The sequence below is a fragment of the Eschrichtius robustus genome, chromosome 12 (assembly GCF_028021215.1).
Source record: "Eschrichtius robustus isolate mEscRob2 chromosome 12, mEscRob2.pri, whole genome shotgun sequence".
NCBI classification, from domain to species: Eukaryota; Metazoa; Chordata; class Mammalia; order Artiodactyla; family Eschrichtiidae; genus Eschrichtius; species Eschrichtius robustus.
The window spans coordinates 60,024,321-60,095,163 of NC_090835.1; positions in this window are offsets into that span (position 1 = coordinate 60,024,321).

The following is a 70,843-nucleotide window of genomic DNA, read 5'->3' on the forward strand; positions in this document are numbered from 1 at the left end:
CGAGTCAGGAGCAGTGAAGGGCTTATTTGGTAAAACCTCTAGATTGTGGCAAGTTGAAACAACGGAAGTATCTCCCTTCTAAAGCAACTTTAAGGTACAAAATAAAGACCTAGCAGGGTTAGGGCTCTGAGGACCCTTTTGAACATAAGGCTTGAAGGGAAACTTTATTTTCCTCTTTGGGATTTAGAGAGTTGTGGGCTCAGTTCCCCCTGAGAAACTCTTTAGTTGCACATGTTCTCTTCATAACACAAATGGCTTTGTGATAAGTGAGTTTCTAGGAAAGAAATATGGAGGTGGCCGTTCTTTGGTAGCTACTCCTCCTTCCGTAATCTGTAGTGAATGGGCGACCCCACTGAACACTAGCCTCAAGCTAACGTTCTTCTTGTATCATGCTGCAGGTTGCAGGCAGCAGAATCCATGTAGCGTGATTCACTGTGGTTCTTGAGCTCTAGGAAGCATTCCAGGTCTCTTAGTACTGGCGGGTCAAGACTAGGATGAGCAACGTACTAGAAGGACGGCCTGTGTGTTTGGGCCTTTGTGAGCAATGCAGCGTTGGGAAGAGCTAGATGCCGAGTCAGAGGCTGTGAAGGGCTTCTTTGGTTAAACCTCTACATTTTTGCAAGTTGAAAGAACTCATGTATCTCCCTTCTAAAGCACCTTGGAGGTACAAAGTAGAGAAAGAATCAGCAAGGTCAATGCTCTGCTGGCCCCTTTGAAAATCAGTCTTGAAGGGAAACTTCATTTTCCTCATTGGGATTTAGAGAGTTGGGGGCTCAATTCTCCCTGAGAAACACTGTAGTTGCACGAGTTCCCTTCATAGCACAATTGCCTTTGTGATGACAAGTGAGTTTCTAGGAAAGAAACTCGGAGTTTGCCATTCTTCGCTGGTGCTCGTCCTTTGGTAATCTTCAGTGATTTGGCCATCCCGTTTGACCACTAGCCTCAAGCTAACGTTCCTCTTGTATCATGCCACTTGTTGGCATGCAGCAGAATCCTTGTAGCCTTATTCAGTGTGGTTCTGGAGCTCTAGGAAGCACTCCAGGTCTCTTAGTACTGGCGGATCTGCTCTTGGATGAGAAACGTACAAAAAGGATGGCCTGCTTGTTTGGGGAGTTGTGAGCAGTGCACCCGTGGGAACAGCTAGATGCCGAGTCATTTGAAGTGATTTGCTTCTTTTGTGAAACCTGTAGAATGTGGCAACTTGAAACAACTCAAGTATCTCCCTTCTAAAGCACGTTGGAGGTACTAAAGAGAGAAAGACACATGAGAGTCAGGGCTCTGCGGGCCATTTTCAATATAATGCTGAAGGGAAACTTTATTTTCCTCATTGGCATTTAGAGAGTTGTGGGCTCAGTTCTCCCTGAGAAACTCTTTACGTGCACATGTGCTCTTCATAGCACAATTGGCTTAGTGATGACAAGTGAGTTGCTAGGAAAGAAACTCGGAGTTTGCCATTCTTTGCTGGTGCTCGTCCTTTGGTAATCATCAGTGAATTGGCGACCCCGTTTGACCACTAGCCTCAAGCTAACGTTCCTCTTGTATCATGCCACAGGTTGGCATGCAGCAGAATCCATGTAGCGTTATTCAGTGTGGTTCTTGAGCTCTAAGAAGCATTCCAGGTCTCCTAGTACTGGCCGGTCTGCACGAGGATGAGAAACGTACTGGAAGGACGGCCTGTGTGTTTGGGCCTTTGTGAGCAATGCAGCATTGAGAACAGCTAGATGCCGAGTCAGGGGCAGTGAAGGGCTTATTTGGAAAAACCACTAGATTGTGGCAAGTTGAAACAACGGAAGGATCTCCCTTCTAAAGCCCCTTTAAGGTACAAAATGGAGAAAGAACGAGCAGGGTTAAGGCTCTGAGGACCCTTTTGAAAATAAGGCTTGAAGGGAAACTTTATTTTCCTCTTTGGGATTTAGAGAGTTGTGGGCTCAGTTCCCCCTGAGAAACTCTTTAGTTGCACATGTTCTCTTCATAGCACAATTGCCTTTGTGATGACAAGAGAGTTTCTAGGAAAGAAATTTGGAGGTTGCCATTCTTTGGTAGCTGCTCATCCTTCCATAATCTGTAGTGCATTTGCGAGACCATTGAACACTAGCCTCAAGCTAAAGTTCCCCTTGTTTCATGCCGCAGGTTGCAGGCAGCAGAATCCATGTAGCGTTATTCAGGTTGGTTCTTGAGCTCTAGGAAGCATTCCAGGTCTCTTAGTACAGGGGGGTCTGTACTAGGATGAGACAACTACAGGAAGGATGGCCTGTGTGTTTGGTGAGTTGTGAGCAGTGCACCACTGGGAACAACTAGATGCCGAGTCATGGCAAGTGATTGGCTTCTTTTCTTAGACTCCAGAAAGTAGTCAGTTGAAACAGCTCAAGTAGCTCCCTTCTAAAGCACGTTGGAGGTACTAAACAGAGAAAGACACATGAGAGTCAGGGCTCTGCGGGCCATTTTGAATATAATGCTGAAGGGAATCTTTATTTTCCTCATTGGTATTTAGAGAGTTGTGGGCTCAGTTCTCCCTGAGAAACTCTTTACTTGCATAGGTTCTCTTCATAGCACAATTGGCTTAGTGATGACAAGTGAGTTGCTAGGAAAGAAACTTGGATCTTGCCATTCTTTGATAGCTGCTCATCCTTCAGTAATCTGTAGTGAATTGGCGACCCCATTGAACACTAGCCTCAAGCTAACGTTCCTCTTGTATCATGCCACAGGTTGGCATGCAGCAGTATCCATGTAGCGTTTTTCAGTGTGGTTCTTGAGGTCTAGGAAGCATTCCAAGTCTCTTAGTACGGGCGGGTCTGCACGAGGATGAGAAACGCTCTAAAAGGACGGCCTGTGTGTTTGGGCCTTTGTGAGCAATGCAGCGTTGGGAACAGCTAGATGCCGAGTCAGGAGCAGTGAAGGGCTTATTTGGTAAAACCTCTAGATTGTGGCAAGTTGAAACAACGGAAGTATCTCCCTTCTAAAGCAACTTTAAGGTACAAAATAAAGACCTAGCAGGGTTAGGGCTCTGAGGACCCTTTTGAACATAAGGCTTGAAGGGAAACTTTATTTTCCTCTTTGGGATTTAGAGAGTTGTGGGCTCAGTTCCCCCTGAGAAACTCTTTAGTTGCACATGTTCTCTTCATAGCACAAATGGCTTTGTGATAAGTGAGTTTCTAGGAAAGAAATATGGAGGTGGCCGTTCTTTGGTAGCTACTCCTCCTTCCGTAATCTGTAGTGAATGGGCGACCCCACTGAACACTAGCCTCAAGCTAACGTTCCTCTTGTATCATGCTGCAGGTTGCAGGCAGCAGAATCCATGTAGCGTGATTCACTGCGGTTCTTGAGCTCTAGGAAGCATTCCAGGTCTCTTAGTACTGGCGGGTCAAGACTAGGATGAGCAACGTACTAGAAGGACGGCCTGTGTGTTTGGGCCTTTGTGAGCAATGCAGCGTTGGGAAGAGCTAGATGCCGAGTCAGAGGCTGTGAAGGGCTTCTTTGGTTAAACCTCTACATTTTTGCAAGTTGAAAGAACTCATGTATCTCCCTTCTAAAGCACCTTGGAGGTACAAAGTAGAGAAAGAACCAGCAAGGTCAATGCTGTGCTGGCCCCTTTGAAAATCAGTCTTGAAGGGAAACTTCATTTTCCTCATTGGGATTTAGAGAGTTGGGGGCTCAATTCTCCCTGAGAAACACTGTAGTTGCACGAGTTCCCTTCATAGCACAATTGCCTTTGTGATGACAAGTGAGTTTCTAGGAAAGAAACTCGGAGTTTGCCATTCTTCGCTGGTGCTCGTCCTTTGGTAATCTTCAGTGATTTGGCCATCCCGTTTGACCACTAGCCTCAAGCTAACGTTCCTCTTGTATCATGCCACTTGTTGGCATGCAGCAGAATCCTTGTAGCCTTATTCAGTGTGGTTCTGGAGCTCTAGGAAGCACTCCAGGTCTCTTAGTACTGGCGGATCTGCTCTTGGATGGGAAACGTACAAAAAGGATGGCCTGCTTGTTTGGGGAGTTGTGAGCAGTGCACCCGTGGGAACAGCTAGATGCCGAGTCATGGGAAGTGATTTGCTTCTTTTGTGAAACCTGTAGAATGTGGCAACTTGAAACAACTCAAGTATCTCCCTTCTAAAGCACGTTGGAGGTACTAAAGAGAGAAAGACACATGAGAGTCAGGGCTCTGCGGGCCATTTTCAATATAATGCTGAAGGGAAACTTTATTTTCCTCATTGGCATTTAGAGAGTTGTGGGCTCAGTTCTCCCTGAGAAACTCTTTACGTGCACATGTTCTCTTCATAGCACAATTGGCTTAGTGATGACAAGTGAGTTGCTAGGAGAGAAACTCGGAGTTTGCCATTCTTTGCTGGTGCTCATCCTTTGGTAATCATCAGTGAATTGGCGACCCCGTTTGACCACTAGCCTCAAGCTAACGTTCCTCTTGTATCATGCCACAGGTTGGCATGCAGCAGAATCCATGTAGCGTTATTCAGTGTGGTTCTTGAGCTCTAAGAAGCATTCCAGGTCTCCTAGTACTGGCCGGTCTGCACGAGGATGAGAAACGTACTGGAAGGACGGCCTGTGTGTTTGGGCCTTTGTGAGCAATGCAGCATTGAGAACAGCTAGATGCCGAGTCAGGGGCAGTGAAGGGCTTATTTGGAAAAACCACTAGATTGTGGCAAGTTGAAACAATGGAAGGATCTCCCTTCTAAAGCCCCTTTAAGGTACAAAATAGAGAAAGAACGAGCAGGGTTAAGGCTCTGAGGACCCTTTTGAAAATAAGGCTTGAAGAGAAACTTTATTTTCCTCTTTGGGATTTAGAGAGTTGTGGGCTCAGTTCCCCCTGAGAAACTCTTTAGTTGCACATGTTCTCTTCATAGCACAAATGGCTTTGTGATAAGTGAGTTTCTAGGAAAGAAATATGGAGGTGGCCGTTCTTTGGTAGCTACTCCTCCTTCCGTAATCTGTAGTGAATGGGCGACCCCACTGAACACTAGCCTCAAGCTAACGTTCCTCTTGTATCATGCTGCAGGTTGCAGGCAGCAGAATCCATGTAGCGTGATTCACTGTGGTTCTTGAGCTCTAGGAAGCATTCCAGGTCTCTTAGTACTGGCGGGTCAAGTCTAGGATGAGCAACGTACTAGAAGGACGGCCTGTGTGTTTGGGCCTTTGTGAGCAATGCAGCGTTGGGAAGAGCTAGATGCCGAGTCAGAGGCTGTGAAGGGCTTCTTTGGTTAAACCTCTACATTTTTGCAAGTTGAAAGAACTCATGTATCTCCCTTCTAAAGCACCTTGGAGGTACAAAGTAGAGAAAGAATCAGCAAGGTCAATGCTCTGCTGGCCCCTTTGAAAATCAGTCTTGAAGGGAAACTTCATTTTCCTCATTGGGATTTAGAGAGTTGGGGGCTCAATTCTCCCTGAGAAACACTGTAGTTGCACGAGTTCCCTTCATAGCACAATTGCCTTTGTGATGACAAGTGAGTTTCTAGGAAAGAAACTCGGAGTTTGCCATTCTTCGCTGGTGCTCGTCCTTTGGTAATCTTCAGTGATTTGGCCATCCCGTTTGACCACTAGCCTCAAGCTAACGTTCCTCTTGTATCATGCCACTTGTTGGCATGCAGCAGAATCCTTGTAGCCTTATTCAGTGTGGTTCTGGAGCTCTAGGAAGCACTCCAGGTCTCTTAGTACTGGCGGATCTGCTCTTGGATGAGAAACGTACAAAAAGGATGGCCTGCTTGTTTGGGGAGTTGTGAGCAGTGCACCCGTGGGAACAGCTAGATGCCGAGTCATGGGAAGTGATTTGCTTCTTTTGTGAAACCTGTAGAATGTGGCAACTTGAAACAACTCAAGTATCTCCCTTCTAAAGCACGTTGGAGGTACTAAAGAGAGAAAGACACATGAGAGTCAGGGCTCTGCGGGCCATTTTCAATATAATGCTGAAGGGAAACTTTATTTTCCTCATTGGCATTTAGAGAGTTGTGGGCTCAGTTCTCCCTGAGAAACTCTTTACGTGCACATGTTCTCTTCATAGCACAATTGGCTTAGTGATGACAAGTGAGTTGCTAGGAAAGAAACTCGGAGTTTGCCATTCTTTGCTGGTGCTCGTCCTTTGGTAATCATCAGTGAATTGGCGACCCCGTTTGACCACTAGCCTCAAGCTAACGTTCCTCTTGTATCATGCCACAGGTTGGCATGCAGCAGAATCCATGTAGCGTTATTCAGTGTGGTTCTTGAGCTCTAAGAAGCATTCCAGGTCTCCTAGTACTGGCCGGTCTGCACGAGGATGAGAAACGTACTGGAAGGACGGCCTGTGTGTTTGGGCCTTTGTGAGCAATGCAGCATTGAGAACAGCTAGATGCCGAGTCAGGGGCAGTGAAGGGCTTATTTGGAAAAACCACTAGATTGTGGCAAGTTGAAACAACGGAAGGATCTCCCTTCTAAAGCCCCTTTAAGGTACAAAATGGAGAAAGAACGAGCAGGGTTAAGGCTCTGAGGACCCTTTTGAAAATAAGGCTTGAAGGGAAACTTTATTTTCCTCTTTGGGATTTAGAGAGTTGTGGGCTCAGTTCCCCCTGAGAAACTCTTTAGTTGCACATGTTCTCTTCATAGCACAATTGCCTTTGTGATGACAAGAGAGTTTCTAGGAAAGAAATTTGGAGGTTGCCATTCTTTGGTAGCTGCTCATCCTTCCATAATCTGTAGTGCATTTGCGAGACCATTGAACACTAGCCTCAAGCTAAAGTTCCCCTTGTTTCATGCCGCAGGTTGCAGGCAGCAGAATCCATGTAGCGTTATTCAGGTTGGTTCTTGAGCTCTAGGAAGCATTCCAGGTCTCTTAGTACAGGGCTGTCTGTACTAGGATGAGACAACTACAGGAAGGATGGCCTGTGTGTTTGGTGAGTTGTGAGCAGTGCACCACTGGGAACAACTAGATGCCGAGTCATGGCAAGTGATTGGCTTCTTTTCTTAGACTCCAGAAAGTAGTCAGTTGAAACAGCTCAAGTAGCTCCCTTCTAAAGCACGTTGGAGGTACTAAACAGAGAAAGACACATGAGAGTCAGGGCTCTGTGGGCCATTTTGAATATAATGCTGAAGGGAATCTTTATTTTCCTCATTGGTATTTAGAGAGTTGTGGGCTCAGTTCTCCCTGAGAAACTCTTTACTTGCATAGGTTCTCTTCATAGCACAATTGGCTTAGTGATGACAAGTGAGTTGCTAGGAAAGAAACTTGGATCTTGCCATTCTTTGATAGCTGCTCATCCTTCAGTAATCTGTAGTGAATTGGCGACCCCATTGAACACTAGCCTCAAGCTAACGTTCCTCTTGTATCATGCCACAGGTTGGCATGCAGCAGTATCCATGTAGCGTTTTTCAGTGTGGTTCTTGAGGTCTAGGAAGCATTCCAAGTCTCTTAGTACGGGCGGGTCTGCACGAGGATGAGAAACGCTCTAAAAGGACGGCCTGTGTGTTTGGGCCTTTGTGAGCAATGCAGCGTTGGGAACAGCTAGATGCCGAGTCAGGAGCAGTGAAGGGCTTATTTGGTAAAACCTCTAGATTGTGGCAAGTTGAAACAACGGAAGTATCTCCCTTCTAAAGCAACTTTAAGGTACAAAATAAAGACCTAGCAGGGTTAGGGCTCTGAGGACCCTTTTGAACATAAGGCTTGAAGGGAAACTTTATTTTCCTCTTTGGGATTTAGAGAGTTGTGGGCTCAGTTCCCCCTGAGAAACTCTTTAGTTGCACATGTTCTCTTCATAACACAAATGGCTTTGTGATAAGTGAGTTTCTAGGAAAGAAATATGGAGGTGGCCGTTCTTTGGTAGCTACTCCTCCTTCCGTAATCTGTAGTGAATGGGCGACCCCACTGAACACTAGCCTCAAGCTAACGTTCTTCTTGTATCATGCTGCAGGTTGCAGGCAGCAGAATCCATGTAGCGTGATTCACTGTGGTTCTTGAGCTCTAGGAAGCATTCCAGGTCTCTTAGTACTGGCGGGTCAAGACTAGGATGAGCAACGTACTAGAAGGACGGCCTGTGTGTTTGGGCCTTTGTGAGCAATGCAGCGTTGGGAAGAGCTAGATGCCGAGTCAGAGGCTGTGAAGGGCTTCTTTGGTTAAACCTCTACATTTTTGCAAGTTGAAAGAACTCATGTATCTCCCTTCTAAAGCACCTTGGAGGTACAAAGTAGAGAAAGAATCAGCAAGGTCAATGCTCTGCTGGCCCCTTTGAAAATCAGTCTTGAAGGGAAACTTCATTTTCCTCATTGGGATTTAGAGAGTTGGGGGCTCAATTCTCCCTGAGAAACACTGTAGTTGCACGAGTTCCCTTCATAGCACAATTGCCTTTGTGATGACAAGTGAGTTTCTAGGAAAGAAACTCGGAGTTTGCCATTCTTCGCTGGTGCTCGTCCTTTGGTAATCTTCAGTGATTTGGCCATCCCGTTTGACCACTAGCCTCAAGCTAACGTTCCTCTTGTATCATGCCACTTGTTGGCATGCAGCAGAATCCTTGTAGCCTTATTCAGTGTGGTTCTGGAGCTCTAGGAAGCACTCCAGGTCTCTTAGTACTGGCGGATCTGCTCTTGGATGAGAAACGTACAAAAAGGATGGCCTGCTTGTTTGGGGAGTTGTGAGCAGTGCACCCGTGGGAACAGCTAGATGCTGAGTCATGGGAAGTGATTTGCTTCTTTTGTGAAACCTGTAGAATGTGGCAACTTGAAACAACTCAAGTATCTCCCTTCTAAAGCACGTTGGAGGTACTAAAGAGAGAAAGACACATGAGAGTCAGGGCTCTGCGGGCCATTTTCAATATAATGCTGAAGGGAAACTTTATTTTCCTCATTGGCATTTAGAGAGTTGTGGGCTCAGTTCTCCCTGAGAAACTCTTTACGTGCACATGTTCTCTTCATAGCACAATTGGCTTAGTGATGACAAGTGAGTTGCTAGGAAAGAAACTCGGAGTTTGCCATTCTTTGCTGGTGCTCGTCCTTTGGTAATCATCAGTGAATTGGCGACCCCGTTTGACCACTAGCCTCAAGCTAACGTTCCTCTTGTATCATGCCACAGGTTGGCATGCAGCAGAATCCATGTAGCGTTATTCAGTGTGGTTCTTGAGCTCTAAGAAGCATTCCAGGTCTCCTAGTACTGGCCGGTCTGCACGAGGATGAGAAACGTACTGGAAGGACGGCCTGTGTGTTTGGGCCTTTGTGAGCAATGCAGCATTGAGAACAGCTAGATGCCGAGTCAGGGGCAGTGAAGGGCTTATTTGGAAAAACCACTAGATTGTGGCAAGTTGAAACAACGGAAGGATCTCCCTTCTAAAGCCCCTTTAAGGTACAAAATGGAGAAAGAACGAGCAGGGTTAAGGCTCTGAGGACCCTTTTGAAAATAAGGCTTGAAGGGAAACTTTATTTTCCTCTTTGGGATTTAGAGAGTTGTGGGCTCAGTTCCCCCTGAGAAACTCTTTAGTTGCACATGTTCTCTTCATAGCACAATTGCCTTTGTGATGACAAGAGAGTTTCTAGGAAAGAAATTTGGAGGTTGCCATTCTTTGGTAGCTGCTCATCCTTCCATAATCTGTAGTGCATTTGCGAGACCATTGAACACTAGCCTCAAGCTAAAGTTCCCCTTGTTTCATGCCGCAGGTTGCAGGCAGCAGAATCCATGTAGCGTTATTCAGGTTGGTTCTTGAGCTCTAGGAAGCATTCCAGGTCTCTTAGTACAGGGGGGTCTGTACTAGGATGAGACAACTACAGGAAGGATGGCCTGTGTGTTTGGTGAGTTGTGAGCAGTGCACCACTGGGAACAACTAGATGCCGAGTCATGGCAAGTGATTGGCTTCTTTTCTTAGACTCCAGAAAGTAGTCAGTTGAAACAGCTCAAGTAGCTCCCTTCTAAAGCACGTTGGAGGTACTAAACAGAGAAAGACACATGAGAGTCAGGGCTCTGCGGGCCATTTTGAATATAATGCTGAAGGGAATCTTTATTTTCCTCATTGGTATTTAGAGAGTTGTGGGCTCAGTTATCCCTGAGAAACTCTTTACTTGCATAGGTTCTCTTCATAGCACAATTGGCTTAGTGATGACAAGTGAGTTGCTAGGAAAGAAACTTGGATCTTGCCATTCTTTGATAGCTGCTCATCCTTCAGTAATCTGTAGTGAATTGGCGACCCCATTGAACACTAGCCTCAAGCTAACGTTCCTCTTGTATCATGCCACAGGTTGGCATGCAGCAGTATCCATGTAGCGTTTTTCAGTGTGGTTCTTGAGGTCTAGGAAGCATTCCAAGTCTCTTAGTACGGGCGGGTCTGCACGAGGATGAGAAACGCTCTAAAAGGACGGCCTGTGTGTTTGGGCCTTTGTGAGCAATGCAGCGTTGGGAACAGCTAGATGCCGAGTCAGGAGCAGTGAAGGGCTTATTTGGTAAAACCTCTAGATTGTGGCAAGTTGAAACAACGGAAGTATCTCCCTTCTAAAGCAACTTTAAGGTACAAAATAAAGACCTAGCAGGGTTAGGGCTCTGAGGACCCTTTTGAACATAAGGCTTGAAGGGAAACTTTATTTTCCTCTTTGGGATTTAGAGAGTTGTGGGCTCAGTTCCCCCTGAGAAACTCTTTAGTTGCACATGTTCTCTTCATAGCACAAATGGCTTTGTGATAAGTGAGTTTCTAGGAAAGAAATATGGAGGTGGCCGTTCTTTGGTAGCTACTCCTCCTTCCGTAATCTGTAGTGAATGGGCGACCCCACTGAACACTAGCCTCAAGCTAACGTTCCTCTTGTATCATGCTGCAGGTTGCAGGCAGCAGAATCCATGTAGCGTGATTCACTGTGGTTCTTGAGCTCTAGGAAGCATTCCAGGTCTCTTAGTACTGGCGGGTCAAGACTAGGATGAGCAACGTACTAGAAGGACGGCCTGTGTGTTTGGGCCTTTGTGAGCAATGCAGCGTTGGGAAGAGCTAGATGCCGAGTCAGAGGCTGTGAAGGGCTTCTTTGGTTAAACCTCTACATTTTTGCAAGTTGAAAGAACTCATGTATCTCCCTTCTAAAGCACCTTGGAGGTACAAAGTAGAGAAAGAACCAGCAAGGTCAATGCTGTGCTGGCCCCTTTGAAAATCAGTCTTGAAGGGAAACTTCATTTTCCTCATTGGGATTTAGAGAGTTGGGGGCTCAATTCTCCCTGAGAAACACTGTAGTTGCACGAGTTCCCTTCATAGCACAATTGCCTTTGTGATGACAAGTGAGTTTCTAGGAAAGAAACTCGGAGTTTGCCATTCTTCGCTGGTGCTCGTCCTTTGGTAATCTTCAGTGATTTGGCCATCCCGTTTGACCACTAGCCTCAAGCTAACGTTCCTCTTGTATCATGCCACTTGTTGGCATGCAGCAGAATCCTTGTAGCCTTATTCAGTGTGGTTCTGGAGCTCTAGGAAGCACTCCAGGTCTCTTAGTACTGGCGGATCTGCTCTTGGATGGGAAACGTACAAAAAGGATGGCCTGCTTGTTTGGGGAGTTGTGAGCAGTGCACCCGTGGGAACAGCTAGATGCCGAGTCATGGGAAGTGATTTGCTTCTTTTGTGAAACCTGTAGAATGTGGCAACTTGAAACAACTCAAGTATCTCCCTTCTAAAGCACGTTGGAGGTACTAAAGAGAGAAAGACACATGAGAGTCAGGGCTCTGCGGGCCATTTTCAATATAATGCTGAAGGGAAACTTTATTTTCCTCATTGGCATTTAGAGAGTTGTGGGCTCAGTTCTCCCTGAGAAACTCTTTACGTGCACATGTTCTCTTCATAGCACAATTGGCTTAGTGATGACAAGTGAGTTGCTAGGAGAGAAACTCGGAGTTTGCCATTCTTTGCTGGTGCTCATCCTTTGGTAATCATCAGTGAATTGGCGACCCCGTTTGACCACTAGCCTCAAGCTAACGTTCCTCTTGTATCATGCCACAGGTTGGCATGCAGCAGAATCCATGTAGCGTTATTCAGTGTGGTTCTTGAGCTCTAAGAAGCATTCCAGGTCTCCTAGTACTGGCCGGTCTGCACGAGGATGAGAAACGTACTGGAAGGACGGCCTGTGTGTTTGGGCCTTTGTGAGCAATGCAGCATTGAGAACAGCTAGATGCCGAGTCAGGGGCAGTGAAGGGCTTATTTGGAAAAACCACTAGATTGTGGCAAGTTGAAACAATGGAAGGATCTCCCTTCTAAAGCCCCTTTAAGGTACAAAATAGAGAAAGAACGAGCAGGGTTAAGGCTCTGAGGACCCTTTTGAAAATAAGGCTTGAAGAGAAACTTTATTTTCCTCTTTGGGATTTAGAGAGTTGTGGGCTCAGTTCCCCCTGAGAAACTCTTTAGTTGCACATGTTCTCTTCATAGCACAAATGGCTTTGTGATAAGTGAGTTTCTAGGAAAGAAATATGGAGGTGGCCGTTCTTTGGTAGCTACTCCTCCTTCCGTAATCTGTAGTGAATGGGCGACCCCACTGAACACTAGCCTCAAGCTAACGTTCCTCTTGTATCATGCTGCAGGTTGCAGGCAGCAGAATCCATGTAGCGTGATTCACTGTGGTTCTTGAGCTCTAGGAAGCATTCCAGGTCTCTTAGTACTGGCGGGTCAAGACTAGGATGAGCAACGTACTAGAAGGACGGCCTGTGTGTTTGGGCCTTTGTGAGCAATGCAGCGTTGGGAAGAGCTAGATGCCGAGTCAGAGGCCGTGAAGGGCTTCTTTGGTTAAACCTCTACTTTTTTGCAAGTTGAAAGAACTCATGTATCTCCCTTCTAAAGCACCTTGGAGGTACAAAGTAGAGAAAGAATCAGCAAGGTCAATGCTCTGCTGGCCCCTTTGAAAATCAGTCTTGAAGGGAAACTTCATTTTCCTCATTGGGATTTAGAGAGTTGGGGGCTCAATTCTCCCTGAGAAACACTGTAGTTGCACGAGTTCCCTTCATAGCACAATTGCCTTTGTGATGACAAGTGAGTTTCTAGGAAAGAAACTCGGAGTTTGCCATTCTTCGCTGGTGCTCGTCCTTTGGTAATCTTCAGTGATTTGGCCATCCCGTTTGACCACTAGCCTCAAGCTAACGTTCCTCTTGTATCATGCCACTTGTTGGCATGCAGCAGAATCCTTGTAGCCTTATTCAGTGTGGTTCTGGAGCTCTAGGAAGCACTCCAGGTCTCTTAGTACTGGCGGATCTGCTCTTGGATGAGAAACGTACAAAAAGGATGGCCTGCTTGTTTGGGGAGTTGTGAGCAGTGCACCCGTGGGAACAGCTAGATGCCGAGTCATGGGAAGTGATTTGCTTCTTTTGTGAAACCTGTAGAATGTGGCAACTTGAAACAACTCAAGTATCTCCCTTCTAAAGCACGTTGGAGGTACTAAAGAGAGAAAGACACATGAGAGTCAGGGCTCTGCGGGCCATTTTCAATATAATGCTGAAGGGAAACTTTATTTTCCTCATTGGCATTTAGAGAGTTGTGGGCTCAGTTCTCCCTGAGAAACTCTTTACGTGCACATGTTCTCTTCATAGCACAATTGGCTTAGTGATGACAAGTGAGTTGCTAGGAAAGAAACTCGGAGTTTGCCATTCTTTGCTGGTGCTCGTCCTTTGGTAATCATCAGTGAATTGGCGACCCCGTTTGACCACTAGCCTCAAGCTAACGTTCCTCTTGTATCATGCCACAGGTTGGCATGCAGCAGAATCCATGTAGCGTTATTCAGTGTGGTTCTTGAGCTCTAAGAAGCATTCCAGGTCTCCTAGTACTGGCCGGTCTGCACGAGGATGAGAAACGTACTGGAAGGACGGCCTGTGTGTTTGGGCCTTTGTGAGCAATGCAGCATTGAGAACAGCTAGATGCCGAGTCAGGGGCAGTGAAGGGCTTATTTGGAAAAACCACTAGATTGTGGCAAGTTGAAACAACGGAAGGATCTCCCTTCTAAAGCCCCTTTAAGGTACAAAATGGAGAAAGAACGAGCAGGGTTAAGGCTCTGAGGACCCTTTTGAAAATAAGGCTTGAAGGGAAACTTTATTTTCCTCTTTGGGATTTAGAGAGTTGTGGGCTCAGTTCCCCCTGAGAAACTCTTTAGTTGCACATGTTCTCTTCATAGCACAATTGCCTTTGTGATGACAAGAGAGTTTCTAGGAAAGAAATTTGGAGGTTGCCATTCTTTGGTAGCTGCTCATCCTTCCATAATCTGTAGTGCATTTGCGAGACCATTGAACACTAGCCTCAAGCTAAAGTTCCCCTTGTTTCATGCCGCAGGTTGCAGGCAGCAGAATCCATGTAGCGTTATTCAGGTTGGTTCTTGAGCTCTAGGAAGCATTCCAGGTCTCTTAGTACAGGGCTGTCTGTACTAGGATGAGACAACTACAGGAAGGATGGCCTGTGTGTTTGGTGAGTTGTGAGCAGTGCACCACTGGGAACAACTAGATGCCGAGTCATGGCAAGTGATTGGCTTCTTTTCTTAGACTCCAGAAAGTAGTCAGTTGAAACAGCTCAAGTAGCTCCCTTCTAAAGCACGTTGGAGGTACTAAACAGAGAAAGACACATGAGAGTCAGGGCTCTGTGGGCCATTTTGAATATAATGCTGAAGGGAATCTTTATTTTCCTCATTGGTATTTAGAGAGTTGTGGGCTCAGTTCTCCCTGAGAAACTCTTTACTTGCATAGGTTCTCTTCATAGCACAATTGGCTTAGTGATGACAAGTGAGTTGCTAGGAAAGAAACTTGGATCTTGCCATTCTTTGATAGCTGCTCATCCTTCAGTAATCTGTAGTGAATTGGCGACCCCATTGAACACTAGCCTCAAGCTAACGTTCCTCTTGTATCATGCCACAGGTTGGCATGCAGCAGTATCCATGTAGCGTTTTTCAGTGTGGTTCTTGAGGTCTAGGAAGCATTCCAAGTCTCTTAGTACGGGCGGGTCTGCACGAGGATGAGAAACGCTCTAAAAGGACGGCCTGTGTGTTTGGGCCTTTGTGAGCAATGCAGCGTTGGGAACAGCTAGATGCCGAGTCAGGAGCAGTGAAGGGCTTATTTGGTAAAACCTCTAGATTGTGGCAAGTTGAAACAACGGAAGTATCTCCCTTCTAAAGCAACTTTAAGGTACAAAATAAAGACCTAGCAGGGTTAGGGCTCTGAGGACCCTTTTGAACATAAGGCTTGAAGGGAAACTTTATTTTCCTCTTTGGGATTTAGAGAGTTGTGGGCTCAGTTCCCCCTGAGAAACTCTTTAGTTGCACATGTTCTCTTCATAACACAAATGGCTTTGTGATAAGTGAGTTTCTAGGAAAGAAATATGGAGGTGGCCGTTCTTTGGTAGCTACTCCTCCTTCCGTAATCTGTAGTGAATGGGCGACCCCACTGAACACTAGCCTCAAGCTAACGTTCCTCTTGTATCATGCTGCAGGTTGCAGGCAGCAGAATCCATGTAGCGTGATTCACTGTGGTTCTTGAGCTCTAGGAAGCATTCCAGGTCTCTTAGTACTGGCGGGTCAAGACTAGGATGAGCAACGTACTAGAAGGACGGCCTGTGTGTTTGGGCCTTTGTGAGCAATGCAGCGTTGGGAAGAGCTAGATGCCGAGTCAGAGGCTGTGAAGGGCTTCTTTGGTTAAACCTCTACATTTTTGCAAGTTGAAAGAACTCATGTATCTCCCTTCTAAAGCACCTTGGAGGTACAAAGTAGAGAAAGAATCAGCAAGGTCAATGCTCTGCTGGCCCCTTTGAAAATCAGTCTTGAAGGGAAACTTCATTTTCCTCATTGGGATTTAGAGAGTTGGGGGCTCAATTCTCCCTGAGAAACACTGTAGTTGCACGAGTTCCCTTCATAGCACAATTGCCTTTGTGATGACAAGTGAGTTTCTAGGAAAGAAACTCGGAGTTTGCCATTCTTCGCTGGTGCTCGTCCTTTGGTAATCTTCAGTGATTTGGCCATCCCGTTTGACCACTAGCCTCAAGCTAACGTTCCTCTTGTATCATGCCACTTGTTGGCATGCAGCAGAATCCTTGTAGCCTTATTCAGTGTGGTTCTGGAGCTCTAGGAAGCACTCCAGGTCTCTTAGTACTGGCGGATCTGCTCTTGGATGAGAAACGTACAAAAAGGATGGCCTGCTTGTTTGGGGAGTTGTGAGCAGTGCACCCGTGGGAACAGCTAGATGCCGAGTCATGGGAAGTGATTTGCTTCTTTTGTGAAACCTGTAGAATGTGGCAACTTGAAACAACTCAAGTATCTCCCTTCTAAAGCACGTTGGAGGTACTAAAGAGAGAAAGACACATGAGAGTCAGGGCTCTGCGGGCCATTTTCAATATAATGCTGAAGGGAAACTTTATTTTCCTCATTGGCATTTAGAGAGTTGTGGGCTCAGTTCTCCCTGAGAAACTCTTTACGTGCACATGTTCTCTTCATAGCACAATTGGCTTAGTGATGACAAGTGAGTTGCTAGGAAAGAAACTCGGAGTTTGCCATTCTTTGCTGGTGCTCGTCCTTTGGTAATCATCAGTGAATTGGCGACCCCGTTTGACCACTAGCCTCAAGCTAACGTTCCTCTTGTATCATGCCACAGGTTGGCATGCAGCAGAATCCATGTAGCGTTATTCAGTGTGGTTCTTGAGCTCTAAGAAGCATTCCAGGTCTCCTAGTACTGGCCGGTCTGCACGAGGATGAGAAACGTACTGGAAGGACGGCCTGTGTGTTTGGGCCTTTGTGAGCAATGCAGCATTGAGAACAGCTAGATGCCGAGTCAGGGGCAGTGAAGGGCTTATTTGGAAAAACCACTAGATTGTGGCAAGTTGAAACAACGGAAGGATCTCCCTTCTAAAGCCCCTTTAAGGTACAAAATGGAGAAAGAACGAGCAGGGTTAAGGCTCTGAGGACCCTTTTGAAAATAAGGCTTGAAGGGAAACTTTATTTTCCTCTTTGGGATTTAGAGAGTTGTGGGCTCAGTTCCCCCTGAGAAACTCTTTAGTTGCACATGTTCTCTTCATAGCACAATTGCCTTTGTGATGACAAGAGAGTTTCTAGGAAAGAAATTTGGAGGTTGCCATTCTTTGGTAGCTGCTCATCCTTCCATAATCTGTAGTGCATTTGCGAGACCATTGAACACTAGCCTCAAGCTAAAGTTCCCCTTGTTTCATGCCGCAGGTTGCAGGCAGCAGAATCCATGTAGCGTTATTCAGGTTGGTTCTTGAGCTCTAGGAAGCATTCCAGGTCTCTTAGTACAGGGGGGTCTGTACTAGGATGAGACAACTACAGGAAGGATGGCCTGTGTGTTTGGTGAGTTGTGAGCAGTGCACCACTGGGAACAACTAGATGCCGAGTCATGGCAAGTGATTGGCTTCTTTTCTTAGACTCCAGAAAGTAGTCAGTTGAAACAGCTCAAGTAGCTCCCTTCTAAAGCACGTTGGAGGTACTAAACAGAGAAAGACACATGAGAGTCAGGGCTCTGCGGGCCATTTTGAATATAATGCTGAAGGGAATCTTTATTTTCCTCATTGGTATTTAGAGAGTTGTGGGCTCAGTTCTCCCTGAGAAACTCTTTACTTGCATAGGTTCTCTTCATAGCACAATTGGCTTAGTGATGACAAGTGAGTTGCTAGGAAAGAAACTTGGATCTTGCCATTCTTTGATAGCTGCTCATCCTTCAGTAATCTGTAGTGAATTGGCGACCCCATTGAACACTAGCCTCAAGCTAACGTTCCTCTTGTATCATGCCACAGGTTGGCATGCAGCAGTATCCATGTAGCGTTTTTCAGTGTGGTTCTTGAGGTCTAGGAAGCATTCCAAGTCTCTTAGTACGGGCGGGTCTGCACGAGGATGAGAAACGCTCTAAAAGGACGGCCTGTGTGTTTGGGCCTTTGTGAGCAATGCAGCGTTGGGAACAGCTAGATGCCGAGTCAGGAGCAGTGAAGGGCTTATTTGGTAAAACCTCTAGATTGTGGCAAGTTGAAACAACGGAAGTATCTCCCTTCTAAAGCAACTTTAAGGTACAAAATAAAGACCTAGCAGGGTTAGGGCTCTGAGGACCCTTTTGAACATAAGGCTTGAAGGGAAACTTTATTTTCCTCTTTGGGATTTAGAGAGTTGTGGGCTCAGTTCCCCCTGAGAAACTCTTTAGTTGCACATGTTCTCTTCATAACACAAATGGCTTTGTGATAAGTGAGTTTCTAGGAAAGAAATATGGAGGTGGCCGTTCTTTGGTAGCTACTCCTCCTTCCGTAATCTGTAGTGAATGGGCGACCCCACTGAACACTAGCCTCAAGCTAACGTTCTTCTTGTATCATGCTGCAGGTTGCAGGCAGCAGAATCCATGTAGCGTGATTCACTGTGGTTCTTGAGCTCTAGGAAGCATTCCAGGTCTCTTAGTACTGGCGGGTCAAGACTAGGATGAGCAACGTACTAGAAGGACGGCCTGTGTGTTTGGGCCTTTGTGAGCAATGCAGCGTTGGGAAGAGCTAGATGCCGAGTCAGAGGCTGTGAAGGGCTTCTTTGGTTAAACCTCTACATTTTTGCAAGTTGAAAGAACTCATGTATCTCCCTTCTAAAGCACCTTGGAGGTACAAAGTAGAGAAAGAATCAGCAAGGTCAATGCTCTGCTGGCCCCTTTGAAAATCAGTCTTGAAGGGAAACTTCATTTTCCTCATTGGGATTTAGAGAGTTGGGGGCTCAATTCTCCCTGAGAAACACTGTAGTTGCACGAGTTCCCTTCATAGCACAATTGCCTTTGTGATGACAAGTGAGTTTCTAGGAAAGAAACTCGGAGTTTGCCATTCTTCGCTGGTGCTCGTCCTTTGGTAATCTTCAGTGATTTGGCCATCCCGTTTGACCACTAGCCTCAAGCTAACGTTCCTCTTGTATCATGCCACTTGTTGGCATGCAGCAGAATCCTTGTAGCCTTATTCAGTGTGGTTCTGGAGCTCTAGGAAGCACTCCAGGTCTCTTAGTACTGGCGGATCTGCTCTTGGATGAGAAACGTACAAAAAGGATGGCCTGCTTGTTTGGGGAGTTGTGAGCAGTGCACCCGTGGGAACAGCTAGATGCCGAGTCATGGGAAGTGATTTGCTTCTTTTGTGAAACCTGTAGAATGTGGCAACTTGAAACAACTCAAGTATCTCCCTTCTAAAGCACGTTGGAGGTACTAAAGAGAGAAAGACACATGAGAGTCAGGGCTCTGCGGGCCATTTTCAATATAATGCTGAAGGGAAACTTTATTTTCCTCATTGGCATTTAGAGAGTTGTGGGCTCAGTTCTCCCTGAGAAACTCTTTACGTGCACATGTTCTCTTCATAGCACAATTGGCTTAGTGATGACAAGTGAGTTGCTAGGAAAGAAACTCGGAGTTTGCCATTCTTTGCTGGTGCTCGTCCTTTGGTAATCATCAGTGAATTGGCGACCCCGTTTGACCACTAGCCTCAAGCTAACGTTCCTCTTGTATCATGCCACAGGTTGGCATGCAGCAGAATCCATGTAGCGTTATTCAGTGTGGTTCTTGAGCTCTAAGAAGCATTCCAGGTCTCCTAGTACTGGCCGGTCTGCACGAGGATGAGAAACGTACTGGAAGGACGGCCTGTGTGTTTGGGCCTTTGTGAGCAATGCAGCATTGAGAACAGCTAGATGCCGAGTCAGGGGCAGTGAAGGGCTTATTTGGAAAAACCACTAGATTGTGGCAAGTTGAAACAACGGAAGGATCTCCCTTCTAAAGCCCCTTTAAGGTACAAAATGGAGAAAGAACGAGCAGGGTTAAGGCTCTGAGGACCCTTTTGAAAATAAGGCTTGAAGGGAAACTTTATTTTCCTCTTTGGGATTTAGAGAGTTGTGGGCTCAGTTCCCCCTGAGAAACTCTTTAGTTGCACATGTTCTCTTCATAGCACAATTGCCTTTGTGATGACAAGAGAGTTTCTAGGAAAGAAATTTGGAGGTTGCCATTCTTTGGTAGCTGCTCATCCTTCCATAATCTGTAGTGCATTTGCGAGACCATTGAACACTAGCCTCAAGCTAAAGTTCCCCTTGTTTCATGCCGCAGGTTGCAGGCAGCAGAATCCATGTAGCGTTATTCAGGTTGGTTCTTGAGCTCTAGGAAGCATTCCAGGTCTCTTAGTACAGGGGGGTCTGTACTAGGATGAGACAACTACAGGAAGGATGGCCTGTGTGTTTGGTGAGTTGTGAGCAGTGCACCACTGGGAACAACTAGATGCCGAGTCATGGCAAGTGATTGGCTTCTTTTCTTAGACTCCAGAAAGTAGTCAGTTGAAACAGCTCAAGTAGCTCCCTTCTAAAGCACGTTGGAGGTACTAAACAGAGAAAGACACATGAGAGTCAGGGCTCTGCGGGCCATTTTGAATATAATGCTGAAGGGAATCTTTATTTTCCTCATTGGTATTTAGAGAGTTGTGGGCTCAGTTCTCCCTGAGAAACTCTTTACTTGCATAGGTTCTCTTCATAGCACAATTGGCTTAGTGATGACAAGTGAGTTGCTAGGAAAGAAACTTGGATCTTGCCATTCTTTGATAGCTGCTCATCCTTCAGTAATCTGTAGTGAATTGGCGACCCCATTGAACACTAGCCTCAAGCTAACGTTCCTCTTGTATCATGCCACAGGTTGGCATGCAGCAGTATCCATGTAGCGTTTTTCAGTGTGGTTCTTGAGGTCTAGGAAGCATTCCAAGTCTCTTAGTACGGGCGGGTCTGCACGAGGATGAGAAACGCTCTAAAAGGACGGCCTGTGTGTTTGGGCCTTTGTGAGCAATGCAGCGTTGGGAACAGCTAGATGCCGAGTCAGGAGCAGTGAAGGGCTTATTTGGTAAAACCTCTAGATTGTGGCAAGTTGAAACAACGGAAGTATCTCCCTTCTAAAGCAACTTTAAGGTACAAAATAAAGACCTAGCAGGGTTAGGGCTCTGAGGACCCTTTTGAACATAAGGCTTGAAGGGAAACTTTATTTTCCTCTTTGGGATTTAGAGAGTTGTGGGCTCAGTTCCCCCTGAGAAACTCTTTAGTTGCACATGTTCTCTTCATAACACAAATGGCTTTGTGATAAGTGAGTTTCTAGGAAAGAAATATGGAGGTGGCCGTTCTTTGGTAGCTACTCCTCCTTCCGTAATCTGTAGTGAATGGGCGACCCCACTGAACACTAGCCTCAAGCTAACGTTCCTCTTGTATCATGCTGCAGGTTGCAGGCAGCAGAATCCATGTAGCGTGATTCACTGCGGTTCTTGAGCTCTAGGAAGCATTCCAGGTCTCTTAGTACTGGCGGGTCAAGACTAGGATGAGCAACGTACTAGAAGGACGGCCTGTGTGTTTGGGCCTTTGTGAGCAATGCAGCGTTGGGAAGAGCTAGATGCCGAGTCAGAGGCTGTGAAGGGCTTCTTTGGTTAAACCTCTACATTTTTGCAAGTTGAAAGAACTCATGTATCTCCCTTCTAAAGCACCTTGGAGATACAAAGTAGAGAAAGAACCAGCAAGGTCAATGCTGTGCTGGCCCCTTTGAAAATCAGTCTTGAAGGGAAACTTCATTTTCCTCATTGGGATTTAGAGAGTTGGGGGCTCAATTCTCCCTGAGAAACACTGTAGTTGCATGAGTTCCCTTCATAGCACAATTGCCTTTGTGATGACAAGTGAGTTTCTAGGAAAGAAACTCGGAGTTTGCCATTCTTCGCTGGTGCTCGTCCTTTGGTAATCTTCAGTGATTTGGCCATCCCGTTTGACCACTAGCCTCAAGCTAACGTTCCTCTTGTATCATGCCACTTGTTGGCATGCAGCAGAATCCTTGTAGCCTTATTCAGTGTGGTTCTGGAGCTCTAGGAAGCACTCCAGGTCTCTTAGTACTGGCGGATCTGCTCTTGGATGGGAAACGTACAAAAAGGATGGCCTGCTTGTTTGGGGAGTTGTGAGCAGTGCACCCGTGGGAACAGCTAGATGCCGAGTCATGGGAAGTGATTTGCTTCTTTTGTGAAACCTGTAGAATGTGGCAACTTGAAACAACTCAAGTATCTCCCTTCTAAAGCACGTTGGAGGTACTAAAGAGAGAAAGACACATGAGAGTCAGGGCTCTGCGGGCCATTTTCAATATAATGCTGAAGGGAAACTTTATTTTCCTCATTGGCATTTAGAGAGTTGTGGGCTCAGTTCTCCCTGAGAAACTCTTTACGTGCACATGTTCTCTTCATAGCACAATTGGCTTAGTGATGACAAGTGAGTTGCTAGGAGAGAAACTCGGAGTTTGCCATTCTTTGCTGGTGCTCATCCTTTGGTAATCATCAGTGAATTGGCGACCCCGTTTGACCACTAGCCTCAAGCTAACGTTCCTCTTGTATCATGCCACAGGTTGGCATGCAGCAGAATCCATGTAGCGTTATTCAGTGTGGTTCTTGAGCTCTAAGAAGCATTCCAGGTCTCCTAGTACTGGCCGGTCTGCACGAGGATGAGAAACGTACTGGAAGGACGGCCTGTGTGTTTGGGCCTTTGTGAGCAATGCAGCATTGAGAACAGCTAGATGCCGAGTCAGGGGCAGTGAAGGGCTTATTTGGAAAAACCACTAGATTGTGGCAAGTTGAAACAATGGAAGGATCTCCCTTCTAAAGCCCCTTTAAGGTACAAAATAGAGAAAGAACGAGCAGGGTTAAGGCTCTGAGGACCCTTTTGAAAATAAGGCTTGAAGAGAAACTTTATTTTCCTCTTTGGGATTTAGAGAGTTGTGGGCTCAGTTCCCCCTGAGAAACTCTTTAGTTGCACATGTTCTCTTCATAGCACAAATGGCTTTGTGATAAGTGAGTTTCTAGGAAAGAAATATGGAGGTGGCCGTTCTTTGGTAGCTACTCCTCCTTCCGTAATCTGTAGTGAATGGGCGACCCCACTGAACACTAGCCTCAAGCTAACGTTCCTCTTGTATCATGCTGCAGGTTGCAGGCAGCAGAATCCATGTAGCGTGATTCACTGTGGTTCTTGAGCTCTAGGAAGCATTCCAGGTCTCTTAGTACTGGCGGGTCAAGACTAGGATGAGCAACGTACTAGAAGGACGGCCTGTGTGTTTGGGCCTTTGTGAGCAATGCAGCGTTGGGAAGAGCTAGATGCCGAGTCAGAGGCTGTGAAGGGCTTCTTTGGTTAAACCTCTACATTTTTGCAAGTTGAAAGAACTCATGTATCTCCCTTCTAAAGCACCTTGGAGGTACAAAGTAGAGAAAGAATCAGCAAGGTCAATGCTCTGCTGGCCCCTTTGAAAATCAGTCTTGAAGGGAAACTTCATTTTCCTCATTGGGATTTAGAGAGTTGGGGGCTCAATTCTCCCTGAGAAACACTGTAGTTGCACGAGTTCCCTTCATAGCACAATTGCCTTTGTGATGACAAGTGAGTTTCTAGGAAAGAAACTCGGAGTTTGCCATTCTTCGCTGGTGCTCGTCCTTTGGTAATCTTCAGTGATTTGGCCATCCCGTTTGACCACTAGCCTCAAGCTAACGTTCCTCTTGTATCATGCCACTTGTTGGCATGCAGCAGAATCCTTGTAGCCTTATTCAGTGTGGTTCTGGAGCTCTAGGAAGCACTCCAGGTCTCTTAGTACTGGCGGATCTGCTCTTGGATGAGAAACGTACAAAAAGGATGGCCTGCTTGTTTGGGGAGTTGTGAGCAGTGCACCCGTGGGAACAGCTAGATGCCGAGTCATGGGAAGTGATTTGCTTCTTTTGTGAAACCTGTAGAATGTGGCAACTTGAAACAACTCAAGTATCTCCCTTCTAAAGCACGTTGGAGGTACTAAAGAGAGAAAGACACATGAGAGTCAGGGCTCTGCGGGCCATTTTCAATATAATGCTGAAGGGAAACTTTATTTTCCTCATTGGCATTTAGAGAGTTGTGGGCTCAGTTCTCCCTGAGAAACTCTTTACGTGCACATGTTCTCTTCATAGCACAATTGGCTTAGTGATGACAAGTGAGTTGCTAGGAAAGAAACTCGGAGTTTGCCATTCTTTGCTGGTGCTCGTCCTTTGGTAATCATCAGTGAATTGGCGACCCCGTTTGACCACTAGCCTCAAGCTAACGTTCCTCTTGTATCATGCCACAGGTTGGCATGCAGCAGAATCCATGTAGCGTTATTCAGTGTGGTTCTTGAGCTCTAAGAAGCATTCCAGGTCTCCTAGTACTGGCCGGTCTGCACGAGGATGAGAAACGTACTGGAAGGACGGCCTGTGTGTTTGGGCCTTTGTGAGCAATGCAGCATTGAGAACAGCTAGATGCCGAGTCAGGGGCAGTGAAGGGCTTATTTGGAAAAACCACTAGATTGTGGCAAGTTGAAACAACGGAAGGATCTCCCTTCTAAAGCCCCTTTAAGGTACAAAATGGAGAAAGAACGAGCAGGGTTAAGGCTCTGAGGACCCTTTTGAAAATAAGGCTTGAAGGGAAACTTTATTTTCCTCTTTGGGATTTAGAGAGTTGTGGGCTCAGTTCCCCCTGAGAAACTCTTTAGTTGCACATGTTCTCTTCATAGCACAATTGCCTTTGTGATGACAAGAGAGTTTCTAGGAAAGAAATTTGGAGGTTGCCATTCTTTGGTAGCTGCTCATCCTTCCATAATCTGTAGTGCATTTGCGAGACCATTGAACACTAGCCTCAAGCTAAAGTTCCCCTTGTTTCATGCCGCAGGTTGCAGGCAGCAGAATCCATGTAGCGTTATTCAGGTTGGTTCTTGAGCTCTAGGAAGCATTCCAGGTCTCTTAGTACAGGGCTGTCTGTACTAGGATGAGACAACTACAGGAAGGATGGCCTGTGTGTTTGGTGAGTTGTGAGCAGTGCACCACTGGGAACAACTAGATGCCGAGTCATGGCAAGTGATTGGCTTCTTTTCTTAGACTCCAGAAAGTAGTCAGTTGAAACAGCTCAAGTAGCTCCCTTCTAAAGCACGTTGGAGGTACTAAACAGAGAAAGACACATGAGAGTCAGGGCTCTGCGGGCCATTTTGAATATAATGCTGAAGGGAATCTTTATTTTCCTCATTGGTATTTAGAGAGTTGTGGGCTCAGTTCTCCCTGAGAAACTCTTTACTTGCATAGGTTCTCTTCATAGCACAATTGGCTTAGTGATGACAAGTGAGTTGCTAGGAAAGAAACTTGGATCTTGCCATTCTTTGATAGCTGCTCATCCTTCAGTAATCTGTAGTGAATTGGCGACCCCATTGAACACTAGCCTCAAGCTAACGTTCCTCTTGTATCATGCCACAGGTTGGCATGCAGCAGTATCCATGTAGCGTTTTTCAGTGTGGTTCTTGAGGTCTAGGAAGCATTCCAAGTCTCTTAGTACGGGCGGGTCTGCACGAGGATGAGAAACGCTCTAAAAGGACGGCCTGTGTGTTTGGGCCTTTGTGAGCAATGCAGCGTTGGGAACAGCTAGATGCCGAGTCAGGAGCAGTGAAGGGCTTATTTGGTAAAACCTCTAGATTGTGGCAAGTTGAAACAACGGAAGTATCTCCCTTCTAAAGCAACTTTAAGGTACAAAATAAAGACCTAGCAGGGTTAGGGCTCTGAGGACCCTTTTGAACATAAGGCTTGAAGGGAAACTTTATTTTCCTCTTTGGGATTTAGAGAGTTGTGGGCTCAGTTCCCCCTGAGAAACTCTTTAGTTGCACATGTTCTCCTCATAACACAAATGGCTTTGTGATAAGTGAGTTTCTAGGAAAGAAATATGGAGGTGGCCGTTCTTTGGTAGCTACTCCTCCTTCCGTAATCTGTAGTGAATGGGCGACCCCACTGAACACTAGCCTCAAGCTAACGTTCTTCTTGTATCATGCTGCAGGTTGCAGGCAGCAGAATCCATGTAGCGTGATTCACTGTGGTTCTTGAGCTCTAGGAAGCATTCCAGGTCTCTTAGTACTGGCGGGTCAAGACTAGGATGAGCAACGTACTAGAAGGACGGCCTGTGTGTTTGGGCCTTTGTGAGCAATGCAGCGTTGGGAAGAGCTAGATGCCGAGTCAGAGGCTGTGAAGGGCTTCTTTGGTTAAACCTCTACATTTTTGCAAGTTGAAAGAACTCATGTATCTCCCTTCTAAAGCACCTTGGAGGTACAAAGTAGAGAAAGAATCAGCAAGGTCAATGCTCTGCTGGCCCCTTTGAAAATCAGTCTTGAAGGGAAACTTCATTTTCCTCATTGGGATTTAGAGAGTTGGGGGCTCAATTCTCCCTGAGAAACACTGTAGTTGCACGAGTTCCCTTCATAGCACAATTGCCTTTGTGATGACAAGTGAGTTTCTAGGAAAGAAACTCGGAGTTTGCCATTCTTCGCTGGTGCTCGTCCTTTGGTAATCTTCAGTGATTTGGCCATCCCGTTTGACCACTAGCCTCAAGCTAACGTTCCTCTTGTATCATGCCACTTGTTGGCATGCAGCAGAATCCTTGTAGCCTTATTCAGTGTGGTTCTGGAGCTCTAGGAAGCACTCCAGGTCTCTTAGTACTGGCGGATCTGCTCTTGGATGAGAAACGTACAAAAAGGATGGCCTGCTTGTTTGGGGAGTTGTGAGCAGTGCACCCGTGGGAACAGCTAGATGCTGAGTCATGGGAAGTGATTTGCTTCTTTTGTGAAACCTGTAGAATGTGGCAACTTGAAACAACTCAAGTATCTCCCTTCTAAAGCACGTTGGAGGTACTAAAGAGAGAAAGACACATGAGAGTCAGGGCTCTGCGGGCCATTTTCAATATAATGCTGAAGGGAAACTTTATTTTCCTCATTGGCATTTAGAGAGTTGTGGGCTCAGTTCTCCCTGAGAAACTCTTTACGTGCACATGTTCTCTTCATAGCACAATTGGCTTAGTGATGACAAGTGAGTTGCTAGGAAAGAAACTCGGAGTTTGCCATTCTTTGCTGGTGCTCGTCCTTTGGTAATCATCAGTGAATTGGCGACCCCGTTTGACCACTAGCCTCAAGCTAACGTTCCTCTTGTATCATGCCACAGGTTGGCATGCAGCAGAATCCATGTAGCGTTATTCAGTGTGGTTCTTGAGCTCTAAGAAGCATTCCAGGTCTCCTAGTACTGGCCGGTCTGCACGAGGATGAGAAACGTACTGGAAGGACGGCCTGTGTGTTTGGGCCTTTGTGAGCAATGCAGCATTGAGAACAGCTAGATGCCGAGTCAGGGGCAGTGAAGGGCTTATTTGGAAAAACCACTAGATTGTGGCAAGTTGAAACAACGGAAGGATCTCCCTTCTAAAGCCCCTTTAAGGTACAAAATGGAGAAAGAACGAGCAGGGTTAAGGCTCTGAGGACCCTTTTGAAAATAAGGCTTGAAGGGAAACTTTATTTTCCTCTTTGGGATTTAGAGAGTTGTGGGCTCAGTTCCCCCTGAGAAACTCTTTAGTTGCACATGTTCTCTTCATAGCACAATTGCCTTTGTGATGACAAGAGAGTTTCTAGGAAAGAAATTTGGAGGTTGCCATTCTTTGGTAGCTGCTCATCCTTCCATAATCTGTAGTGCATTTGCGAGACCATTGAACACTAGCCTCAAGCTAAAGTTCCCCTTGTTTCATGCCGCAGGTTGCAGGCAGCAGAATCCATGTAGCGTTATTCAGGTTGGTTCTTGAGCTCTAGGAAGCATTCCAGGTCTCTTAGTACAGGGGGGTCTGTACTAGGATGAGACAACTACAGGAAGGATGGCCTGTGTGTTTGGTGAGTTGTGAGCAGTGCACCACTGGGAACAACTAGATGCCGAGTCATGGCAAGTGATTGGCTTCTTTTCTTAGACTCCAGAAAGTAGTCAGTTGAAACAGCTCAAGTAGCTCCCTTCTAAAGCACGTTGGAGGTACTAAACAGAGAAAGACACATGAGAGTCAGGGCTCTGCGGGCCATTTTGAATATAATGCTGAAGGGAATCTTTATTTTCCTCATTGGTATTTAGAGAGTTGTGGGCTCAGTTCTCCCTGAGAAACTCTTTACTTGCATAGGTTCTCTTCATAGCACAATTGGCTTAGTGATGACAAGTGAGTTGCTAGGAAAGAAACTTGGATCTTGCCATTCTTTGATAGCTGCTCATCCTTCAGTAATCTGTAGTGAATTGGCGACCCCATTGAACACTAGCCTCAAGCTAACGTTCCTCTTGTATCATGCCACAGGTTGGCATGCAGCAGTATCCATGTAGCGTTTTTCAGTGTGGTTCTTGAGGTCTAGGAAGCATTCCAAGTCTCTTAGTACGGGCGGGTCTGCACGAGGATGAGAAACGCTCTAAAAGGACGGCCTGTGTGTTTGGGCCTTTGTGAGCAATGCAGCGTTGGGAACAGCTAGATGCCGAGTCAGGAGCAGTGAAGGGCTTATTTGGTAAAACCTCTAGATTGTGGCAAGTTGAAACAACGGAAGTATCTCCCTTCTAAAGCAACTTTAAGGTACAAAATAAAGACCTAGCAGGGTTAGGGCTCTGAGGACCCTTTTGAACATAAGGCTTGAAGGGAAACTTTATTTTCCTCTTTGGGATTTAGAGAGTTGTGGGCTCAGTTCCCCCTGAGAAACTCTTTAGTTGCACATGTTCTCTTCATAACACAAATGGCTTTGTGATAAGTGAGTTTCTAGGAAAGAAATATGGAGGTGGCCGTTCTTTGGTAGCTACTCCTCCTTCCGTAATCTGTAGTGAATGGGCGACCCCACTGAACACTAGCCTCAAGCTAACGTTCCTCTTGTATCATGCTGCAGGTTGCAGGCAGCAGAATCCATGTAGCGTGATTCACTGCGGTTCTTGAGCTCTAGGAAGCATTCCAGGTCTCTTAGTACTGGCGGGTCAAGACTAGGATGAGCAACGTACTAGAAGGACGGCCTGTGTGTTTGGGCCTTTGTGAGCAATGCAGCGTTGGGAAGAGCTAGATGCCGAGTCAGAGGCTGTGAAGGGCTTCTTTGGTTAAACCTCTACATTTTTGCAAGTTGAAAGAACTCATGTATCTCCCTTCTAAAGCACCTTGGAGGTACAAAGTAGAGAAAGAACCAGCAAGGTCAATGCTGTGCTGGCCCCTTTGAAAATCAGTCTTGAAGGGAAACTTCATTTTCCTCATTGGAATTTAGAGAGTTGGGGGCTCAATTCTCCCTGAGAAACACTGTAGTTGCACGAGTTCCCTTCATAGCACAATTGCCTTTGTGATGACAAGTGAGTTTCTAGGAAAGAAACTCGGAGTTTGCCATTCTTCGCTGGTGCTCGTCCTTTGGTAATCTTCAGTGATTTGGCCATCCCGTTTGACCACTAGCCTCAAGCTAACGTTCCTCTTGTATCATGCCACTTGTTGGCATGCAGCAGAATCCTTGTAGCCTTATTCAGTGTGGTTCTGGAGCTCTAGGAAGCACTCCAGGTCTCTTAGTACTGGCGGATCTGCTCTTGGATGGGAAACGTACAAAAAGGATGGCCTGCTTGTTTGGGGAGTTGTGAGCAGTGCACCCGTGGGAACAGCTAGATGCCGAGTCATGGGAAGTGATTTGCTTCTTTTGTGAAACCTGTAGAATGTGGCAACTTGAAACAACTCAAGTATCTCCCTTCTAAAGCACGTTGGAGGTACTAAAGAGAGAAAGACACATGAGAGTCAGGGCTCTGCGGGCCATTTTCAATATAATGCTGAAGGGAAACTTTATTTTCCTCATTGGCATTTAGAGAGTTGTGGGCTCAGTTCTCCCTGAGAAACTCTTTACGTGCACATGTTCTCTTCATAGCACAATTGGCTTAGTGATGACAAGTGAGTTGCTAGGAGAGAAACTAGGAGTTTGCCATTCTATGCTGGTGCTCATCCTTTGGTAATCATCAGTGAATTGGCGACCCCGTTTGACCACTAGCCTCAAGCTAACGTTCCTCTTGTATCATGCCACAGGTTGGCATGCAGCAGAATCCATGTAGCGTTATTCAGTGTGGTTCTTGAGCTCTAAGAAGCATTCCAGGTCTCCTAGTACTGGCCGGTCTGCACGAGGATGAGAAACGTACTGGAAGGACGGCCTGTGTGTTTGGGCCTTTGTGAGCAATGCAGCATTGAGAACAGCTAGATGCCGAGTCAGGGGCAGTGAAGGGCTTATTTGGAAAAACCACTAGATTGTGGCAAGTTGAAACAATGGAAGGATCTCCCTTCTAAAGCCCCTTTAAGGTACAAAATAGAGAAAGAACGAGCAGGGTTAAGGCTCTGAGGACCCTTTTGAAAATAAGGCTTGAAGAGAAACTTTATTTTCCTCTTTGGGATTTAGAGAGTTGTGGGCTCAGTTCCCCCTGAGAAACTCTTTAGTTGCACATGTTCTCTTCATAGCACAAATGGCTTTGTGATAAGTGAGTTTCTAGGAAAGAAATATGGAGGTGGCCGTTCTTTGGTAGCTACTCCTCCTTCCGTAATCTGTAGTGAATGGGCGACCCCACTGAACACTAGCCTCAAGCTAACGTTCCTCTTGTATCATGCTGCAGGTTGCAGGCAGCAGAATCCATGTAGCGTGATTCACTGTGGTTCTTGAGCTCTAGGAAGCATTCCAGGTCTCTTAGTACTGGCGGGTCAAGACTAGGATGAGCAACGTACTAGAAGGACGGCCTGTGTGTTTGGGCCTTTGTGAGCAATGCAGCGTTGGGAAGAGCTAGATGCCGAGTCAGAGGCTGTGAAGGGCTTCTTTGGTTAAACCTCTACATTTTTGCAAGTTGAAAGAACTCATGTATCTCCCTTCTAAAGCACCTTGGAGGTACAAAGTAGAGAAAGAACCAGCAAGGTCAATGCTCTGCTGGCCCCTTTGAAAATCAGTCTTGAAGGGAAACTTCCTTTTCCTCATTGGGATTTAGAGAGTTGGGGGCTCAATTCTCCCTGAGAAACACTGTAGTTGCACGAGTTCCCTTCATAGCACAATTGCCTTTGTGATGACAAGTGAGTTTCTAGGAAAGAAACTCGGAGTTTGCCATTCTTCGCTGGTGCTCGTCCTTTGGTAATCTTCAGTGATTTGGCCATCCCGTTTGACCACTAGCCTCAAGCTAACGTTCCTCTTGTATCATGCCACTTGTTGGCATGCAGCAGAATCCTTGTAGCCTTATTCAGTGTGGTTCTGGAGCTCTAGGAAGCACTCCAGGTCTCTTAGTACTGGCGGATCTGCTCTTGGATGAGAAACGTACAAAAAGGATGGCCTGCTTGTTTGGGGAGTTGTGAGCAGTGCACCCGTGGGAACAGCTAGATGCCGAGTCATGGGAAGTGATTTGCTTCTTTTGTGAAACCTGTAGAATGTGGCAACTTGAAACAACTCAAGTATCTCCCTTCTAAAGCACGTTGGAGGTACTAAAGAGAGAAAGACACATGAGAGTCAGGGCTCTGCGGGCCATTTTCAATATAATGCTGAAGGGAAACTTTATTTTCCTCATTGGCATTTAGAGAGTTGTGGGCTCAGTTCTCCCTGAGAAACTCTTTACGTGCACATGTTCTCTTCATAGCACAATTGGCTTAGTGATGACAAGTGAGTTGCTAGGAAAGAAACTCGGAGTTTGCCATTCTTTGCTGGTGCTCGTCCTTTGGTAATCATCAGTGAATTGGCGACCCCGTTTGACCACTAGCCTCAAGCTAACGTTCCTCTTGTATCATGCCACAGGTTGGCATGCAGCAGAATCCATGTAGCGTTATTCAGTGTGGTTCTTGAGCTCTAAGAAGCATTCCAGGTCTCCTAGTACTGGCCGGTCTGCACGAGGATGAGAAACGTACTGGAAGGACGGCCTGTGTGTTTGGGCCTTTGTGAGCAATGCAGCATTGAGAACAGCTAGATGCCGAGTCAGGGGCAGTGAAGGGCTTATTTGGAAAAACCACTAGATTGTGGCAAGTTGAAACAACGGAAGGATCTCCCTTCTAAAGCCCCTTTAAGGTACAAAATGGAGAAAGAACGAGCAGGGTTAAGGCTCTGAGGACCCTTTTGAAAATAAGGCTTGAAGGGAAACTTTATTTTCCTCTTTGGGATTTAGAGAGTTGTGGGCTCAGTTCCCCCTGAGAAACTCTTTAGTTGCACATGTTCTCTTCATAGCACAATTGCCTTTGTGATGACAAGAGAGTTTCTAGGAAAGAAATTTGGAGGTTGCCATTCTTTGGTAGCTGCTCATCCTTCCATAATCTGTAGTGCATTTGCGAGACCATTGAACACTAGCCTCAAGCTAAAGTTCCCCTTGTTTCATGCCGCAGGTTGCAGGCAGCAGAATCCATGTAGCGTTATTCAGGTTGGTTCTTGAGCTCTAGGAAGCATTCCAGGTCTCTTAGTACAGGGCTGTCTGTACTAGGATGAGACAACTACAGGAAGGATGGCCTGTGTGTTTGGTGAGTTGTGAGCAGTGCACCACTGGGAACAACTAGATGCCGAGTCATGGCAAGTGATTGGCTTCTTTTCTTAGACTCCAGAAAGTAGTCAGTTGAAACAGCTCAAGTAGCTCCCTTCTAAAGCACGTTGGAGGTACTAAACAGAGAAAGACACATGAGAGTCAGGGCTCTGTGGGCCATTTTGAATATAATGCTGAAGGGAATCTTTATTTTCCTCATTGGTATTTAGAGAGTTGTGGGCTCAGTTCTCCCTGAGAAACTCTTTACTTGCATAGGTTCTCTTCATAGCACAATTGGCTTAGTGATGACAAGTGAGTTGCTAGGAAAGAAACTTGGATCTTGCCATTCTTTGATAGCTGCTCATCCTTCAGTAATCTGTAGTGAATTGGCGACCCCATTGAACACTAGCCTCAAGCTAACGTTCCTCTTGTATCATGCCACAGGTTGGCATGCAGCAGTATCCATGTAGCGTTTTTCAGTGTGGTTCTTGAGGTCTAGGAAGCATTCCAAGTCTCTTAGTACGGGCGGGTCTGCACGAGGATGAGAAACGCTCTAAAAGGACGGCCAGTGTGTTTGGGCCTTTGTGAGCAATGCAGCGTTGGGAACAGCTAGATGCCGAGTCAGGAGCAGTGAAGGGCTTATTTGGTAAAACCTCTAGATTGTGGCAAGTTGAAACAACGGAAGTATCTCCCTTCTAAAGCAACTTTAAGGTACAAAATAAAGACCTAGCAGGGTTAGGGCTCTGAGGACCCTTTTGAACATAAGGCTTGAAGGGAAACTTTATTTTCCTCTTTGGGATTTAGAGAGTTGTGGGCTCAGTTCCCCCTGAGAAACTCTTTAGTTGCACATGTTCTCTTCATAACACAAATGGCTTTGTGGTAAGTGAGTTTCTAGGAAAGAAATATGGAGGTGGCCGTTCTTTGGTAGCTACTCCTCCTTCCGTAATCTGTAGTGACTGGGCGACCCCACTGAACACTAGCCTCAAGCTAACGTTCTTCTTGTATCATGCTGCAGGTTGCAGGCAGCAGAATCCATGTAGCGTGATTCACTGTGGTTCTTGAGCTCTAGGAAGCATTCCAGGTCTCTTAGTACTGGCGGGTCAAGACTAGGATGAGCAACGTACTAGAAGGACGGCCTGTGTGTTTGGGCCTTTGTGAGCAATGCAGCGTTGGGAAGAGCTAGATGCCGAGTCAGAGGCTGTGAAGGGCTTCTTTGGTTAAACCTCTACATTTTTGCAAGTTGAAAGAACTCATGTATCTCCCTTCTAAAGCACCTTGGAGGTACAAAGTAGAGAAAGAATCAGCAAGGTCAATGCTCTGCTGGCCCCTTTGAAAATCAGTCTTGAAGGGAAACTTCATTTTCCTCATTGGGATTTAGAGAGTTGGGGGCTCAATTCTCCCTGAGAAACACTGTAGTTGCACGAGTTCCCTTCATAGCACAATTGCCTTTGTGATGACAAGTGAGTTTCTAGGAAAGAAACTCGGAGTTTGCCATTCTTCGCTGGTGCTCGTCCTTTGGTAATCTTCAGTGATTTGGCCATCCCGTTTGACCACTAGCCTCAAGCTAACGTTCCTCTTGTATCATGCCACTTGTTGGCATGCAGCAGAATCCTTGTAGCCTTATTCAGTGTGGTTCTGGAGCTCTAGGAAGCACTCCAGGTCTCTTAGTACTGGCGGATCTGCTCTTGAATGAGAAACGTACAAAAAGGATGGCCTGCTTGTTTGGGGAGTTGTGAGCAGTGCACCCGTGGGAACAGCTAGATGCCGAGTCATGGGAAGTGATTTGCTTCTTTTGTGAAACCTGTAGAATGTGGCAACTTGAAACAACTCAAGTATCTCCCTTCTAAAGCACGTTGGAGGTACTAAAGAGAGAAAGACACATGAGAGTCAGGGCTCTGCGGGCCATTTTCAATATAATGCTGAAGGGAAACTTTATTTTCCTCATTGGCATTTAGAGAGTTGTGGGCTCAGTTCTCCCTGAGAAACTCTTTACGTGCACATGTTCTCTTCATAGCACAATTGGCTTAGTGATGACAAGTGAGTTGCTAGGAAAGAAACTCGGAGTTTGCCATTCTTTGCTGGTGCTCGTCCTTTGGTAATCATCAGTGAATTGGCGACCCCGTTTGACCACTAGCCTCAAGCTAACGTTCCTCTTGTATCATGCCACAGGTTGGCATGCAGCAGAATCCATGTAGCGTTATTCAGTGTGGTTCTTGAGCTCTAAGAAGCATTCCAGGTCTCCTAGTACTGGCCGGTCTGCACGAGGATGAGAAACGTACTGGAAGGACGGCCTGTGTGTTTGGGCCTTTGTGAGCAATGCAGCATTGAGAACAGCTAGATGCCGAGTCAGGGGCAGTGAAGGGCTTATTTGGAAAAACCACTAGATTGTGGCAAGTTGAAACAACGGAAGGATCTCCCTTCTAAAGCCCCTTTAAGGTACAAAATGGAGAAAGAACGAGCAGGGTTAAGGCTCTGAGGACCCTTTTGAAAATAAGGCTTGAAGGGAAACTTTATTTTCCTCTTTGGGATTTAGAGAGTTGTGGGCTCAGTTCCCCCTGAGAAACTCTTTAGTTGCACATGTTCTCTTCATAGCACAATTGCCTTTGTGATGACAAGAGAGTTTCTAGGAAAGAAATTTGGAGGTTGCCATTCTTTGGTAGCTGCTCATCCTTCCATAATCTGTAGTGCATTTGCGAGACCATTGAACACTAGCCTCAAGCTAAAGTTCCCCTTGTTTCATGCCGCAGGTTGCAGGCAGCAGAATCCATGTAGCGTTATTCAGGTTGGTTCTTGAGCTCTAGGAAGCATTCCAGGTCTCTTAGTACAGGGCTGTCTGTACTAGGATGAGACAACTACAGGAAGGATGGCCTGTGTGTTTGGTGAGTTGTGAGCAGTGCACCACTGGGAACAACTAGATGCCGAGTCATGGCAAGTGATTGGCTTCTTTTCTTAGACTCCAGAAAGTAGTCAGTTGAAACAGCTCAAGTAGCTCCCTTCTAAAGCACGTTGGAGGTACTAAACAGAGAAAGACACATGAGAGTCAGGGCTCTGTGGGCCATTTTGAATATAATGCTGAAGGGAATCTTTATTTTCCTCATTGGTATTTAGAGAGTTGTGGGCTCAGTTCTCCCTGAGAAACTCTTTACTTGCATAGGTTCTCTTCATAGCACAATTGGCTTAGTGATGACAAGTGAGTTGCTAGGAAAGAAACTTGGATCTTGCCATTCTTTGATAGCTGCTCATCCTTCAGTAATCTGTAGTGAATTGGCGACCCCATTGAACACTAGCCTCAAGCTAACGTTCCTCTTGTATCATGCCACAGGTTGGCATGCAGCAGTATCCATGTAGCGTTTTTCAGTGTGGTTCTTGAGGTCTAGGAAGCATTCCAAGTCTCTTAGTACGGGCGGGTCTGCACGAGGATGAGAAACGCTCTAAAAGGACGGCCAGTGTGTTTGGGCCTTTGTGAGCAATGCAGCGTTGGGAACAGCTAGATGCCGAGTCAGGAGCAGTGAAGGGCTTATTTGGTAAAACCTCTAGATTGTGGCAAGTTGAAACAACGGAAGTATCTCCCTTCTAAAGCAACTTTAAGGTACAAAATAAAGACCTAGCAGGGTTAGGGCTCTGAGGACCCTTTTGAACATAAGGCTTGAAGGGAAACTTTATTTTCCTCTTTGGGATTTAGAGAGTTGTGGGCTCAGTTCCCCCTGAGAAACTCTTTAGTTGCACATGTTCTCTTCATAACACAAATGGCTTTGTGGTAAGTGAGTTTCTAGGAAAGAAATATGGAGGTGGCCGTTCTTTGGTAGCTACTCCTCCTTCCGTAATCTGTAGTGACTGGGCGACCCCACTGAACACTAGCCTCAAGCTAACGTTCTTCTTGTATCATGCTGCAGGTTGCAGGCAGCAGAATCCATGTAGCGTGATTCACTGTGGTTCTTGAGCTCTAGGAAGCATTCCAGGTCTCTTAGTACTGGCGGGTCAAGACTAGGATGAGCAACGTACTAGAAGGACGGCCTGTGTGTTTGGGCCTTTGTGAGCAATGCAGCGTTGGGAAGAGCTAGATGCCGAGTCAGAGGCTGTGAAGGGCTTCTTTGGTTAAACCTCTACATTTTTGCAAGTTGAAAGAACTCATGTATCTCCCTTCTAAAGCACCTTGGAGGTACAAAGTAGAGAAAGAATCAGCAAGGTCAATGCTCTGCTGGCCCCTTTGAAAATCAGTCTTGAAGGGAAACTTCATTTTCCTCATTGGGATTTAGAGAGTTGGGGGCTCAATTCTCCCTGAGAAACACTGTAGTTGCACGAGTTCCCTTCATAGCACAATTGCCTTTGTGATGACAAGTGAGTTTCTAGGAAAGAAACTCGGAGTTTGCCATTCTTCGCTGGTGCTCGTCCTTTGGTAATCTTCAGTGATTTGGCCATCCCGTTTGACCACTAGCCTCAAGCTAACGTTCCTCTTGTATCATGCCACTTGTTGGCATGCAGCAGAATCCTTGTAGCCTTATTCAGTGTGGTTCTGGAGCTCTAGGAAGCACTCCAGGTCTCTTAGTACTGGCGGATCTGCTCTTGGATGAGAAACGTACAAAAAGGATGGCCTGCTTGTTTGGGGAGTTGTGAGCAGTGCACCCGTGGGAACAGCTAGATGCCGAGTCATGGGAAGTGATTTGCTTCTTTTGTGAAACCTGTAGAATGTGGCAACTTGAAACAACTCAAGTATCTCCCTTCTAAAGCACGTTGGAGGTACTAAAGAGAGAAAGACACATGAGAGTCAGGGCTCTGCGGGCCATTTTCAATATAATGCTGAAGGGAAACTTTATTTTCCTCATTGGCATTTAGAGAGTTGTGGGCTCAGTTCTCCCTGAGAAACTCTTTACGTGCACATGTTCTCTTCATAGCACAATTGGCTTAGTGATGACAAGTGAGTTGCTAGGAAAGAAACTCGGAGTTTGCCATTCTTTGCTGGTGCTCGTCCTTTGGTAATCATCAGTGAATTGGCGACCCCGTTTGACCACTAGCCTCAAGCTAACGTTCCTCTTGTATCATGCCACAGGTTGGCATGCAGCAGAATCCATGTAGCGTTATTCAGTGTGGTTCTTGAGCTCTAAGAAGCATTCCAGGTCTCCTAGTACTGGCCGGTCTGCACGAGGATGAGAAACGTACTGGAAGGACGGCCTGTGTGTTTGGGCCTTTGTGAGCAATGCAGCATTGAGAACAGCTAGATGCCGAGTCAGGGGCAGTGAAGGGCTTATTTGGAAAAACCACTAGATTGTGGCAAGTTGAAACAACGGAAGGATCTCCCTTCTAAAGCCCCTTTAAGGTACAAAATGGAGAAAGAACGAGCAGGGTTAAGGCTCTGAGGACCCTTTTGAAAATAAGGCTTGAAGGGAAACTTTATTTTCCTCTTTGGGATTTAGAGAGTTGTGGGCTCAGTTCCCCCTGAGAAACTCTTTAGTTGCACATGTTCTCTTCATAGCACAATTGCCTTTGTGATGACAAGAGAGTTTCTAGGAAAGAAATTTGGAGGTTGCCATTCTTTGGTAGCTGCTCATCCTTCCATAATCTGTAGTGCATTTGCGAGACCATTGAACACTAGCCTCAAGCTAAAGTTCCCCTTGTTTCATGCCGCAGGTTGCAGGCAGCAGAATCCATGTAGCGTTATTCAGGTTGGTTCTTGAGCTCTAGGAAGCATTCCAGGTCTCTTAGTACAGGGGGGTCTGTACTAGGATGAGACAACTACAGGAAGGATGGCCTGTGTGTTTGGTGAGTTGTGAGCAGTGCACCACTGGGAACAACTAGATGCCGAGTCATGGCAAGTGATTGGCTTCTTTTCTTAGACTCCAGAAAGTAGTCAGTTGAAACAGCTCAAGTAGCTCCCTTCTAAAGCACGTTGGAGGTACTAAACAGAGAAAGACACATGAGAGTCAGGGCTCTGCGGGCCATTTTGAATATAATGCTGAAGGGAATCTTTATTTTCCTCATTGGTATTTAGAGAGTTGTGGGCTCAGTTCTCCCTGAGAAACTCTTTACTTGCATAGGTTCTCTTCATAGCACAATTGGCTTAGTGATGACAAGTGAGTTGCTAGGAAAGAAACTTGGATCTTGCCATTCTTTGATAGCTGCTCATCCTTCAGTAATCTGTAGTGAATTGGCGACCCCATTGAACACTAGCCTCAAGCTAACGTTCCTCTTGTATCATGCCACAGGTTGGCATGCAGCAGTATCCATGTAGCGTTTTTCAGTGTGGTTCTTGAGGTCTAGGAAGCATTCCAAGTCTCTTAGTACGGGCGGGTCTGCACGAGGATGAGAAACGCTCTAAAAGGACGGCCTGTGTGTTTGGGCCTTTGTGAGCAATGCAGCGTTGGGAACAGCTAGATGCCGAGTCAGGAGCAGTGAAGGGCTTATTTGGTAAAACCTCTAGATTGTGGCAAGTTGAAACAACGGAAGTATCTCCCTTCTAAAGCAACTTTAAGGTACAAAATAAAGACCTAGCAGGGTTAGGGCTCTGAGGACCCTTTTGAACATAAGGCTTGAAGGGAAACTTTATTTTCCTCTTTGGGATTTAGAGAGTTGTGGGCTCAGTTCCCCCTGAGAAACTCTTTAGTTGCACATGTTCTCTTCATAACACAAATGGCTTTGTGATAAGTGAGTTTCTAGGAAAGAAATATGGAGGTGGCCGTTCTTTGGTAGCTACTCCTCCTTCCGTAATCTGTAGTGAATGGGCGACCCCACTGAACACTAGCCTCAAGCTAACGTTCCTCTTGTATCATGCTGCAGGTTGCAGGCAGCAGAATCCATGTAGCGTGATTCACTGCGGTTCTTGAGCTCTAGGAAGCATTCCAGGTCTCTTAGTACTGGCGGGTCAAGACTAGGATGAGCAACGTACTAGAAGGACGGCCTGTGTGTTTGGGCCTTTGTGAGCAATGCAGCGTTGGGAAGAGCTAGATGCCGAGTCAGAGGCTGTGAAGGGCTTCTTTGGTTAAACCTCTACATTTTTGCAAGTTGAAAGAACTCATGTATCTCCCTTCTAAAGCACCTTGGAGGTACAAAGTAGAGAAAGAACCAGCAAGGTCAATGCTGTGCTGGCCCCTTTGAAAATCAGTCTTGAAGGGAAACTTCATTTTCCTCATTGGAATTTAGAGAGTTGGGGGCTCAATTCTCCCTGAGAAACACTGTAGTTGCACGAGTTCCCTTCATAGCACAATTGCCTTTGTGATGACAAGTGAGTTTCTAGGAAAGAAACTCGGAGTTTGCCATTCTTCGCTGGTGCTCGTCCTTTGGTAATCTTCAGTGATTTGGCCATCCCGTTTGACCACTAGCCTCAAGCTAACGTTCCTCTTGTATCATGCCACTTGTTGGCATGCAGCAGAATCCTTGTAGCCTTATTCAGTGTGGTTCTGGAGCTCTAGGAAGCACTCCAGGTCTCTTAGTACTGGCGGATCTGCTCTTGGATGGGAAACGTACAAAAAGGATGGCCTGCTTGTTTGGGGAGTTGTGAGCAGTGCACCCGTGGGAACAGCTAGATGCCGAGTCATGGGAAGTGATTTGCTTCTTTTGTGAAACCTGTAGAATGTGGCAACTTGAAACAACTCAAGTATCTCCCTTCTAAAGCACGTTGGAGGTACTAAAGAGAGAAAGACACATGAGAGTCAGGGCTCTGCGGGCCATTTTCAATATAATGCTGAAGGGAAACTTTATTTTCCTCATTGGCATTTAGAGAGTTGTGGGCTCAGTTCTCCCTGAGAAACTCTTTACGTGCACATGTTCTCTTCATAGCACAATTGGCTTAGTGATGACAAGTGAGTTGCTAGGAGAGAAACTAGGAGTTTGCCATTCTTTGCTGGTGCTCATCCTTTGGTAATCATCAGTGAATTGGCGACCCCGTTTGACCACTAGCCTCAAGCTAACGTTCCTCTTGTATCATGCCACAGGTTGGCATGCAGCAGAATCCATGTAGCGTTATTCAGTGTGGTTCTTGAGCTCTAAGAAGCATTCCAGGTCTCCTAGTACTGGCCGGTCTGCACGAGGATGAGAAACGTACTGGAAGGACGGCCTGTGTGTTTGGGCCTTTGTGAGCAATGCAGCATTGAGAACAGCTAGATGCCGAGTCAGGGGCAGTGAAGGGCTTATTTGGAAAAACCACTAGATTGTGGCAAGTTGAAACAATGGAAGGATCTCCCTTCTAAAGCCCCTTTAAGGTACAAAATAGAGAAAGAACGAGCAGGGTTAAGGCTCTGAGGACCCTTTTGAAAATAAGGCTTGAAGAGAAACTTTATTTTCCTCTTTGGGATTTAGAGAGTTGTGGGCTCAGTTCCCCCTGAGAAACTCTTTAGTTGCACATGTTCTCTTCATAGCACAAATGGCTTTGTGATAAGTGAGTTTCTAGGAAAGAAATATGGAGGTGGCCGTTCTTTGGTAGCTACTCCTCCTTCCGTAATCTGTAGTGAATGGGCGACCCCACTGAACACTAGCCTCAAGCTAACGTTCCTCTTGTATCATGCTGCAGGTTGCAGGCAGCAGAATCCATGTAGCGTGATTCACTGTGGTTCTTGAGCTCTAGGAAGCATTCCAGGTCTCTTAGTACTGGCGGGTCAAGACTAGGATGAGCAACGTACTAGAAGGACGGCCTGTGTGTTTGGGCCTTTGTGAGCAATGCAGCGTTGGTAAGAGCTAGATGCCGAGTCAGAGGCTGTGAAGGGCTTCTTTGGTTAAACCTCTACATTTTTGCAAGTTGAAAGAACTCATGTATCTCCCTTCTAAAGCACCTTGGAGGTACAAAGTAGAGAAAGAATCAGCAAGGTCAATGCTCTGCTGGCCCCTTTGAAAATCAGTCTTGAAGGGAAACTTCATTTTCCTCATTGGGATTTAGAGAGTTGGGGGCTCAATTCTCCCTGAGAAACACTGTAGTTGCACGAGTTCCCTTCATAGCACAATTGCCTTTGTGTTGACAAGTGAGTTTCTAGGAAAGAAACTCGGAGTTTGCCATTCTTCGCTGGTGCTCGTCCTTTGGTAATCTTCAGTGATTTGGCCATCCCGTTTGACCACTAGCCTCAAGCTAACGTTCCTCTTGTATCATGCCACTTGTTGGCATGCAGCAGAATCCTTGTAGCCTTATTCAGTGTGGTTCTGGAGCTCTAGGAAGCACTCCAGGTCTCTTAGTACTGGCGGATCTGCTCTTGGATGAGAAACGTACAAAAAGGATGGCCTGCTTGTTTGGGGAGTTGTGAGCAGTGCACCCGTGGGAACAGCTAGATGCCGAGTCATGGGAAGTGATTTGCTTCTTTTGTGAAACCTGTAGAATGTGGCAACTTGAAACAACTCAAGTATCTCCCTTCTAAAGCACGTTGGAGGTACTAAAGAGAGAAAGACACATGAGAGTCAGGGCTCTGCGGGCCATTTTCAATATAATGCTGAAGGGAAACTTTATTTTCCTCATTGGCATTTAGAGAGTTGTGGGCTCAGTTCTCCCTGAGAAACACTTTACGTGCACATGTTCTCTTCATAGCACAATTGGCTTAGTGATGACAAGTGAGTTGCTAGGAAAGAAACTCGGAGTTTGCCATTCTTTGCTGGTGCTCGTCCTTTGGTAATCATCAGTGAATTGGCGACCCCGTTTGACCACTAGCCTCAAGCTAACGTTCCTCTTGTATCATGCCACAGGTTGGCATGCAGCAGAATCCATGTAGCGTTATTCAGTGTGGTTCTTGAGCTCTAAGAAGCATTCCAGGTCTCCTAGTACTGGCCGGTCTGCACGAGGATGAGAAACGTACTGGAAGGACGGCCTGTGTGTTTGGGCCTTTGTGAGCAATGCAGCATTGAGAACAGCTAGATGCCGAGTCAGGGGCAGTGAAGGGCTTATTTGGAAAATCCACTAGATTGTGGCAAGTTGAAACAACGGAAGGATCTCCCTTCTAAAGCCCCTTTAAGGTACAAAATGGAGAAAGAACGAGCAGGGTTAAGGCTCTGAGGACCCTTTTGAAAATAAGGCTTGAAGGGAAACTTTATTTTCCTCTTTGGGATTTAGAGAGTTGTGGGCTCAATTCCCCCTGAGAAACTCTTTAGTTGCACATGTTCTCTTCATAGCACAATTGCCTTTGTGATGACAAGAGAGTTTCAGGAAAGAAATTTGGAGGTTGCCATTCTTTGGTAGCTGCTCATCCTTCCATAATCTGTAGTGCATTTGCGAGACCATTGAACACTAGCCTCAAGCTAAAGTTCCCCTTGTTTCATGCCGCAGCTTGCAGGCAGCAGAATCCATGTAGCGTTATTCAGGTTGGTTCTTGAGCTCTAGGAAGCATTCCAGGTCTCTTAGTACAGGAGGGTCTGTACTAGGATGAGACAACTACAGGAAGGATGGCCTGTGTGTTTGGTGAGTTGTGAGCAGTGCACCACTGGGAACAGCTAGATGCCGAGTCATGGCAAGTGATTGGCTTCTTTTCTTAGACTCCAGAAAGTAGTCAGTTGAAACAGCTCAAGTAGCTCCCTTCTAAAGCACGTTGGAGGTACTAAACAGAGAAAGACACATGAGAGTCAGGGCTCTGCGGGCCATTTTGAATATAATGCTGAAGGGAATCTTTATTTTCCTCATTGGTATTTAGAGAGTTGTGGGCTCAGTTCTCCCTGAGAAACTCTTTACTTGCATAGGTTCTCTTCATAGCACAATTGGCTTAGTGATGACAAGTGAGTTGCTAGGAAAGAAACTTGGATCTTGCCATTCTTTGATAGCTGCTCATCCTTCAGTAATCTGTAGTGAATTGGCGACCCCATTGAACACTAGCCTCAAGCTAACGTTCCTCTTGTATCATGCCACAGGTTGGCATGCAGCAGTATCCATGTAGCGTTTTTCAGTGTGGTTCTTGAGCTCTAGGAAGCATTCCAAGTCTCTTAGTACGGACGGGTCTGCACGAGGATGAGAAACGCACTAAAAGGGCGGCCTGTGTGTTTGGGCCTTTGTGAGCAATGCAGCGTTGGGAACAGCTAGATGCCGAGTCAGGAGCAGTGAAGGGCTTATTTGGTAAAACCTCTAGATTGTGGCAAGTTGAAACAACGGAAGTATCTCCCTTCTAAAGCAACTTTAAGGTACAAAATAAAGACCTAGCAGGGTTAGGGCTCTGAGGACCCTTTTGAAAATAAGGCTTGAAGGGAAACTTTATTTTCCTCTTTGGGATTTAGAGAGTTGTGGGCTCAGTTCCCCCTGAGAAACTCTTTAGTTGCACATGTTCTCTTCATAGCACAAATGGCTTTGTGATAAGTGAGTTTCTAGGAAAGAAATATGGAGGTGGCCGTTCTTTGGTAGCTACTCCTCCTTCCGTAATCTGTAGTGAATGGGCGACCCCACTGAACACTAGCCTCAAGCTAACGTTCCTCTTGTATCATGCTGCAGGTTGCAGGCAGCAGAATCCATGTAGCGTGATTCACTGTGGTTCTTGAGCTCTAGGAAGCATTCCAGGTCTCTTAGTACTGGCGGGTCAAGACTAGGATGAGCAACGTACTAGAAGGACGGCCTGTGTGTTTGGGCCTTTGTGAGCAATGCAGCGTTGGGAAGAGCTAGATGCCGAGTTAGAGGCTGTGAAGGGCTTCTTTGGTTAAACCTCTACATTTTTGCAAGTTGAAAATCTCATGTATCTCCCTTCTATAACACCTTGGAGGTACAAAGTAGAGAAAGAACCAGCAAGGTCAATGCTCTGCTGGCCCCTTTGAAAATCAGTCTTGAAGGGAAACTTCATTTTCCTCATTGGGATTTAGAGAGTTGGGGGCTCAATTCTCCCTGAGAAACACTGTAGTTGCACGAGTTCCCTTCATAGCACAATTGCCTTTGTGATGACAAGTGAGTTTCTAGGAAAGAAACTCGGAGTTTGCCATTCTTCGCTGGTGCTCGTCCTTTGGTAATCTTCAGTGATTTGGCCATCCCGTTTGACCACTAGCCTCAAGCTAACGTTCCTCTTGTATCATGCCACTTGTTGGCATGCAGCAGAATCCTTGTAGCCTTATTCAGTGTGGTTCTGGAGCTCTAGGAAGCACTCCAGGTCTCTTAGTACTGAGGATCTGCTCTTGGATGGGAAACGTACAAAAAGGATGGCCTGCTTGTTTGGGGAGTTGTGAGCAGTGCACCCGTGGGAACAGCTAGATGCCGAGTCATGGGAAGTGATTTGCTTCTTTTGTGAAACCTGTAGAATGTGGCAACTTGAAACAACTCAAGTATCTCCCTTCTAAAGCACGTTGGAGGTACTAAAGAGAGAAAGACACATGAGAGTCAGGGCTCTGCGGGCCATTTTCAATATAATGCTGAAGGGAAACTTTATTTTCCTCATTGGCATTTAGAGAGTTGTGGGCTCAGTTCTCCCTGAGAAACTCTTTACGTGCACATGTTCTCTTCATAGCACAATTGGCTTAGTGATGACAAGTGAGTTGCTAGGAGAGAAACTCGGAGTTTGCCATTCTTTGCTGGTGCTCATCCTTTGGTAATCATCAGTGAATTGGCGACCCCGTTTGACCACTAGCCTCAAGCTAACGTTCCTCTTGTATCATGCCACAGGTTGGCATGCAGCAGAATCCATGTAGCGTTATTCAGTGTGGTTCTTGAGCTCTAAGAAGCATTCCAGGTCTCCTAGTACTGGCCGGTCTGCACGAGGATGAGAAACGTACTGGAAGGACGGCCTGTGTGTTTGGGCCTTTGTGAGCAATGCAGCATTGAGAACAGCTAGATGCCGAGTCAGGGGCAGTGAAGGGCTTATTTGGAAAAACCACTAGATTGTGGCAAGTTGAAACAATGGAAGGATCTCCCTTCTAAAGCCCCTTTAAGGTACAAAATAGAGAAAGAACGAGCAGGGTTAAGGCTCTGAGGACCCTTTTGAAAATAAGGCTTGAAGAGAAACTTTATTTTCCTCTTTGGGATTTAGAGAGTTGTGGGCTCAGTTCCCCCTGAGAAACTCTTTAGTTGCACATGTTCTCTTCATAGCACAAATGGCTTTGTGATAAGTGAGTTTCTAGGAAAGAAATATGGAGGTGGCCGTTCTTTGGTAGCTACTCCTCCTTCCGTAATCTGTAGTGAATGGGCGACCCCACTGAACACTAGCCTCAAGCTAACGTTCCTCTTGTATCATGCTGCAGGTTGCAGGCAGCAGAATCCATGTAGCGTGATTCACTGTGGTTCTTGAGCTCTAGGAAGCATTCCAGGTCTCTTAGTACTGGCGGGTCAAGACTAGGATGAGCAACGTACTAGAAGGACGGCCTGTGTGTTTGGGCCTTTGTGAGCAATGCAGCGTTGGGAAGAGCTAGATGCCGAGTCAGAGGCTGTGAAGGGCTTCTTTGGTTAAACCTCTACATTTTTGCAAGTTGAAAGAACTCATGTATCTCCCTTCTAAAGCACCTTGGAGGTACAAAGTAGAGAAAGAACCAGCAAGGTCAATGCTCTGCTGGCCCCTTTGAAAATCAGTCTTGAAGGGAAACTTCATTTTCCTCATTGGGATTTAGAGAGTTGGGGGCTCAATTCTCCCTGAGAAACACTGTAGTTGCACGAGTTCCCTTCATAGCACAATTGCCTTTGTGATGACAAGTGAGTTTCTAGGAAAGAAACTCGGAGTTTGCCATTCTTCGCTGGTGCTCGTCCTTTGGTAATCTTCAGTGATTTGGCCATCCCGTTTGACCACTAGCCTCAAGCTAACGTTCCTCTTGTATCATGCCACTTGTTGGCATGCAGCAGAATCCTTGTAGCCTTATTCAGTGTGGTTCTGGAGCTCTGGGAAGCACTCCAGGTCTCTTACTACTGGCGGATCTGCTCTTGGATGAGAAACGTACAAAAAGGATGGCCTGCTTGTTTGGGGAGTTGTGAGCAGTGCACCCGTGGGAACAGCTAGATGCCGAGTCATGGGAAGTGATTTGCTTCTTTTGTGAAACCTGTAGAATGTGGCAACTTGAAACAACTCAAGTATCTCCCTTCTAAAGCACGTTGGAGGTACTAAAGAGAGAAAGACACATGAGAGTCAGGGCTCTGCGGGCCATTTTCAATATAATGCTGAAGGGAAACTTTATTTTCCTCATTGGCATTTAGAGAGTTGTGGGCTCAGTTCTCCCTGAGAAACTCTTTACGTGCACATGTTCTCTTCATAGCACAATTGGCTTAGTGATGACAAGTGAGTTGCTAGGAAAGAAACTCGGAGTTTGCCATTCTTTGCTGGTGCTCGTCCTTTGGTAATCATCAGTGAATTGGCGACCCCGTTTGACCACTAGCCTCAAGCTAACGTTCCTCTTGTATCATGCCACAGGTTGGCATGCAGCAGAATCCATGTAGCGTTATTCAGTGTGGTTCTTGAGCTCTAAGAAGCATTCCAGGTCTCCTAGTACTGGCCGGTCTGCACGAGGATGAGAAACGTACTGGAAGGACGGCCTGTGTGTTTGGGCCTTTGTGAGCAATGCAGCATTGAGAACAGCTAGATGCCGAGTCAGGGGCAGTGAAGGGCTTATTTGGAAAATCCACTAGATTGTGGCAAGTTGAAACAACGGAAGGATCTCCCTTCTAAAGCCCCTTTAAGGTACAAAATGGAGAAAGAACGAGCAGGGTTAAGGCTCTGAGGACCCTTTTGAAAATAAGGCTTGAAGGGAAACTTTATTTTCCTCTTTGGGATTTAGAGAGTTGTGGGCTCAATTCCCCCTGAGAAACTCTTTAGTTGCACATGTTCTCTTCATAGCACAATTGCCTTTGTGATGACAAGAGAGTTTCAGGAAAGAAATTTGGAGGTTGCCATTCTTTGGTAGCTGCTCATCCTTCCATAATCTGTAGTGCATTTGCGAGACCATTGAACACTAGCCTCAAGCTAAAGTTCCCCTTGTTTCATGCCGCAGCTTGCAGGCAGCAGAATCCATGTAGCGTTATTCAGGTTGGTTCTTGAGCTCTAGGAAGCATTCCAGGTCTCTTAGTACAGGAGGGTCTGTACTGGGATGAGACAACTACAGGAAGGATGGCCTGTGTGTTTGGTGAGTTGTGAGCAGTGCACCACTGGGAACAGCTAGATGCCGAGTCATGTCAAGTGATTGGCTTCTTTTCTTAGACTCCAGAAAGTAGTCAGTTGAAACAGCTCAAGTAGCTCCCTTCTAAAGCACGTTGGAGGTACTAAACAGAGAAAGACACATGAGAGTCAGGGCTCTGCAGGCCATTTTGAATATAATGCTGAAGGGAATCTTTATTTTCCTCATTGGTATTTAGAGAGTTGTGGGCTCAGTTCTCCCTGAGAAACTCTTTACTTGCATAGGTTCTCTTCATAGCACAATTGGCTTAGTGATGACAAGTGAGTTGCTAGGAAAGAAACTTGGATCTTGCCATTCTTTGATAGCTGCTCATCCTTCAGTAATCTGTAGTGAATTGGCGACCCCATTGAACACTAGCCTCAAGCTAACGTTCCTCTTGTATCATGCCACAGGTTGGCATGCAGCAGTATCCATGTAGCGTTTTTCAGTGTGGTTCTTGAGCTCTAGGAAGCATTCCAAGTCTCTTAGTACGGACGGGTCTGCACGAGGATGAGAAACGCACTAAAAGGGCGGCCTGTGTGTTTGGGCCTTTGTGAGCAATGCAGCGTTGGGAACAGCTAGATGCCGAGTCAGGAGCAGTGAAGGGCTTATTTGGTAAAACCTCTAGATTGTGGCAAGTTGAAACAACGGAAGTATCTCCCTTCTAAAGCAACTTTAAGGTACAAAATAAAGACCTAGCAGGGTTAGGGCTCTGAGGACCCTTTTGAAAATAAGGCTTGAAGGGAAACTTTATTTTCCTCTTTGGGATTTAGAGAGTTGTGGGCTCAGTTCCCCCTGAGAAACTCCTTAGTTGCACATGTTCTCTTCATAGCACAAATGGCTTTGTGATAAGTGAGTTTCTAGGAAAGAAATATGGAGGTGGCCGTTCTTTGGTAGCTACTCCTCCTTCCGTAATCTGTAGTGAATGGGCGACCCCACTGAACACTAGCCTCAAGCTAACGTTCCTCTTGTATCATGCTGCAGGTTGCAGGCAGCAGAATCCATGTAGCGTGATTCACTGTGGTTCTTGAGCTCTAGGAAGCATTCCAGGTCTCTTAGTACTGGCGGGTCAAGACTAGGATGAGCAACGTACTAGAAGGACGGCCTGTGTGTTTGGGCCTTTGTGAGCAATGCAGCGTTGGGAAGAGCTAGATGCCGAGTCAGAGGCTGTGAAGGGCTTCTTTGGTTAAACCTCTACATTTTTGCAAGTTGAAAGAACTCATGTATCTCCCTTCTAAAGCACCTTGGAGGTACAAAGTAGAGAAAGAACCAGCAAGGTCAATGCTCTGCTGGCCCCTTTGAAAATCAGTCTTGAAGGGAAACTTCATTTTCCTCATTGGGATTTAGAGAGTTGGGGGCTCAATTCTCCCTGAGAAACACTGTAGTTGCACGAGTTCCCTTCATAGCACAATTGCCTTTGTGATGACAAGTGAGTTTCTAGGAAAGAAACTCGGAGTTTGCCATTCTTCGCTGGTGCTCGTCCTTTGGTAATCTTCAGTGATTTGGCCATCCCGTTTGACCACTAGCCTCAAGCTAACGTTCCTCTTGTATCATGCCACTTGTTGGCATGCAGCAGAATCCTTGTAGCCTTATTCAGTGTGGTTCTGGAGCTCTAGGAAGCACTCCAGGTCTCTTAGTACTGGCGGATCTGCTCTTGGATGGGAAACGTACAAAAAGGATGGCCTGCTTGTTTGGGGAGTTGTGAGCAGTGCACCCGTGGGAACAGCTAGATGCCGAGTCATGGGAAGTGATTTGCTTCTTTTGTGAAACCTGTAGAATGTGGCAACTTGAAACAACTCAAGTATCTCCCTTCTAAAGCACGTTGGAGGTACTAAAGAGAGAAAGACACATGAGAGTCAGGGCTCTGCGAGCCATTTTCAATATAATGCTGAAGGGAAACTTTATTTTCCTCATTGGCATTTAGAGAGTTGTGGGCTCAGTTCTCCCTGAGAAACTCTTTACGTGCACATGTTCTCTTCATAGCACAATTGGCTTAGTGATGACAAGTGAGTTGCTAGGAGAGAAACTCGGAGTTTGCCATTCTTTGCTGGTGCTCATCCTTTGGTAATCATCAGTGAATTGGCGACCCCGTTTGACCACTAGCCTCAAGCTAACGTTCCTCTTGTATCATGCCACAGGTTGGCATGCAGCAGAATCCATGTAGCGTTATTCAGTGTGGTTCTTGAGCTCTAAGAAGCATTCCAGGTCTCCTAGTACTGGCCGGTCTGCACGAGGATGAGAAACGTACTGGAAGGACGGCCTGTGTGTTTGGGCCTTTGTGAGCAATGCAGCATTGAGAACAGCTAGATGCCGAGTCAGGGGCAGTGAAGGGCTTATTTGGAAAAACCACTAGATTGTGGCAAGTTGAAACAATGGAAGGATCTCCCTTCTAAAGCCCCTTTAAGGTACAAAATAGAGAAAGAACGAGCAGGGTTAAGGCTCTGAGGACCCTTTTGAAAATAAGGCTTGAAGGGAAACTTTATTTTCCTCTTTGGGATTTAGAGAGTTGTGGGCTCAGTTCCCCCTAAGAAACTCTTTAGTTGCACATGTTCTCTTCATAGCACAAATGGCTTTGTGATAAGTGAGTTTCTAGGAAAGAAATATGGAGGTGGCCGTTCTTTGGTAGCTACTCCTCCTTCCGTAATCTGTAGTGAATGGGCGACCCCACTGAACACTAGCCTCAAGCTAACGTTCCTCTTGTATCATGCTGCAGGTTGCAGGCAGCAGAATCCATGTAGCGTGATTCACTGTGGTTCTTGAGCTCTAGGAAGCATTCCAGGTCTCTTAGTACTGGCGGGTCAAGACTAGGATGAGCAACGTACTAGAAGGACGGCCTGTGTGTTTGGGCCTTTGTGAGCAATGCAGCGTTGGGAAGAGCTAGATGCCGAGTCAGAGGCCGTGAAGGGCTTCTTTGGTTAAACCTCTACTTTTTTGCAAGTTGAAAGAACTCATGTATCTCCCTTCTAAAGCACCTTGGAGGTACAAAGTAGAGAAAGAATCAGCAAGGTCAATGCTCTGCTGGCCCCTTTGAAAATCAGTCTTGAAGGGAAACTTCATTTTCCTCATTGGGATTTAGAGAGTTGGGGGCTCAATTCTCCCTGAGAAACACTGTAGTTGCACGAGTTCCCTTCATAGCACAATTGCCTTTGTGATGACAAGTGAGTTTCTAGGAAAGAAACTCGGAGTTTGCCATTCTTCGCTGGTGCTCGTCCTTTGGTAATCATCAGTGAATTGGCGACCCCGTTTGACCACTAGCCTCAAGCTAACGTTCCTCTTGTATCATGCCACAGGTTGGCATGCAGCAGAATCCATGTAGCGTTATTCAGTGTGGTTCTTGAGCTCTAAGAAGCATTCCAGGTCTCCTAGTACTGGCCGGTCTGCACGAGGATGAGAAACGTACTGGAAGGACGGCCTGTGTGTTTGGGCCTTTGTGAGCAATGCAGCATTGAGAACAGCTAGATGCCGAGTCAGGGGCAGTGAAGGGCTTATTTGGAAAAACCACTAGATTGTGGCAAGTTGAAACAACGGAAGGATCTCCCTTCTAAAGCCCCTTTAAGGTACAAAATGGAGAAAGAACGAGCAGGGTTAAGGCTCTGAGGACCCTTTTGAAAATAAGGCTTGAAGGGAAACTTTATTTTCCTCTTTGGGATTTAGAGAGTTGTGGGCTCAGTTCCCCCTGAGAAACTCTTTAGTTGCACATGTTCTCTTCATAGCACAATTGCCTTTGTGATGACAAGAGAGTTTCTAGGAAAGAAATTTGGAGGTTGCCATTCTTTGGTAGCTGCTCATCCTTCCATAATCTGTAGTGCATTTGCGAGACCATTGAACACTAGCCTCAAGCTAAAGTTCCCCTTGTTTCATGCCGCAGCTTGCAGGCAGCAGAATCCATGTAGCGTTATTCAGGTTGGTTCTTGAGCTCTAGGAAGCATTCCAGGTCTCTTAGTACAGGGGGGTCTGTACTAGGATGAGACAACTACAGGAAGGATGGCCTGTGTGTTTGGTGAGTTGTGAGCAGTGCACCACTGGGAACAACTAGATGCCGAGTCATGGCAAGTGATTGGCTTCTTTTCTTAGACTCCAGAAAGTAGTCAGTTGAAACAGCTCAAGTAGCTCCCTTCTAAAGCACGTTGGAGGTACTAAACAGAGAAAGACACATGAGAGTCAGGGCTCTGCGGGCCATTTTGAATATAATGCTGAAGGGAATCTTTATTTTCCTCATTGGTATTTAGAGAGTTGTGGGCTCAGTTCTCCCTGAGAAACTCTTTACTTGCATAGGTTCTCTTCATAGCACAATTGGCTTAGTGATGACAAGTGAGTTGCTAGGAAAGAAACTTGGATCTTGCCATTCTTTGATAGCTGCTCATCCTTCAGTAATCTGTAGTGAATTGGCGACCCCATTGAACACTAGCCTCAAGCTAACGTTCCTCTTGTATCATGCCACAGGTTGGCATGCAGCAGTATCCATGTAGCGTTTTTCAGTGTGGTTCTTGAGGTCTAGGAAGCATTCCAAGTCTCTTAGTACGGGCGGGTCTGCACGAGGATGAGAAACGCTCTAAAAGAACGGCCTGTGTGTTTGGGCCTTTGTGAGCAATGCAGCGTTGGGAACAGCTAGATGCCGAGTCAGGAGCAGTGAAGGGCTTATTTGGTAAAACCTCTAGATTGTGGCAAGTTGAAACAACGGAAGTATCTCCCTTCTAAAGCAACTTTAAGGTACAAAATAAAGACCTAGCAGGGTTAGGGCTCTGAGGACCCTTTTGAACATAAGGCTTGAAGGGAAACTTTATTTTCCTCTTTGGGATTTAGAGAGTTGTGGGCTCAGTTCCCCCTGAGAAACTCTTTAGTTGCACATGTTCTCTTCATAGCACAAATGGCTTTGTGATAAGTGAGTTTCTAGGAAAGAAATATGGAGGTGGCCGTTCTTTGGTAGCTACTCCTCCTTCCGTAATCTGTAGTGAATGGGCGACCCCACTGAACACTAGCCTCAAGCTAACGTTCCTCTTGTATCATGCTGCAGGTTGCAGGCAGCAGAATCCATGTAGCGTGATTCACTGTGGTTCTTGAGCTCTAGGAAGCATTCCAGGTCTCTTAGTACTGGCGGGTCAAGACTAGGATGAGCAACGTACTAGAAGGACGGCCTGTGTGTTTGGGCCTTTGTGAGCAATGCAGCGTTGGGAAGAGCTAGATGCCGAGTCAGAGGCTGTGAAGGGCTTCTTTGGTTAAACCTCTACATTTTTGCAAGTTGAAAGAACTCATGTATCTCCCTTCTAAAGCACCTTGGAGGTACAAAGTAGAGAAAGAATCAGCAAGGTCAATGCTCTGCTGGCCCCTTTGAAAATCAGTCTTGAAGGGAAACTTCATTTTCCTCATTGGGATTTAGAAAGTTGGGGGCTCAATTCTCCCTGAGAAACACTGTAGTTGCATGAGTTCCCTTCATAGCACAATTGCCTTTGTGATGACAAGTGAGTTTCTAGGAAAGAAACTCGGAGTTTGCCATTCTTCGCTGGTGCTCGTCCTTTGGTAATCTTCAGTGATTTGGCCATCCCGTTTGACCACTAGCCTCAAGCTAACGTTCCTCTTGTATCATGCCAGTTGTTGGCATGCAGCAGAATCCTTGTAGCCTTATTCAGTGTGGTTCTGGAGCTCTAGGAAGCACTCCAGGTCTCTTAGTACTGGCGGATCTGCTCTTGGATGAGAAACGTACAAAAAGGATGGCCTGCTTGTTTGGGGAGTTGTGAGCAGTGCACCCGTGGGAACAGCTAGATGCCGAGTCATGGGAAGTGATTTGCTTCTTTTGTGAAACCTGTAGAATGTGGCAACTTGAAACAACTCAAGTATCTCCCTTCTAAAGCACGTTGGAGGTACTAAAGAGAGAAAGACACATGAGAGTCAGGGCTCTGCTGGCCATTTTCAATATAATGCTGAAGGGAAACTTTATTTTCCTCATTGGCATTTAGAGAGTTGTGGGCTCAGTTCTCCCTGAGAAACTCTTTACGTGCACATGTTCTCTTCATAGCACAATTGGCTTAGTGATGACAAGTGAGTTGCTAGGAGAGAAACTCGGAGTTTGCCATTCTTTGCTGGTGCTCGTCCTTTGGTAATCATCAGTGAATTGGCGACCCCGTTTGACCACTAGCCTCAAGCTAACGTTCCTCTTGTATCATGCCACAGGTTGGCATGCAGCAGAATCCATGTAGCGTTATTCAGTGTGGTTCTTGAGCTCTAAGAAGCATTCCAGGTCTCCTAGTACTGGCCGGTCTGCACGAGGATGAGAAACGTACTGGAAGGACGGCCTGTGTGTTTGGGCCTTTGTGAGCAATGCAGCATTGAGAACAGCTAGATGCCGAGTCAGGGGCAGTGAAGGGCTTATTTGGAAAATCCACTAGATTGTGGCAAGTTGAAACAACGGAAGGATCTCCCTTCTAAAGCCCCTTTAAGGTACAAAATGGAGAAAGAACGAGCAGGGTTAAGGCTCTGAGGACCCTTTTGAAAATAAGGCTTGAAGGGAAACTTTATTTTCCTCTTTGGGATTTAGAGAGTTGTGGGCTCAATTCCCCCTGAGAAACTCTTTAGTTGCACATGTTCTCTTCATAGCACATTTGCCTTTGTGATGACAAGAGAGTTTCAGGAAAGAAATTTGGAGGTTGCCATTCTTTGGTAGCTGCTCATCCTTCCATAATCTGTAGTGCATTTGCGAGACCATTGAACACTAGCCTCAAGCTAAAGTTCCCCTTGTTTCATGCCGCAGCTTGCAGGCAGCAGAATCCATGTAGCGTTATTCAGGTTGGTTCTTGAGCTCTAGGAAGCATTCCAGGTCTCTTAGTACAGGAGGGTCTGTACTGGGATGAGACAACTACAGGAAGGATGGCCTGTGTGTTTGGTGAGTTGTGAGCAGTGCACCACTGGGAACAGCTAGATGCCGAGTCATGGCAAGTGATTGGCTTCTTTTCTTAGACTCCAGAAAGTAGTCAGTTGAAACATCTCAAGTAGCTCCCTTCTAAAGCACGTTGGAGGTACTAAACAGAGAAAGACACATGAGAGTCAGGGCTCTGCGGGCCATTTTGAATATAATGCTGAAGGGAATCTTTATTTTCCTCATTGGTATTTAGAGAGTTGTGGGCTCAGTTCTCCCTGAGAAACTCTTTACTTGCATAGGTTCTCTTCATAGCACAATTGGCTTAGTGATGACAAGTGAGTTGCTAGGAAAGAAACTTGGATCTTGCCATTCTTTGATAGCTGCTCATCCTTCAGTAATCTGTAGTGAATTGGCGACCCCATTGAACACTAGCCTCAAGCTAACGTTCCTCTTGTATCATGCCACAGGTTGGCATGCAGCAGTATCCATGTAGCGTTTTTCAGTGTGGTTCTTGAGCTCTAGGAAGCATTCCAAGTCTCTTAGTACGGACGGGTCTGCACGAGGATGAGAAACGCACTAAAAGGGCGGCCTGTGTGTTTGGGCCTTTGTGAGCAATGCAGCGTTGGGAACAGCTAGATGCCGAGTCAGGAGCAGTGAAGGGCTTATTTGGTAAAACCTCTAGATTGTGGCAAGTTGAAACAACGGAAGTATCTCCCTTCTAAAGCAACTTTAAGGTACAAAATAAAGACCTAGCAGGGTTAGGGCTCTGAGGACCCTTTTGAAAATAAGGCTTGAAGGGAAACTTTATTTTCCTCTTTGGGATTTAGAGAGTTGTGGGCTCAGTTCCCCCTGAGAAACTCCTTAGTTGCACATGTTCTCTTCATAGCACAAATGGCTTTGTGATAAGTGAGTTTCTAGGAAAGAAATATGGAGGTGGCCGTTCTTTGGTAGCTACTCCTCCTTCCGTAATCTGTAGTGAATGGGCGACCCCACTGAACACTAGCCTCAAGCTAACGTTCCTCTTGTATCATGCTGCAGGTTGCAGGCAGCAGAATCCATGTAGCGTGATTCACTGTGGTTCTTGAGCTCTAGGAAGCATTCCAGGTCTCTTAGTACTGGCGGGTCAAGACTAGGATGAGCAACGTACTAGAAGGACGGCCTGTGTGTTTGGGCCTTTGTGAGCAATGCAGCGTTGGGAAGAGCTAGATGCCGAGTCAGAGGCTGTGAAGGGCTTCTTTGGTTAAACCTCTACATTTTTGCAAGTTGAAAGAACTCATGTATCTCCCTTCTAAAGCACCTTGGAGGTACAAAGTAGAGAAAGAACCAGCAAGGTCAATGCTCTGCTGGCCCCTTTGAAAATCAGTCTTGAAGGGAAACTTCATTTTCCTCATTGGGATTTAGAGAGTTGGGGGCTCAATTCTCCCTGAGAAACACTGTAGTTGCACGAGTTCCCTTCATAGCACAATTGCCTTTGTGATGACAAGTGAGTTTCTAGGAAAGAAACTCGGAGTTTGCCATTCTTCGCTGGTGCTCGTCCTTTGGTAATCTTCAGTGATTTGGCCATCCCGTTTGACCACTAGCCTCAAGCTAACGTTCCTCTTGTATCATGCCACTTGTTGGCATGCAGCAGAATCCTTGTAGCCTTATTCAGTGTGGTTCTGGAGCTCTAGGAAGCACTCCAGGTCTCTTAGTACTGGCGGATCTGCTCTTGGATGGGAAACGTACAAAAAGGATGGCCTGCTTGTTTGGGGAGTTGTGAGCAGTGCACCCGTGGGAACAGCTAGATGCCGAGTCATGGGAAGTGATTTGCTTCTTTTGTGAAACCTGTAGAATGTGGCAACTTGAAACAACTCAAGTATCTCCCTTCTAAAGCACGTTGGAGGTACTAAAGAGAGAAAGACACATGAGAGTCAGGGCTCTGCGGGCCATTTTCAATATAATGCTGAAGGGAAACTTTATTTTCCTCATTGGCATTTAGAGAGTTGTGGGCTCAGTTCTCCCTGAGAAACTCTTTACGTGCACATGTTCTCTTCATAGCACAATTGGCTTAGTGATGACAAGTGAGTTGCTAGGAGAGAAACTCGGAGTTTGCCATTCTTTGCTGGTGCTCATCCTTTGGTAATCATCAGTGAATTGGCGACCCCGTTTGACCACTAGCCTCAAGCTAATGTTCCTCTTGTATCATGCCACAGGTTGGCATGCAGCAGAATCCATGTAGCGTTATTCAGTGTGGTTCTTGAGCTCTAAGAAGCATTCCAGGTCTCCTAGTACTGGCCGGTCTGCACGAGGATGAGAAACGTACTGGAAGGACGGCCTGTGTGTTTGGGCCTTTGTGAGCAATGCAGCATTGAGAACAGCTAGATGCCGAGTCAGGGGCAGTGAAGGGCTTATTTGGAAAAACCACTAGATTGTGGCAATTTGAAACAATGGAAGGATCTCCCTTCTAAAGCCCCTTTAAGGTACAAAATAGAGAAAGAACGAGCAGGGTTAAGCCTCTGAGGACCCTTTTGAAAATAAGGCTTGAAGGGAAACTTTATTTTCCTCTTTGGGATTTAGAGAGTTGTGGGCTCAGTTCCCCCTGAGAAACTCTTTAGTTGCACATGTTCTCTTCATAACACAAATGGCTTTGTGATAAGTGAGTTTCTAGGAAAGAAATATGGAGGTGGCCGTTCTTTGGTAGCTACTCCTCCTTCCGTAATCTGTAGTGAATGGGCGACCCCACTGAACACTAGCCTCAAGCTAACGTTCCTCTTGTATCATGCTGCAGGTTGCAGGCAGCAGAATCCATGTAGCGTGATTCACTGTGGTTCTTGAGCTCTAGGAAGCATTCCAGGTCTCTTAGTACTGGCGGGTCAAGACTAGGATGAGCAACGTACTAGAAGGACGGCCTGTGTGTTTGGGCCTTTGTGAGCAATGCAGCGTTGGGAAGAGCTAGATGCCGAGTCAGAGGGCGTGAAGGGCTTCTTTGGTTAAACCTCTACTTTTTTGCAATTTGAAAGAACTCATGTATCTCCCTTCTAAAGCACCTTGGAGGTACAAAGTAGAGAAAGAATCAGCAAGGTCAATGCTCTGCTGGCCCCTTTGAAAATCAGTCTTGAAGGGAAACTTCATTTTCCTCATTGGGATTTAGAGAGTTGGGGGCTCAATTCTCCCTGAGAAACACTGTAGTTGCACGAGTTCCCTTCATAGCACAATTGCCTTTGTGATGACAAGTGAGTTTCTAGGAAAGAAACTCGGAGTTTGCCATTCTTCGCTGGTGCTCGTCCTTTGGTAATCTTCAGTGATTTGGCCATCCCGTTTGACCACTAGCCTCAAGCTAACGTTCCTCTTGTATCATGCCACAGGTTGGCATGCAGCAGAATCCATGTAGCGTTATTCAGTGTGGTTCTTGAGCTCTAAGAAGCATTCCAGGTCTCCTAGTACTGGCCGGTCTGCACGAGGATGAGAAACGTACTGGAAGGACGGCCTGTGTGTTTGGGCCTTTGTGAGCAATGCAGCATTGAGAACAGCTAGATGCCGAGTCAGGGGCAGTGAAGGGCTTATTTGGAAAAACCACTAGATTGTGGCAAGTTGAAACAACGGAAGGATCTCCCTTCTAAAGCCCCTTTAAGGTACAAAATGGAGAAAGAACGAGCAGGGTTAAGGCTCTGAGGACCCTTTTGAAAATAAGGCTTGAAGGGAAACTTTATTTTCCTCTTTGGGATTTAGAGAGTTGTGGGCTCAGTTCCCCCTGAGAAACTCTTTAGTTGCACATGTTCTCTTCATAGCACAATTGCCTTTGTGATGACAAGAGAGTTTCTAGGAAAGAAATTTGGAGGTTGCCATTCTTTGGTAGCTGCTCATCCTTCCATAATCTGTAGTGCATTTGCGAGACCATTGAACACTAGCCTCAAGCTAAAGTTCCCCTTGTTTCATGCCGCAGGTTGCAGGCAGCAGAATCCATGTAGCGTTATTCAGGTTGGTTCTTGAGCTCTAGGAAGCATTCCAGGTCTCTTAGTACAGGGGGGTCTGTACTAGGATGAGACAACTACAGGAAGGATGGCCTGTGTGTTTGGTGAGTTGTGAGCAGTGCACCACTGGGAACAACTAGATGCCGAGTCATGGCAAGTGATTGGCTTCTTTTCTTAGACTCCAGAAAGTAGTCAGTTGAAACAGCTCAAGTAGCTCCCTTCTAAAGCACGTTGGAGGTACTAAACAGAGAAAGACACATGAGAGTCAGGGCTCTGCGGGCCATTTTGAATATAATGCTGAAGGGAATCTTTATTTTCCTCATTGGTATTTAGAGAGTTGTGGGCTCAGTTCTCCCTGAGAAACTCTTTACTTGCATAGGTTCTCTTCATAGCACAATTGGCTTAGTGATGACAAGTGAGTTGCTAGGAAAGAAACTTGGATCTTGCCATTCTTTGATAGCTGCTCATCCTTCAGTAATCTGTAGTGAATTGGCGACCCCATTGAACACTAGCCTCAAGCTAACGTTCCTCTTGTATCATGCCACAGGTTGGCATGCAGCAGTATCCATGTAGCGTTTTTCAGTGTGGTTCTTGAGGTCTAGGAAGCATTCCAAGTCTCTTAGTACGGGCGGGTCTGCACGAGGATGAGAAACGCTCTAAAAGGACGGCCTGTGTGTTTGGGCCTTTGTGAGCAATGCAGCGTTGGGAACAGCTAGATGCCGAGTCAGGAGCAGTGAAGGGCTTATTTGGTAAAACCTCTAGATTGTGGCAAGTTGAAACAACGGAAGTATCTCCCTTCTAAAGCAACTTTAAGGTACAAAATAAAGACCTAGCAGGGTTAGGGCTCTGAGGACCCTTTTGAACATAAGGCTTGAAGGGAAACTTTATTTTCCTCTTTGGGATTTAGAGAGTTGTGGGCTCAGTTCCCCCTGAGAAACTCTTTAGTTGCACATGTTCTCTTCATAACACAAATGGCTTTGTGATAAGTGAGTTTCTAGGAAAGAAATATGGAGGTGGCCGTTCTTTGGTAGCTACTCCTCCTTCCGTAATCTGTAGTGAATGGGCGACCCCACTGAACACTAGCCTCAAGCTAACGTTCCTCTTGTATCATGCTGCAGGTTGCAGGCAGCAGAATCCATGTAGCGTGATTCACTGCGGTTCTTGAGCTCTAGGAAGCATTCCAGGTCTCTTAGTACTGGCGGGTCAAGACTAGGATGAGCAACGTACTAGAAGGACGGCCTGTGTGTTTGGGCCTTTGTGAGCAATGCAGCGTTGGGAAGAGCTAGATGCCGAGTCAGAGGCTGTGAAGGGCTTCTTTGGTTAAACCTCTACATTTTTGCAAGTTGAAAGAACTCATGTATCTCCCTTCTAAAGCACCTTGGAGGTACAAAGTAGAGAAAGAACCAGCAAGGTCAATGCTGTGCTGGCCCCTTTGAAAATCAGTCTTGAAGGGAAACTTCATTTTCCTCATTGGAATTTAGAGAGTTGGGGGCTCAATTCTCCCTGAGAAACACTGTAGTTGCACGAGTTCCCTTCATAGCACAATTGCCTTTGTGATGACAAGTGAGTTTCTAGGAAAGAAACTCGGAGTTTGCCATTCTTCGCTGGTGCTCGTCCTTTGGTAATCTTCAGTGATTTGGCCATCCCGTTTGACCACTAGCCTCAAGCTAACGTTCCTCTTGTATCATGCCACTTGTTGGCATGCAGCAGAATCCTTGTAGCCTTATTCAGTGTGGTTCTGGAGCTCTAGGAAGCACTCCAGGTCTCTTAGTACTGGCGGATCTGCTCTTGGATGGGAAACGTACAAAAAGGATGGCCTGCTTGTTTGGGGAGTTGTGAGCAGTGCACCCGTGGGAACAGCTAGATGCCGAGTCATGGGAAGTGATTTGCTTCTTTTGTGAAACCTGTAGAATGTGGCAACTTGAAACAACTCAAGTATCTCCCTTCTAAAGCACGTTGGAGGTACTAAAGAGAGAAAGACACATGAGAGTCAGGGCTCTGCGGGCCATTTTCAATATAATGCTGAAGGGAAACTTTATTTTCCTCATTGGCATTTAGAGAGTTGTGGGCTCAGTTCTCCCTGAGAAACTCTTTACGTGCACATGTTCTCTTCATAGCACAATTGGCTTAGTGATGACAAGTGAGTTGCTAGGAGAGAAACTAGGAGTTTGCCATTCTTTGCTGGTGCTCATCCTTTGGTAATCATCAGTGAATTGGCGACCCCGTTTGACCACTAGCCTCAAGCTAACGTTCCTCTTGTATCATGCCACAGGTTGGCATGCAGCAGAATCCATGTAGCGTTATTCAGTGTGGTTCTTGAGCTCTAAGAAGCATTCCAGGTCTCCTAGTACTGGCCGGTCTGCACGAGGATGAGAAACGTACTGGAAGGACGGCCTGTGTGTTTGGGCCTTTGTGAGCAATGCAGCATTGAGAACAGCTAGATGCCGAGTCAGGGGCAGTGAAGGGCTTATTTGGAAAAACCACTAGATTGTGGCAAGTTGAAACAATGGAAGGATCTCCCTTCTAAAGCCCCTTTAAGGTACAAAATAGAGAAAGAACGAGCAGGGTTAAGGCTCTGAGGACCCTTTTGAAAATAAGGCTTGAAGAGAAACTTTATTTTCCTCTTTGGGATTTAGAGAGTTGTGGGCTCAGTTCCCCCTGAGAAACTCTTTAGTTGCACATGTTCTCTTCATAGCACAAATGGCTTTGTGATAAGTGAGTTTCTAGGAAAGAAATATGGAGGTGGCCGTTCTTTGGTAGCTACTCCTCCTTCCGTAATCTGTAGTGAATGGGCGACCCCACTGAACACTAGCCTCAAGCTAACGTTCCTCTTGTATCATGCTGCAGGTTGCAGGCAGCAGAATCCATGTAGCGTGATTCACTGTGGTTCTTGAGCTCTAGGAAGCATTCCAGGTCTCTTAGTACTGGCGGGTCAAGACTAGGATGAGCAACGTACTAGAAGGACGGCCTGTGTGTTTGGGCCTTTGTGAGCAATGCAGCGTTGGTAAGAGCTAGATGCCGAGTCAGAGGCTGTGAAGGGCTTCTTTGGTTAAACCTCTACATTTTTGCAAGTTGAAAGAACTCATGTATCTCCCTTCTAAAGCACCTTGGAGGTACAAAGTAGAGAAAGAATCAGCAAGGTCAATGCTCTGCTGGCCCCTTTGAAAATCAGTCTTGAAGGGAAACTTCATTTTCCTCATTGGGATTTAGAGAGTTGGGGGCTCAATTCTCCCTGAGAAACACTGTAGTTGCACGAGTTCCCTTCATAGCACAATTGCCTTTGTGTTGACAAGTGAGTTTCTAGGAAAGAAACTCGGAGTTTGCCATTCTTCGCTGGTGCTCGTCCTTTGGTAATCTTCAGTGATTTGGCCATCCCGTTTGACCACTAGCCTCAAGCTAACGTTCCTCTTGTATCATGCCACTTGTTGGCATGCAGCAGAATCCTTGTAGCCTTATTCAGTGTGGTTCTGGAGCTCTAGGAAGCACTCCAGGTCTCTTAGTACTGGCGGATCTGCTCTTGGATGAGAAACGTACAAAAAGGATGGCCTGCTTGTTTGGGGAGTTGTGAGCAGTGCACCCGTGGGAACAGCTAGATGCCGAGTCATGGGAAGTGATTTGCTTCTTTTGTGAAACCTGTAGAATGTGGCAACTTGAAACAACTCAAGTATCTCCCTTCTAAAGCACGTTGGAGGTACTAAAGAGAGAAAGACACATGAGAGTCAGGGCTCTGCGGGCCATTTTCAATATAATGCTGAAGGGAAACTTTATTTTCCTCATTGGCATTTAGAGAGTTGTGGGCTCAGTTCTCCCTGAGAAACACTTTACGTGCACATGTTCTCTTCATAGCACAATTGGCTTAGTGATGACAAGTGAGTTGCTAGGAAAGAAACTCGGAGTTTGCCATTCTTTGCTGGTGCTCGTCCTTTGGTAATCATCAGTGAATTGGCGACCCCGTTTGACCACTAGCCTCAAGCTAACGTTCCTCTTGTATCATGCCACAGGTTGGCATGCAGCAGAATCCATGTAGCGTTATTCAGTGTGGTTCTTGAGCTCTAAGAAGCATTCCAGGTCTCCTAGTACTGGCCGGTCTGCACGAGGATGAGAAACGTACTGGAAGGACGGCCTGTGTGTTTGGGCCTTTGTGAGCAATGCAGCATTGAGAACAGCTAGATGCCGAGTCAGGGGCAGTGAAGGGCTTATTTGGAAAATCCACTAGATTGTGGCAAGTTGAAACAACGGAAGGATCTCCCTTCTAAAGCCCCTTTAAGGTACAAAATGGAGAAAGAACGAGCAGGGTTAAGGCTCTGAGGACCCTTTTGAAAATAAGGCTTGAAGGGAAACTTTATTTTCCTCTTTGGGATTTAGAGAGTTGTGGGCTCAATTCCCCCTGAGAAACTCTTTAGTTGCACATGTTCTCTTCATAGCACAATTGCCTTTGTGATGACAAGAGAGTTTCAGGAAAGAAATTTGGAGGTTGCCATTCTTTGGTAGCTGCTCATCCTTCCATAATCTGTAGTGCATTTGCGAGACCATTGAACACTAGCCTCAAGCTAAAGTTCCCCTTGTTTCATGCCGCAGCTTGCAGGCAGCAGAATCCATGTAGCGTTATTCAGGTTGGTTCTTGAGCTCTAGGAAGCATTCCAGGTCTCTTAGTACAGGAGGGTCTGTACTAGGATGAGACAACTACAGGAAGGATGGCCTGTGTGTTTGGTGAGTTGTGAGCAGTGCACCACTGGGAACAGCTAGACGCCGAGTCATGGCAAGTGATTGGCTTCTTTTCTTAGACTCCAGAAAGTAGTCAGTTGAAACAGCTCAAGTAGCTCCCTTCTAAAGCACGTTGGAGGTACTAAACAGAGAAAGACACATGAGAGTCAGGGCTCTGCGGGCCATTTTGAATATAATGCTGAAGGGAATCTTTATTTTCCTCATTGGTATTTAGAGAGTTGTGGGCTCAGTTCTCCCTGAGAAACTCTTTACTTGCATAGGTTCTCTTCATAGCACAATTGGCTTAGTGATGACAAGTGAGTTGCTAGGAAAGAAACTTGGATCTTGCCATTCTTTGATAGCTGCTCATCCTTCAGTAATCTGTAGTGAATTGGCGACCCCATTGAACACTAGCCTCAAGCTAACGTTCCTCTTGTATCATGCCACAGGTTGGCATGCAGCAGTATCCATGTAGCGTTTTTCAGTGTGGTTCTTGAGCTCTAGGAAGCATTCCAAGTCTCTTAGTACGGACGGGTCTGCACGAGGATGAGAAACGCACTAAAAGGGCGGCCTGTGTGTTTGGGCCTTTGTGAGCAATGCAGCGTTGGGAACAGCTAGATGCCGAGTCAGGAGCAGTGAAGGGCTTATTTGGTAAAACCTCTAGATTGTGGCAAGTTGAAACAACGGAAGTATCTCCCTTCTAAAGCAACTTTAAGGTACAAAATAAAGACCTAGCAGGGTTAGGGCTCTGAGGACCCTTTTGAAAATAAGGCTTGAAGGGAAACTTTATTTTCCTCTTTGGGATTTAGAGAGTTGTGGGCTCAGTTCCCCCTGAGAAACTCTTTAGTTGCACATGTTCTCTTCATAGCACAAATGGCTTTGTGATAAGTGAGTTTCTAGGAAAGAAATATGGAGGTGGCCGTTCTTTGGTAGCTACTCCTCCTTCCGTAATCTGTAGTGAATGGGCGACCCCACTGAACACTAGCCTCAAGCTAACGTTCCTCTTGTATCATGCTGCAGGTTGCAGGCAGCAGAATCCATGTAGCGTGATTCACTGTGGTTCTTGAGCTCTAGGAAGCATTCCAGGTCTCTTAGTACTGGCGGGTCAAGACTAGGATGAGCAACGTACTAGAAGGACGGCCTGTGTGTTTGGGCCTTTGTGAGCAATGCAGCGTTGGGAAGAGCTAGATGCCGAGTTAGAGGCTGTGAAGGGCTTCTTTGGTTAAACCTCTACATTTTTGCAAGTTGAAAATCTCATGTATCTCCCTTCTATAACACCTTGGAGGTACAAAGTAGAGAAAGAACCAGCAAGGTCAATGCTCTGCTGGCCCCTTTGAAAATCAGTCTTGAAGGGAAACTTCATTTTCCTCATTGGGATTTAGAGAGTTGGGGGCTCAATTCTCCCTGAGAAACACTGTAGTTGCACGAGTTCCCTTCATAGCACAATTGCCTTTGTGATGACAAGTGAGTTTCTAGGAAAGAAACTCGGAGTTTGCCATTCTTCGCTGGTGCTCGTCCTTTGGTAATCTTCAGTGATTTGGCCATCCCGTTTGACCACTAGCCTCAAGCTAACGTTCCTCTTGTATCATGCCACTTGTTGGCATGCAGCAGAATCCTTGTAGCCTTATTCAGTGTGGTTCTGGAGCTCTAGGAAGCACTCCAGGTCTCTTAGTACTGAGGATCTGCTCTTGGATGGGAAACGTACAAAAAGGATGGCCTGCTTGTTTGGGGAGTTGTGAGCAGTGCACCCGTGGGAACAGCTAGATGCCGAGTCATGGGAAGTGATTTGCTTCTTTTGTGAAACCTGTAGAATGTGGCAACTTGAAACAACTCAAGTATCTCCCTTCTAAAGCACGTTGGAGGTACTAAAGAGAGAAAGACACATGAGAGTCAGGGCTCTGCGGGCCATTTTCAATATAATGCTGAAGGGAAACTTTATTTTCCTCATTGGCATTTAGAGAGTTGTGGGCTCAGTTCTCCCTGAGAAACACTTTACGTGCACATGTTCTCTTCATAGCACAATTGGCTTAGTGATGACAAGTGAGTTGCTAGGAGAGAAACTCGGAGTTTGCCATTCTTTGCTGGTGCTCATCCTTTGGTAATCATCAGTGAATTGGCGACCCCGTTTGACCACTAGCCTCAAGCTAACGTTCCTCTTGTATCATGCCACAGGTTGGCATGCAGCAGAATCCATGTAGCGTTATTCAGTGTGGTTCTTGAGCTCTAAGAAGCATTCCAGGTCTCCTAGTACTGGCCGGTCTGCACGAGGATGAGAAACGTACTGGAAGGACGGCCTGTGTGTTTGGGCCTTTGTGAGCAATGCAGCATTGAGAACAGCTAGATGCCGAGTCAGGGGCAGTGAAGGGCTTATTTGGAAAAACCACTAGATTGTGGCAAGTTGAAACAATGGAAGGATCTCCCTTCTAAAGCCCCTTTAAGGTACAAAATAGAGAAAGAACGAGCAGGGTTAAGGCTCTGAGGACCCTTTTGAAAATAAGGCTTGAAGAGAAACTTTATTTTCCTCTTTGGGATTTAGAGAGTTGTGGGCTCAGTTCCCCCTGAGAAACTCTTTAGTTGCACATGTTCTCTTCATAGCACAAATGGCTTTGTGATAAGTGAGTTTCTAGGAAAGAAATATGGAGGTGGCCGTTCTTTGGTAGCTACTCCTCCTTCCGTAATCTGTAGTGAATGGGCGACCCCACTGAACACTAGCCTCAAGCTAACGTTCCTCTTGTATCATGCTGCAGGTTGCAGGCAGCAGAATCCATGTAGCGTGATTCACTGTGGTTCTTGAGCTCTAGGAAGCATTCCAGGTCTCTTAGTACTGGCGGGTCAAGACTAGGATGAGCAACGTACTAGAAGGACGGCCTGTGTGTTTGGGCCTTTGTGAGCAATGCAGCGTTGGGAAGAGCTAGATGCCGAGTCAGAGGCTGTGAAGGGCTTCTTTGGTTAAACCTCTACATTTTTGCAAGTTGAAAGAACTCATGTATCTCCCTTCTAAAGCACCTTGGAGGTACAAAGTAGAGAAAGAACCAGCAAGGTCAATGCTCTGCTGGCCCCTTTGAAAATCAGTCTTGAAGGGAAACTTCCTTTTCCTCATTGGGATTTAGAGAGTTGGGGGCTCAATTCTCCCTGAGAAACACTGTAGTTGCACGAGTTCCCTTCATAGCACAATTGCCTTTGTGATGACAAGTGAGTTTCTAGGAAAGAAACTCGGAGTTTGCCATTCTTCGCTGGTGCTCGTCCTTTGGTAATCTTCAGTGATTTGGCCATCCCGTTTGACCACTAGCCTCAAGCTAACGTTCCTCTTGTATCATGCCACTTGTTGGCATGCAGCAGAATCCTTGTAGCCTTATTCAGTGTGGTTCTGGAGCTCTGGGAAGCACTCCAGGTCTCTTACTACTGGCGGATCTGCTCTTGGATGAGAAACGTACAAAAAGGATGGCCTGCTTGTTTGGGGAGTTGTGAGCAGTGCACCCGTGGGAACAGCTAGATGCCGAGTCATGGGAAGTGATTTGCTTCTTTTGTGAAACCTGTAGAATGTGGCAACTTGAAACAACTCAAGTATCTCCCTTCTAAAGCACGTTGGAGGTACTAAAGAGAGAAAGACACATGAGAGTCAGGGCTCTGCGGGCCATTTTCAATATAATGCTGAAGGGAAACTTTATTTTCCTCATTGGCATTTAGAGAGTTGTGGGCTCAGTTCTCCCTGAGAAACTCTTTACGTGCACATGTTCTCTTCATAGCACAATTGGCTTAGTGATGACAAGTGAGTTGCTAGGAAAGAAACTCGGAGTTTGCCATTCTTTGCTGGTGCTCGTCCTTTGGTAATCATCAGTGAATTGGCGACCCCGTTTGACCACTAGCCTCAAGCTAACGTTCCTCTTGTATCATGCCACAGGTTGGCATGCAGCAGAATCCATGTAGCGTTATTCAGTGTGGTTCTTGAGCTCTAAGAAGCATTCCAGGTCTCCTAGTACTGGCCGGTCTGCACGAGGATGAGAAACGTACTGGAAGGACGGCCTGTGTGTTTGGGCCTTTGTGAGCAATGCAGCATTGAGAACAGCTAGATGCCGAGTCAGGGGCAGTGAAGGGCTTATTTGGAAAATCCACTAGATTGTGGCAAGTTGAAACAACGGAAGGATCTCCCTTCTAAAGCCCCTTTAAGGTACAAAATGGAGAAAGAACGAGCAGGGTTAAGGCTCTGAGGACCCTTTTGAAAATAAGGCTTGAAGGGAAACTTTATTTTCCTCTTTGGGATTTAGAGAGTTGTGGGCTCAATTCCCCCTGAGAAACTCTTTAGTTGCACATGTTCTCTTCATAGCACAATTGCCTTTGTGATGACAAGAGAGTTTCAGGAAAGAAATTTGGAGGTTGCCATTCTTTGGTAGCTGCTCATCCTTCCATAATCTGTAGTGCATTTGCGAGACCATTGAACACTAGCCTCAAGCTAAAGTTCCCCTTGTTTCATGCCGCAGCTTGCAGGCAGCAGAATCCATGTAGCGTTATTCAGGTTGGTTCTTGAGCTCTAGGAAGCATTCCAGGTCTCTTAGTACAGGAGGGTCTGTACTGGGATGAGACAACTACAGGAAGGATGGCCTGTGTGTTTGGTGAGTTGTGAGCAGTGCACCACTGGGAACAGCTAGATGCCGAGTCATGTCAAGTGATTGGCTTCTTTTCTTAGACTCCAGAAAGTAGTCAGTTGAAACAGCTCAAGTAGCTCCCTTCTAAAGCACGTTGGAGGTACTAAACAGAGAAAGACACATGAGAGTCAGGGCTCTGCAGGCCATTTTGAATATAATGCTGAAGGGAATCTTTATTTTCCTCATTGGTATTTAGAGAGTTGTGGGCTCAGTTCTCCCTGAGAAACTCTTTACTTGCATAGGTTCTCTTCATAGCACAATTGGCTTAGTGATGACAAGTGAGTTGCTAGGAAAGAAACTTGGATCTTGCCATTCTTTGATAGCTGCTCATCCTTCAGTAATCTGTAGTGAATTGGCGACCCCATTGAACACTAGCCTCAAGCTAACGTTCCTCTTGTATCATGCCACAGGTTGGCATGCAGCAGTATCCATGTAGCGTTTTTCAGTGTGGTTCTTGAGCTCTAGGAAGCATTCCAAGTCTCTTAGTACGGACGGGTCTGCACGAGGATGAGAAACGCACTAAAAGGGCGGCCTGTGTGTTTGGGCCTTTGTGAGCAATGCAGCGTTGGGAACAGCTAGATGCCGAGTCAGGAGCAGTGAAGGGCTTATTTGGTAAAACCTCTAGATTGTGGCAAGTTGAAACAACGGAAGTATCTCCCTTCTAAAGCAACTTTAAGGTACAAAATAAAGACCTAGCAGGGTTAGGGCTCTGAGGACCCTTTTGAAAATAAGGCTTGAAGGGAAACTTTATTTTCCTCTTTGGGATTTAGAGAGTTGTGGGCTCAGTTCCCCCTGAGAAACTCCTTAGTTGCACATGTTCTCTTCATAGCACAAATGGCTTTGTGATAAGTGAGTTTCTAGGAAAGAAATATGGAGGTGGCCGTTCTTTGGTAGCTACTCCTCCTTCCGTAATCTGTAGTGAATGGGCGACCCCACTGAACACTAGCCTCAAGCTAACGTTCCTCTTGTATCATGCTGCAGGTTGCAGGCAGCAGAATCCATGTAGCGTGATTCACTGTGGTTCTTGAGCTCTAGGAAGCATTCCAGGTCTCTTAGTACTGGCGGGTCAAGACTAGGATGAGCAACGTACTAGAAGGACGGCCTGTGTGTTTGGGCCTTTGTGAGCAATGCAGCGTTGGGAAGAGCTAGATGCCGAGTCAGAGGCTGTGAAGGGCTTCTTTGGTTAAACCTCTACATTTTTGCAAGTTGAAAGAACTCATGTATCTCCCTTCTAAAGCACCTTGGAGGTACAAAGTAGAGAAAGAACCAGCAAGGTCAATGCTCTGCTGGCCCCTTTGAAAATCAGTCTTGAAGGGAAACTTCATTTTCCTCATTGGGATTTAGAGAGTTGGGGGCTCAATTCTCCCTGAGAAACACTGTAGTTGCACGAGTTCCCTTCATAGCACAATTGCCTTTGTGATGACAAGTGAGTTTCTAGGAAAGAAACTCGGAGTTTGCCATTCTTCGCTGGTGCTCGTCCTTTGGTAATCTTCAGTGATTTGGCCATCCCGTTTGACCACTAGCCTCAAGCTAACGTTCCTCTTGTATCATGCCACTTGTTGGCATGCAGCAGAATCCTTGTAGCCTTATTCAGTGTGGTTCTGGAGCTCTAGGAAGCACTCCAGGTCTCTTAGTACTGGCGGATCTGCTCTTGGATGGGAAACGTACAAAAAGGATGGCCTGCTTGTTTGGGGAGTTGTGAGCAGTGCACCCGTGGGAACAGCTAGATGCCGAGTCATGGGAAGTGATTTGCTTCTTTTGTGAAACCTGTAGAATGTGGCAACTTGAAACAACTCAAGTATCTCCCTTCTAAAGCACGTTGGAGGTACTAAAGAGAGAAAGACACATGAGAGTCAGGGCTCTGCGAGCCATTTTCAATATAATGCTGAAGGGAAACTTTATTTTCCTCATTGGCATTTAGAGAGTTGTGGGCTCAGTTCTCCCTGAGAAACTCTTTACGTGCACATGTTCTCTTCATAGCACAATTGGCTTAGTGATGACAAGTGAGTTGCTAGGAGAGAAACTCGGAGTTTGCCATTCTTTGCTGGTGCTCATCCTTTGGTAATCATCAGTGAATTGGCGACCCCGTTTGACCACTAGCCTCAAGCTAACGTTCCTCTTGTATCATGCCACAGGTTGGCATGCAGCAGAATCCATGTAGCGTTATTCAGTGTGGTTCTTGAGCTCTAAGAAGCATTCCAGGTCTCCTAGTACTGGCCGGTCTGCACGAGGATGAGAAACGTACTGGAAGGACGGCCTGTGTGTTTGGGCCTTTGTGAGCAATGCAGCATTGAGAACAGCTAGATGCCGAGTCAGGGGCAGTGAAGGGCTTATTTGGAAAAACCACTAGATTGTGGCAAGTTGAAACAATGGAAGGATCTCCCTTCTAAAGCCCCTTTAAGGTACAAAATAGAGAAAGAACGAGCAGGGTTAAGGCTCTGAGGACCCTTTTGAAAATAAGGCTTGAAGGGAAACTTTATTTTCCTCTTTGGGATTTAGAGAGTTGTGGGCTCAGTTCCCCCTAAGAAACTCTTTAGTTGCACATGTTCTCTTCATAGCACAAATGGCTTTGTGATAAGTGAGTTTCTAGGAAAGAAATATGGAGGTGGCCGTTCTTTGGTAGCTACTCCTCCTTCCGTAATCTGTAGTGAATGGGCGACCCCACTGAACACTAGCCTCAAGCTAACGTTCCTCTTGTATCATGCTGCAGGTTGCAGGCAGCAGAATCCATGTAGCGTGATTCACTGTGGTTCTTGAGCTCTAGGAAGCATTCCAGGTCTCTTAGTACTGGCGGGTCAAGACTAGGATGAGCAACGTACTAGAAGGACGGCCTGTGTGTTTGGGCCTTTGTGAGCAATGCAGCGTTGGGAAGAGCTAGATGCCGAGTCAGAGGCCGTGAAGGGCTTCTTTGGTTAAACCTCTACTTTTTTGCAAGTTGAAAGAACTCATGTATCTCCCTTCTAAAGCACCTTGGAGGTACAAAGTAGAGAAAGAATCAGCAAGGTCAATGCTCTGCTGGCCCCTTTGAAAATCAGTCTTGAAGGGAAACTTCATTTTCCTCATTGGGATTTAGAGAGTTGGGGGCTCAATTCTCCCTGAGAAACACTGTAGTTGCACGAGTTCCCTTCATAGCACAATTGCCTTTGTGATGACAAGTGAGTTTCTAGGAAAGAAACTCGGAGTTTGCCATTCTTCGCTGGTGCTCGTCCTTTGGTAATCATCAGTGAATTGGCGACCCCGTTTGACCACTAGCCTCAAGCTAACGTTCCTCTTGTATCATGCCACAGGTTGGCATGCAGCAGAATCCATGTAGCGTTATTCAGTGTGGTTCTTGAGCTCTAAGAAGCATTCCAGGTCTCCTAGTACTGGCCGGTCTGCACGAGGATGAGAAACGTACTGGAAGGACGGCCTGTGTGTTTGGGCCTTTGTGAGCAATGCAGCATTGAGAACAGCTAGATGCCGAGTCAGGGGCAGTGAAGGGCTTATTTGGAAAAA